Source organism: Mirounga angustirostris, unplaced genomic scaffold, assembly GCF_029215605.1.
Source record: "Mirounga angustirostris isolate CCGP_5_RB_7025 unplaced genomic scaffold, mMirAng1.0.hap1 SCAF_1, whole genome shotgun sequence".
NCBI classification, from domain to species: domain Eukaryota; kingdom Metazoa; phylum Chordata; class Mammalia; order Carnivora; family Phocidae; genus Mirounga; species Mirounga angustirostris.
In genome coordinates, this window is record NW_026991709.1 from 177389298 (window position 1) to 177461386 (window position 72089).

The window sequence follows — 72089 nt, forward strand, 5'->3', positions numbered from 1 at the left end:
TGGCTGTTGGCCGGAGGCCTCCGTTCCTCCCTGTGCAGATTTCCCTGCAGGGCTGTCTGGGTGTCCTCACAACATGGTGACCAGCTTTGCCCAGAGCGAGTGATCCAAGAGTCATAGGGACAGACAGAAGCCATCCTTTTGATAACCCAGCCTCAAAATTCACATAGCATCACTCCTGCCATATTTGTCTCCTCAGCACAGAGTCACTAAGCCTGATCCCCATTCAAGGAGAGGGGCATTAGGCTCCATGCTTTGAAGGGAGACGTGGCAACCAGTATTCGGACATCTAGTACAACCACTATGGCTCTGGTAACACTAGTTTTTCACCTCTATGAGCTCGTGGGATGGGGCACAGAATCCCACATAGTACAGGATGTCTGAGACTCTGTCACCCACCCCCTACTCCACCAAAGGCCAGTGGCACTTCTCTGTTGTTAGGACAATCAAACACACCCCCTGCCTCTCCATTATCTCCTCACCTGAGAGCCACCTGATGGGATCGCTGAGAGCAACTGACAACGGGGGCAAGGAGGCAACACAATCAGACCTAGGCTTGATGATGATAATTCTAACAAAAACACATAGGAAAATCTCCCAGCTGCTTATCAGATGCAGGAATCACCCTGGGCCACTGCTGCAGGCTCGCTCCTCCTCTGCCCTTCCCCTGGCACTCTGCCCTCCGCTCCCAGCAGCCTCCTCCGGGGCCGCCCCTGCCTGCTAAGCTCCCTCGCGGCTCAGGGCCTTTGTACCTCCTGCTCTCTTCTCTAGAACGTCATTTTTGTCCTCCCTTTCCGTCGCCCCTCTTCACCTCATCCTCAGCATTGCTTCGACTCTCCCTTCCTTTTTCCCTCCAAAGACATCAGATTCCCCTGCAGGTACAGCTTGCTCGATTTGAGCACTCCTTGCTGCTTTTCCTTACGGATTTGTGTGCATATTCATTCCGTTTCTGTCTCCCACGCACACACGCAAGCTCAAGGACAGAGGTGGCAGGTAGGGAGGGGGGAGGGAAGGAGAGGAAACTTTTGCAAAGGCCATGGAGCTGGGCAGCCTCGGGTAGTAGAGAAAAGTTGACTGTTCCTTTTGGGCTCCCTGAATGAGCAGCCCCACATATCACTGGGTGAAAGGAAAGAGTGGGGAGGGCCCAGTCCCTATTGAAATATTGGTGAAGATATATATCTGACTGTGCCTCTGCACACATAAAGAGGCATATTATCTCCCCAGTTCGCAATGAAAAACCACAGCTGCTAATGGTGGTGTTGCTAGATTGTTCTGTGGAGCATGATTTTCTGTTTCAATTACTGCGGTAGTGGTGATTTAGCGGCCAGACCATCGGGGAGGTGCTCCTGAGAGGTTAGCTCGTAACTGCCAGGAGGAAAGCGATGGCCTGGGTTTCACACCTGCTCTGTCTGTCTCTTTTTCTGTGTCTCTCTCTTGCACTCTATCTCTGTCCCTCCCTCTCTCTCTTGCACTATCTCTGTCTCTCCCTCTGTCTCTCCCTCTCTCTCTCTCTTGCACTCTGTCTCTCCCTCTCTCTGTCCCTCCCTTTCTCTCTTGCACTATCTCTGTCTCTCCCTCTGTCTCTCCCTCCTCTCTCTCTTGCACTATCTCTGTCTCTCCCTCCCTATCTCTCTTGCACTCTGTCTCTCCCTCTCTCTCCCTCCCCCCCCGCACTCTATCAATGTCCCTCCCTCTCTCTCTTGCACTATCTCTGTCTCTCCCTTTGTCTCTCCCTCTCTCTCTCTCGCAGTCTGTCTCTCCCTCTCTCTCCCTCCCTCTCTCTCTTGCACTATCTCTGTCTCTCCCTCTCTCTCTCGCACTCTGTCTTTCCCTCTCTCCCTCCCTCTCTCTCTTGCACTCTCTGTCCCTCCCTCTCTCTCTTGCACTATCTCTGTCTCTCCCTCTGTCTCTCCCTCCTCTCTCTCTTGCACTATCTCTGTCTCTCCCTCCCTCTCTCTCTTGCACTCTGTCTCTCCCTCTCTCTCCCTCCCCCCTCTCTCGCACTCTATCAATGTCCCTCCCTCTCTCTCTTGCACTATCTCTGTCTCTCCCTCTGTCTCTCCCTCCCTCTCTCTCTTGCACTCTGTCTCTCCCTCCATCTCTCCCTCCCTCTCTCTCCCTCCCTCTCTCTCTTGCACTCCGTCTATCTCTGTCTCTCCCTCCTCTCTCTCTTGCACTGTCTCTGTCTCTCCCTCCCTCTCTTGCACTCTGTCTCTCCTTCTCTCTCCCTCCACCCCCCTCGCACTCTATCAATGTCCCTCCCTCTCTCTCTTGCACTATCTCTGTCTCTCCCTCTGTCTCTCCCTCCCTCTCTCTCTCCCTCCCTCTCTCTCTTGCACTCCGTCTATCTCTGTCTCTCCCTCTCTCTCTCTTTCTCCATCTGTGTGTCTCTCTGCCTCTCATCGGACTAACAGGAACATTAGCCTTTGCTGTCCACCCAGATAGACCCTCCAGTTTAGGCTTGGTCAGACCATCACTGTGGGTGAGCCGCGGCTTGTTGGAGGGGCAAGTCGTGGTCCAGGTATACTGGCCTTCACCACTACCCTAGAGCAGCGCTGGTTGATCTACAAGAGACCTCAGCATAGTGCCAACACAGAGAGAGAATTTATTGTGTGGCGGCCCCTGGGACACGGCATGCTTCCTGCTGCTTGCCCAGGATGCGGGCTCATTCTAGCCTCACCGCAGCCCCAGTGCCTGCAGGCTTTGGGTAACTTCCATGGGGGAAGGGTACGGAGGGCACTGGCCCTGCTAAGTGGAGGTGAGATGACACTCTCCCACTCCCTGGAGAGGCCTTCAGTAAGAGTGCAGGTACACTCTCCATTTTAATGCCTGACCCCTGAGACTCCTGTAGAAGGCTGCTCTGGCCTCCTGCCCTAGGAGGAGAGACCTCCCCCCCCATTGGAGAGAACTTTCATATGGATCTGCCCAGGAAATGAGGCTAATGACAATAGTCTCTTCCTCATGAGAGCCCTCACATAGTGCTTCCGTGGGCATTATTTACTGATGGATTGAATGTTCTGAGTCTACTCTCCAGCTTCCTGGGGCATGAGTGGCGATTATGGTGGCACCAGAGGTGTCAATCACTGAGGCTCTCTGAACCCTGGACCACAACCTTGGTAATGCCCTTGAACTCTGGTGTCCAGTTGTGCCTCTGACCTTGTTCTCTAGCCCTCCCACTCCCAGTGCAAGCTCCCAGTGCCTGCATTCCATTCTTTGCTGCTCCAGATACCTGGAGTGGTTCTGATTTCCTGAATCCTGACTTAGAGACTCCATTTCTAGCCCAAGACCTTGGCCCTGCAGCAGTTCGTTCCTTTCTGAGACTTCTGTGCCATACCCCACAACATACACCCGAAGTTTCTCTTTCTCTCTCTCGTTTCTTTTACAGTTTGAGTTTCTTTGCCTTACAGCTAAAGAATCAGGATAAATCACTTATATTATCTCATTTAATTCTCTTAAAGTAGGCATTATTAGCCCCATTTTGTAAATAAGGAAATGGAAGCTCAGAGCATTTGAGCAGAGGGCTCTGTTAGCTCTTAGGGTACCTTGTGTGAATCAGGAAAGGGAGCCTCTTCTTGGAGAATCAATTTCAAAATGGCACCCACTCAGCAAATGACTTACAAGAGGGCACTCCTTCTTCCAGGAAGATGGAGACTGAGTGCCAAACAGCTCAGCTTGGGGAGCAGCACAGGGGCTGACTTCAGCCCTTACACGCCTTCTAGGCCAGGCACAAATGAGGGGGCAAAACCCGCCCACATGTGCTTGGGAGTCCTCATTAAGTGGGTCACCCAAGGTCACACAGCTCTGAACTGTAGGGTTGGGCTCCAGACTCAGTCCTCCTTCTCTTAACTATTATACTGTGTTGCTGGATGATGACCAACTTGTCACTTAGCATTTGTATGTTTTTGTGTTGTTGCTTAACGAGTGCTTCACGTCTATATGTGTGTATTTATGGATGTCTCTTCTCACTGTCTGCCTCGTGCTGTGTTTGCCCTTAGTGGATACTCAGTGCTTACGACACGAATGAATGAACAGATGTTGTGTTTCCTCAAATAGATTGTAAGCACGTGACAGGGAGGGACTATGGTTTATACCACTTTGACAACTCTGTGCCTAGCACTGTGCATTTTTAAAAAAAGATTTTATTTATTTATTTATTTATTTATTTATTTATTTATTTATTTGAGAGAGAGAGAGAGAGAGAGAGAGAGTGTGTGTGTGTGTGTGTGTGGTGTGTGAGTGAGTGAGAGGGAGAGAGAATCTGAAGCAGACTCCACACTGAGTGCGGAGCCCGACCAGGGGCTCAATCCCACAACCATGAGATCAGCACCCGAGCCAAAAGTAAGAGTCAGACACTCAACCAACTGAGCCACCCAGGCGCCCCTGTGCATTTTATGTATTAGTCACTCAATAAAGATATTTTGTTAATGATGAGGATGATTGCACACTATAAGTGCTAGCAGAATTTGTGCTATTGCGTCAGAGAATTAACTTGAGAAAGTTCCATGGAGGATGTGGATCCTGATCCAGGCTTACAGAATAAGATTTCCAGAGAAAAATGGGAAGGGTATCCCAAGTTGAAGGAATGGCCTGGACAAAAGTGAGAAAGAAGGTCAGGCATGATGGGTTTAGAAGTAATTGTAAGACTGGCCCAAGTAGGAGAGAGGATGTGTGTCAGGGGAGTGGTTGGAAGTAAGATTGGCTGAAATTAATCCCAATCCCACATCTAGCTCCACCATATGCAATTAACCCAGACCTCTGTTTACAGAGAGGAATTTGAAGCAAAGGCCACAAAACCAATATATCACAGTTCCCAAGGGACTCCAACCACAACTGATGACATGAACAACCATCAGTGTTCTTCAACTCTAACTTAGAAAGACCAATATCCATAAAAGACATCCTGTAATTAAAACTGTCAACCACTACCCATCTGATATTTCAGGCTCTGTGGGAGAGTATGGGGGGTGGAGAGGGGATGTATGCCATGTGTTTGTTTGTATGACTCATCTTACAAATTCTAACCAGCCTCTGGCCATCCATTATACCCCTGATACTAACAGACTTGTTCTTTATCATACATATTTGTCACAATATAAATATGCAGGATAAGATCAGATAAATTGGTTGGGACCCTAGCTGCCAAAACAAAATCCATTTGGAGATCAGATTAGGTCCTGAAAGATACAAACTGCCAATAAAATCAAGGAACTCATCTTCCCAGTGAGTGAATTCTGTGGTTTGGTGCCCAAAAGGGCATGCCTCAATGTTACCCATTATTGTCCCCTCAATTTGCCTGTCTGTGAAAAAGGGGAAAAGTAAGCCTTATTCTAAATGAGGTAGACATTGCAAGGCTCTTAAAATAGTTCCTATTGTACAAGTGACAATTCTGGAGTCACCATAGTGGTTGTTCTTTTCTTACTTTCCATTCTCTAGCATGGCAATCTGGCCATCTTCCGGCTAAGAACCTATTTATAAATGATGGGCAAGATCGGGGAGCAGCTAGGGATGAGCAGGGAGCTCCAGAAATGCCAGGAGTCTGGCATTGTTCGTCCATGCTTTGGGAATGTGCTGCGTTCTCTACCTTCTATGGTACTTCTGCTCATCTTCACTCTATCTGCCTCAGGTCCACTCCTTGCCCTTCCTGGGCTCTGATTTGTATCTCAGGGAGGCTGATGCACAGGGACTGTGTTTCCCAGGCTCCCCTTTCAGGTGATTTCACCTAAAAGTCATACAGAGGCACAGGTGGGATACTGTGCAGAAGCAGAAGGAAGGGAGAAGGCAAGGTACTTGGCTCTGCTCCCTGCTCAGGCTACAGCTTCTCTCTCTCCTGACCCCGCCCCTGGCTGCAGTTCCCACCAGCATACCTGCCATGATTCCAACTTCTGCTAAAGGATCCCGGAGACTGGGCCTCACTAGCACCTCTCCTCATGTGTCCCTCTAGCGTAATAGCAGTGGTCCCTTCCTGCACCTGCTCATCTCTGGGGCTACCTCACTAAGTCCTGATTGCCTCTTTGTCCTCTTCCACATCCTGTGAATCAAGTCCTCCTACTAAATGGCCTCTGTTTTAAATACCTGGAGTGGAGGGGTGCCTGCACAGTGGGTTAAGTGCCTGACTCTTGGTTTCAGCTCAGGTGGTGATCTCAGAGTCCTGAGATCTAGCCCCACGTGGGGCTCCACGCTCAGCAGGGAGTCTGCTTGGGTTTCTCTTCCTCTGCCCCTCCCTCCACTCGTGTGTGTGCTCTCTCTCTCAAATAAATAAATAAATCTTTAAAAAAAATACCTAGAGTGGAACAGCCCCACTGGGGAGGCTTTAGTGCAGCATCTTCATTAGGACCTCTGGTTGCAAGCATAACCAGTACGGTTTTGCACCCCAATTCTAAGGTTGGGTCAGGTGTCATGTTTCTTTACAGTTTAATTAATTGGCTTTAAACTAGCTCAATCTCCCACCTGCATCGCTAGAGGTCCCTTATCAGATATCACTGGGATTTATCTCCGTTCTCTGTATAAGAATCTCAGTCTCACTGTCTTTAGGGAACGGGTGGGGATCTGGTCCTTGATCCACCAAGCCCCCTATTGTTATCATCGCTCCTTCTGCTTCATGACCACACTGTCAAGTTCAGGGTCTCCATCACTTAGCAGACTGCTTTTCTGGGTCGGTCACAGAAATGCCCCTCTCAATAGTCTTCTCCGCCCACAACAGCCTCAGCTACAAGGGACCCATGACAAAACATTCAAGACCATCGGGTTTAGGGTATCCCCCTTCCCTGGCACCACCTTCAGAGTAGCACCCCCTTTCAGGTTGCTGCATAGGACCACCCCAGCTTTCATGGAAGCCACCACCCTCCATCCCATCAGTTTCCTTGGGTCAGGCCACACCTCCCACTTGGCCTGAGTCCCTCCACCTGACACACTGCACACTGTCCTAGCTCCATCATCCAGGGGCCTAGGACACAGGCCTCAAGCCAGAGGGCTGCAGACAGGTCAGTGCCCAGAGACATGCTCTGTTTGGTGCTCAGGGTGTTTAAAACATGTTAAAAATTATCTGTAACATTTTCAAATCAGTAAATTTTACACAAAAGCTCTGGCTTCTCCTGAAAAATCAGAAAAATCCAGCCCCAGTGATCGCACCCTGATGCCGAGAATCATGCAGAGCTGAGTAGCCGGTGTCCCTTCAGAAGGGCCCTCGCTCCTGGCTCACTGCTCTCGTGGAGTGTGACCTGCCTGCCCCTAGCCTCCAGGCTCACGGGCTCCAGTTTAGCCCTTCAGAGCAAAGGCCTGTTTGTTCTTTCCTGGCACAGTGCTCCAGGACCCGGAGCTTGGACAGTCCTGGGGAGAGGGAGAAGAAGCCCCTCTCATTTTGTCTGTGTGTCTGTGTGATTATTTTACTAGTTTTTAAAATCAAGACATAATAACTCATCAAACTGGTGAGTTTATTATGGAAGTAACAGTAAACCCATTCATACTAGTTTGGCAGAAAATGGAAATTTATAGGGATATGCCAGTGTCTCTAAGAACTCAGAGGTGAAAATACACATGGGTCCCAGGAAGGGACTGGAACTGGCCTTTAGAGAATCTGGATTGTCTTCCCATCTCTCATCTCTGTTCCTACATTTCTGCTACATCCTTTCCTTCTCTCACCAGAAGATTCTCTTCTACTTGTCAGCAAAAGATAACCCACTCACAGCTGTCAGGCACCCCAAGGGAAGGACTCTCTCCCAGGGTTCCATTTCAGCAGTGTCAGGGAAGGGACTTAAACAGGACTCAGAGCCCAGCATGAGTCAAGAGCCCACTGCAAACCAATCACTGTTGGCCAGAGGAGAGGCTGCACATTATCACGTGTGACAAAATGGCTTTGAACTAAGGGGTGGTGCCTCAGGGGAGTTGTTGTGAATGGGGCAGACACTTGGAAGGTGTCCACTGTGGGTGATGCCGAAACAAGTGGAGAATAACACCATGGTCCTACCCTCCACCCCAGCCTGTCTCTCATAACACGTATGCCAAAGGTGAGGAAGCCTTGCTGTTGAAGCCTTGTGGTCTCAGAATCTGGCACGGAAAATGGCACCATGAGCAAGCCATGAAAAATTCATTAAATGCCTGCCTCTCTGTGAGGGAAGCGATGCCAAACCTCATTTATGCTCATCATTAATTCAGACTCAGGCTGGACTCTTTAAATCAGCACTTTCAGTTTAAAACGAATCAGCTTGGATATACAGTCGGCCCATGGTTATCTGCAGGTGATCTATGCCGACGTGGGCTTCTCTCTGGCAAACCCTCCCTTCAAAGTTATTGCCAGTTAACAGATTCCACGCAGCCCTAACTACCCCTTGGAGGACTTGTGGGGCTCCGGATTTGCAGTTAGCACCTTTCTCTGCTTAATTACAAAATTATGGATATCTCTACATCCTCTGTTTATTTTGCCTGCTGAGATGCTTGCTGAAAGCCAAGTGCCACCTGCCTGGCTCCAGGGAAGGTTAGAGATGAGACCTTTCATCAAGCAGAGAATAAACTGTCTACCCCCAGGGAGAAGTGGCTGGGGGGAGCGGGGCCAATACCAGGTGGGAAAATTGGCTCTTGGTTCTCTGCCTCTCCAGAGTCAAGTCTTTACTGAGGCATTTTTCTTTTGTTTTGAGAATATAAATAGTAGCTCAAATAGAGCTCCCATAGCTCTTACTCACTTAGCTCTTACTATGTGCCTGTCACTTTGTAGTGGCCAGGTCTCCAAGATGGCCCCCAAAGGTCCTTGCTTCCTGGTACCAATGCCCTGGGGTAGTCCCTTCACATAATGAACCAGAGCTCATCTACATGACCAGTAGAGTCACATAGAAGGGACCGTATGTGACTCCTGAGGTTAGGCCATAAAAGACAGTGAAGCTTCTGCCTTGGCCTCTTGAGAGCTTGCTCTGGGGGAAGCAAGCCACCATGTTGTGAGGACACTCAAGCAGTCCTCTGGAAAGGCCCATGTGTGGAGAAACTGAGGCCTTCTACCAACCCCCAGCACCAACTTACAAGCCATGTGTGTAAGCCATCTTAGAAATGGATGCTCCAGCCCTGGTCCAGCCTTCAAAAGATTCTAGCTCCTAGGCTTCAGGTCTTTTGACTGAGGCCCCACACATCATGGAGGGGAGAGAAGCTGTCCCAAGTGAGCTCCATCTGAATTACCCACACAAACTGTGAGATACAATAAATGATTATTGTCATTTTAAGTCGTTAAGTTTGGGGTGGTTTGCCACATAGTAATAGACCACTAACAGGTTCTGTGGGTGCACTCTAGCATGATTTCATTTAATCATCACAACATTCTATGAGTTAGACACTATTGTCAATCATTTCACAAGGAGGGAACTTGAGGCAGAGAGAGTCCACGTAGCTAAATAGCAGGTGGGTTGGCAGCCCATCCATGTCCCCTCAGTACTCATCCTTTTAGTCCTTGCCATGTCCTCCTGTAAGTATCTGCAACTCTCCATCTGGAAGTTTTCTCTCCACCCCCACACGGGGCAGGCTAGAATTGCCAGGAGATAATGCTTCTTGGAGCAGGTAAAGGATATGACTTAAAGGATTAAACACCCCAGCTTCCTTGCTTTTTTAGGTAGCGTCACTCTGAGTTGTGTTTTACGTGGTCTCTCAGATTCCCCAATGGGATGGAGCCCCAGTTGCCCATAGTGGGAATTTGATCAATAAACACACCCTTTATCAGCCACCTTCCCTTCCCTGTTTTACTCCCCTCTCTCCAACAATACTCTTGGGATCACCTCCCAAATTAACTACTTGCTAGCAAACCTTTTTCTCAGGGTTAGCTTCTGGAGGGACCCAACCCAAGACAGCTAGGTAGTGGTAGTACTGACTTCCAAGCCAGCTCTCTGAACCATGACACCATCTAGCTCATACAAGTCCAACTCCTTAGCATCAGAGATTCCAGTTTTCAAATGCAAATAGACCCAACACCTAATAAGACTTTGAAATTATCTGCCAGTTGGGATTAGCCACATTTTTAAAAATTTCTCCATTCATGTAAATCATTGAGAATTCACTAAGTAAGTATGAGGCAGGGGAGATTTTATTCAATGCATGTTTGTGTTTTCCTCCCTAGCATTGTTCAGGCTTGTACTTGAACTCTGGCTTCATGTTTTCAGGGCCAAAGGGATGAATTAGCCCAGAGAGCAGAGCTGGTTCCTCTGAGTTTCATCCAGGGATTCCTCCTGTCTTAGAGGGTTGTGAGCTGGAGCAGCCTAAAGCCCTGGAGAGCAGCGACGAGCGGTTGCCATATCAGTCAGCTGGAACAGAACTGCCCAGGCTCATTTTTCTCCTTCTCATTTGCTCTTTTGAAAGCATCAGTGCCTTTGGCAGCCTCACGGGGGTTGACCAGGAAGCCACAGGCTCTGAAAAAATCCACCTGGCTCTGGAGAAAACCCCAAGCTTTTCATTCTCCTCTCCCCAGAGCCCTCTGCCCCCATCCTCCTGCCTACCTGCTTCCCCCCTACTGAGCTCTGGCCTCACCTCCTTAACTCAGGACTATTCTCACACCTCACAAACGCCATCCCCACCTGCCTACACCTCTCCCTGCCAGTGAGGCTCAGAGGCATGAAGCCTCCCCATCCAACACTCATCTCCTAATGCCACTTCCAGAGCCTACTCAGGAATACCTTTCCCTTTTTCCCCCAGATGGAAAGAAGTAAGTAGAAAGGAAAGTAATAGTGGAAGAGGTATCTATCTAGTGGACCCATCCTCTAAGTTAGCATTTCCACAGGTCCCCAGTGCCTGTAGAGATGGTAATAGATGTTTTATAGTCAAGTTTCTTTGGGAAACACTGCACATAAAACCTCTTCTTGAAGATTAACAATGCACATTGGCACATTAAAGGCTCAGATATGTCCTGCAGTCAAGAGTCTTAACCTAGCATTTAAAAAAATATATATGACTGCACATCACTCCCACTTTTTAAAACAGAACACCTATTAACATCTGGTAGAGCACGTTCCATGAGACAGCTTGGCAGTCGTTATCCTAAATCTTACAGTTATTGCCTACAAAAGGATGTTTCTGATACCTGTTCATGCTGGGCATCTTGTGTTTGCAAGATAATAAAACAGATAAGGTCATTGTTCTTTGAATACCTGCCAACCTTTCCAGATTGCTGAGAAGATTAAGTGAACTTGTATGTGTTGGGCAAAGTATAAAGCATCACAGATGTCTCTTATTACTACTGCTTATAAACTCTAAATTGTAGTTTTGTTTGTAAGGATTGATAATAAGGGAACTTCTAACAACTGTGGCAGGTTGAGTACCAAAAAGTAGACTCTGAGATGCAGGGTGTGCCAGGTGTGTATGAGGGAGTGCTCCTGGTACGAACACCTGAGGAGAAGAGAAGGCAGCAGCATTGGGCAGAGGGAGAAGGTGGGCCATGAGGCATCCCAGTGATAGTTTAAGCCGACCCCAAGGGGCACAGTGGAGCTGGGCTGGCCTTTCAGACTTGGCCTTAGTTGGGCTTGGGGAGGCAGGTCTTTACAGCTGCATATTGATCAGTCACTGGACACAGCCACCTCTGGAAAGCAACACGGCCTTGGGTTAGGTGGCTCTATTCATCAGAGGCAAGCTCTGCATTGGACTGCCAGCAGCTGGGGGAGTAAATTCTTCATTCCCGACAAAGGACATGGGTGGCACACACACATGTCCACTCAATAACATTCCAGGAGATTCAAGGAGATTAGTGTTCCATGTCTTGACCCCTTTTAGAATACCAATTGGCAATCCCATCACTGCCCCTTTATTGATTGGGGGAGTTGATTAATGTCTTGCCTTTTGGAACTGACCTTTCAATATTGAACAGGCGAATTTGCAGAGAGACTCCGACTCAAAACCTCCCCTTGATGTATGGTCATCTGGGAATGCCAGATTGCCCCTGTCAATGGGGCCATTCCCCCCTCAACTAGCTAAGGGCCTCGTGGTATCTTGCTTCCCTCCAGATGGGCTTCTGTCCCCTTCTTCTTTGTAGGTAGTTGTGCTGGGTATTCTCCAACTTGTCCCACCCTGTTCTGTGCCTCAGGAGGGGCTGACTTCCATGGGCTGCATCAGTGGGCTCCCTTGCTTGCCTTCTAATTCTATCTGGATTCAGCTAATGGGAAGCACCAATAGGAAAATGGAAGGCGGGGGGAGCAGACAGAGGTTGGGATGCTTCCCCCTCCCAACACCCCATTCATAGCCAAGAGCAGTGGCTACATTCCTGGTTCCAAGGCCACAGCTCCTACCAGCCTTTTCTCTCCTGCTATTTGCAGTCATTCCTTCTTCTACTTGCCCCGACAAGCCTTGGCATGGGTGAAGGGAAGCCACTTCCCTCTCCTGTTAGCTGAGGTGTGCCTCCTTGTCCTTCCTGCCTTCCCTAACACTGCCATTTGTGAGCTGAACCTTTAAGAAAGTCTCCCTAGCCATCCCTTTTGGGTTTTTTTTTTTTCTGCCAGAGCCCTGACTCTCTAAATAACCCCATTCATCTTTCTTGTACATCCCAACCTGTTGTCCAGAAATGAGGTGGCTTCGCCCAGATTCTCCCAAGACTCCTGAAAGTGCAGGAACCAGGGAGGATCCTGATGTTGCGGGTCTTGGAACCCCACGCTGAATTCACTGGAACTCACTACTCTTTATTTCTCCTTTCTGTCTCTCTGCTTTATCTTTAATCATCAACACAGTGTTTCTCAACCCTTTTAAAAAGGCATGCTGCCCATTAATAATCATTACAAGGTCTGCCTTACATGGACTTCCTCCTTGTCCTCCCATCATATCATTCTTGATAAATGTTTGTGGGAAGAATGAATGAATGCCTTCGAGCCTCAGTGTCCTCATTTGCAAAATGAGGGTAATAACCTTCATACAAAACCTTATAAAGTAGGTGTCATTGTTACCACAATTTTGCAAGGGGGAAAGTTAAGGATCAGAGAGGTTGAGGAACTTGGCCCAGGGTCACACAGCTAGGAAGGCACAAGATAGGAACAGTCTGGGGCTCTTGATATTGCCCCCCAGCCCACTACCCTTCCAGTGTAACGAGGATAAATCAGTGCACCCTTGAACAGTAGGAAATTGAGATTTCTGAGACCGGAAAGGTATCTACCCTTTTCTCTTTTTAAGTATCCTTTGAGAAACCACAGCAGAAGTCTTACCTGAAGCTCCCCTAGGATCTGGGTGGAAACATTCCTCTTCCCATTCCCACCATGGCCCCAGAAGTCCATTATCCAGTGGACCTTGTGCCTGTTCTCGAATTGTGCCAAGACCTTACCTTACCTCCCTGCAGCTGTGATTAAAAGGGTGAGTCACTGGGCCGTTTAGAGGTGACAGAACATCCGTGGGTTGCAGTTCGAGCTCCATCACTTGCAAAAGGACATGTTCTTAAACCTCACAGAGCTTCAGTTTCTTCCCTGGAAAATGGGTAAAAATATCTATTTCACGAGGTGATGGTAAGAGTCAGGAAACGCAAATACCTAGAACAGTGCCTGGTGCAGAGTCGCGGCTGAGTGAGTATGACATCGCATCCTCACCCTCCCTGGGGTCAGCAGAGTATCCGAGTCTTGGGTGGGGTGCCGGAGGGGAAGCAGGGACCGGCTGCTGATTTATAACCTGGCTTTGGATGTGGCATTACAAATCAGCCAAGGTGTGGAAAGAAGTTATGTCAGGCCCTGTTGTTTGCCGGGGCATGTTCTGTTAGGTCAGGACACTGAGAGCAGGGCTTCAGAAATCCCAGTGAGCAGCTCACCGGTGCCTTGTCAAACCCGACAACCACCATCTGATATGAATTACCTCGAGCCACCAAGAGCGAAACCACGCTCAGGAACTCATTCTGCGAGGGAGTAAGAAATGGAAATGATCGGGAGAAAAGCGGAGCGTTTGGGGGGATTTCATAAGATGAATGCCAAGCATTTCCTAGGCCACAGGCCCTTCCGGCTCCGGGGGTGGAGGCAGAAGGATCTTGAAATTGTTTGGCTGTAAATGACCTGCTCACAGTGGCTCCTTGGGTGCAATTTAAGGAAATGCTAAACCACCAGACTTACCACGAGGTGGGAACCAGGCACATCTCAGGAACAAAAGTGTAGAGAGTCTTAAGTAAACTTCCAACTCTCTCACCTCCGTTTCTTGTTTCTAAGAGAGAGAAATATTTGAATGGCAAGAAGCCAGCCAGTATCCCCCTTCCCTCCTCCCGGCCGGTTGGCTCTTGCCAAGGGGATGGGTTTGTAAAGGTTCGGGATAGCTGTAGGGGGCTTTCCCCAGGCTGAAGGAAGCCAATTCTGAGACTAATGTGGACGGATTGGCCAGAATCCCAAGGCTTGTCTGCAACAGTAAGCAGATTCGTGGGCTTTCCCATTTACACCTGGCTTCTTTTCTGTTTAAAAGCATGTGTGAAGTACTTCACCATTTGCTAAGAGTTTTCTAGAACATCTTTTCATTTCCTGACGGTGCCCCGCTCAATTCTGCCTTAGGGTTTTTGGACACTCTGTCCCCTCTGTGTGGAAAGTCATGTCTCACTTTTGACCTTTTTCTTCGATGGATTTCCTTCATCTTCAGATCTCACATGTCATACAATCCGTGAAGTCCTCATGCTTGCTGTCACCCTTCAGTCATATTCTATGCTTTTTTCCCTTGCTGAGCTTATTGCAGATAGAATGAATGGCCTGTTCATTTGAATAATTATTTCAGGTCTGCCCCGTTGACTAAACCAGAAGTTCTAGGTAGGTAAGGATTGAGTCTTATTCAACACTTTATCCCCGTTTCCTGTCAGATTGCCCAGAACAGGTAGGTGCTTGCCGTGGGTTCTTCTGTTGTTATTGGATTGAGCTCGTAAATCCTCCAAATAACCTGTATCTTTGTTATCTTCATCTGATATGGATATAGGCTCAGAGAGTGCATGTGACTTACCTGAAGCCACACAGCTGGGAATGTCAGACCTAGAAGCCTGGGCTCTTTGTTCTTTGACCATTCCATGCTGCCTCTTTTTTTTTTTTTTTTTTTAAGATTTTATTTGAGAGACAGAGAGAATGAGCAGGGGGAGGGGCAGAGGGAGAAGCAGACTCCCCGCTGAGCAGGGAGCCCTATGCGGGACTCGATCCCAGGACCCCGGGATCATGACCCGAGCCAAAGGCAGACGCTTAACGACTGAGCCACCCAGGCGCCCCCCATGCTGCCTCTTTTGGATCCAAATCCCCGCCAGTGCTCAGGATGTCCACACATATACACCGTTTTGCTTTTGATCCACTGCCCTTAGGAAGGGAGGTTCTCACAGCTGGTCTGCAGATTGGTTCCAGGCACCCAGGGAGCATGGTAAAAGCCCCAACGCCCAGCCCCACTTGCAAGGCTTTGTCTCAGAAGGGTGGGGTGAGCCTCTGCTACCTGTAATTTTAACAAGCGCCCACAACTGATTCAGATGCACAGCCAGGATGTGAAACCAGGGTGCCTTAGGTTATCTAGTGCCTGTCTGTATTTTTCTGTTTTGACTGTGATTGCCTGGAGGGGATTGGGGGAGGGAGTGTTCAAGTTTGCAGTGAAGAAAAGCTAAACCAACTTTTTGTTGAAAAGGAAACTCGTCCTGCACCAGAGACAGCAGGAGGGCCTCTGAATAATGCTTTGAATTGCTGGGCTGAGGACTGGTTCTTTCCTGCTTGCCTTGGTGACCTCGCTTGCGCAGGTACATAGGAACAGGTGGACCTCACAAGGAGGCTTATGGGCTCGGCTTGTAAATAAGTCATACAGCTGGGTCTCTGGCCTCATAACTATTGACCAGCTGTGATTAAACTGTCCGTTCACGTCACATTATCTGGTGGGAACGCTCCTTTATTAGCGTACTAAATAACCACGAGGCCGTGCCTGCTCCCTACGACAGCTTTTCCCTGTGAGGTACAACATTCTGGCCAGATGACGTGTAACCTGGCAGGTAAGAGAACCATCATTTCTATTAGGCACGTTACTAGTTGAGCACTTACGACATGCCAGGCTTTAAGCTAGGTATTGGCGTATTCCAGTGAATGAGATATTTTAATTAGTCAGAAAATACGTTGAAAATAGGTTCACCTCTCTAAAACGACCTGAAATGATGTCACAGAAGAATGTGGACGAGAGGGAACCAGAGTGCTGTTAGCATAAGCCTTTATTCAAAGACTCTGGGTGTTTCAGTTCAAATGCGAGCTTGCTATATAGCAAGGCAATTGGCCCCCATCACTTGCACTTGACAGACTCAAAGAGGAGAAGGAAAGCTTTGCGGTGGAAAATAGGGAAGCCTTCAGGTGTGATCTGATCGGAGGTTGGTGGCATAGAGAAGCTTCTGGAAAGCTAACGGGAAGTCGGGCATCCTATGGAATTGGTTAGGGGCGCATGTTTGGCTTTCTCTGGTTGGTTGTAAGTTGGAAGCAGGAGCAAAATGGAAGGAAGGTATGAGTAATCACGTCCTGGACTTTTAGGGTTACTCTTTGGCGTCCTGGGCCGCTTGCTTCAGGTTGTGGGTCAGAGTTCCACGTTTATATAGAGCTTGGCCACTGTCCATTTGTATATACGGCCTCTCATGGGGCTGCCATACCAATGCTCCATGGACTGGGTGACCGGAACAGACAAGTATTCTCCCACAACGCTGAAGACGAGGGGTCCAAAGTCACAGCATCTGCAGGCCAGGCTCTCTGAACTAGCAGCCGGTTGTTAAGCAATCCTTGCCATTCCTTGGTTTGCAGCGGCTGACTCCGGGCTCTGGCTCCATGGTCACATGGCCATCTTCCATCTGCGTCTCTACGTGGCATTCTCATTGTGTGTGTGTGTCTGCATCTTCTCCTCTTACAGGGACACGGGGCATACTGGATTAAGGACCCACTGTAATGTAGTATGATCGCATCTTAACTTGATTACATCTACAAAGATCTTATTTCCCAATCAGGTTCCATTTACAGGAAGAAGTTAGGACTTCATAGATTTTGGGGGTGGGAGGGACACCATCCAACCCATAGCAAAGGGGGTATAGGAAATAATACAGGGTTCCAGGTGCTGTTATAGGTGCTTTAGGGAAGATCTTGGGAGCATTGTGGAGAAGAGGCTCACCTGGGCTTAAAGGGACCGTCAAGACTTCCTAGGGAAGGTGACATCGAAGTGGAGACCCCACGGATAAATGGGCATTAAGCTGAGTAAAATGAGTTCCAAGTAGAGGAACAGCATGTACCCAGACCAGGAGACAGGGAAGAGCATGGTATCTTGATGAAATTATAAGTAGTTCAGCCTGGCTGGAGCATAAAGAAATGAGAAAATAATGTCAGGTGAGGAGCTTGATGGCAGAGAAATGAGACCATGCAAGTTGAGACTTTTCCTAAACAGCAGACACTGGGGGGAAAGGGGGTACACCAAAGAATTGATAGTTGTAGGATTTTTTTTTTCCCTTTAGCTCAAGGGTCTGAGGGTCATAGTGCCTAGTGCTGAGCCTGGAGATCTAAAAAGAAGGACCTAGTGGCAAGCTTCCGGAGCTGATACTAAATGAGAGTATATTTGTTCTAGTACTTAGCGAGTACCTACACACCCTGGTCATGTGGTAGTAAGCAAAAATCCACATTGCATCTGCCCTGTAGGCCATTATAACCTAGCATAGAAGAGAGACATTAATCAAATCATCCCTCAAATAGATGTTTCATTACAAATTCAGATAAGAATATATGAGTAAGATTAGATATTCAGGTTTTTTTCCCTTTAAAAAAATCACAGTGGTTTAAACACATTAGCAGCTATTTTTCTCTGTCATAAAGTCCAGAGATACCTGGTATGATCTCTGTAGTTACCAGGGACCCTGCTATCCTTCTGTCCTTCTGGTCTACAGCCCTTAGCCTGTCATCTCACAGTCCATGGTGGCTGGAGGAGCCTAGCCATCAGGTTCACATTCTAGAAAGGATGAAGCCCAGAAGAACATACCCCTTTAGAGACCTTTCCTGGAAGTACAACCACATTGTGTTTACATATCCTCCATCAGAACCCAGTCCCATGGCCATACCAGCTGTAAGAAAGGCTGGAAATACAGAACTTTAGTTGGGCTCATGGTCACCCAAAATAAAATCATGGTTCTCAAATCACGGAAAAGGGGCAGAATGGATACTGGGTGGGCAGCCAGCTGCCTCTCCCACAACAGGCTATGAAGCAAAGAGATGCACGATTAGGTAGGGTTGACTAGTGAAGGGGGAGGGAGCACGGGGCCCCCCATAAACTAATCAAAGGCTGGTGTGGCTGAACCACTGATGCTAGGACCAAGTGCTAGGAGACAAAGAAGGCAAGGAAGGTGGGGGCCTAGTGACATCAGGCCTTGTTAGGACTTGGCGCTTTGTTCTAAGGCCAGTTAGAGCTGCTAAAGGGTTGTCAGCAAGGAATGGGGTGGCCTGATCATATACGTGGGTTTTGAGTTCCTGCGATGTACTTGGTGTCGGACGCTGGTGGAGCCTGGATTTTCAGGCGGGGGGTGCAGCCACATCCTGGATTAGCAATCACAGACCCATGTGTCCAGACCCTGTATGCAGGGAAGTGCGGGTGTCAAGAAAGGGTTAACAGCAGAAATGACTCCTAAAGGCTGAGATTCCAAAGTAGGGACAACTTGGAGGTGTTGCTGGTAAGGGTTCTTCCTGGAGGCAAGCCAGGAGATGAGACTTACCACTGGGGTAGGGGTTCCATTCACTGAAGGCTTTGTGCATCAGGCTGAGGGCTGAATGTTGGGAGTCACAGAGGGGTGTTCAGAGAATGACATGATGAAAGCTGAGGTTTTAGAGCATCATTGCTGGCAGCTGCATGCAAGAATGCAGGAGGAGGCAGAATTACATGGTTGATGAAAGAGGAGGCTCCTTTTCATGCACTTGAACTTCTGCCTATTGGGATCCTGACTCCCATTACCATTGCTGGCAGGCACCTACTCTATCCCTCCTCCTCTCTGTGAAATACACGAGTTCACGTCTACAGTCGCATCTAAAACCGCCATTTCAAAGTTCAGAAAGCTCTGAAAGCTGAACTTTGTTTTTGGTAACTCATTTGACAGCCAGGCTTGAACCCTACCTATGCGCACTGAGCGGCAAAATCTTGAACTCCTCTTGCATGAGTGATTCATGGTCTATTGAGCCCCTTTAGTGTGAATATTTATGTTTTGCTATGCTAAAATATTAATGGGTTTGGTGACATGGAATTAAATAATAGATGGTATGTATATAATACCATCTTTCTAATATCTAAAAAATCCTGAATTTCATAATATGTGTTTTTGGATAAAGGATTGTTGTCTCTGCCCATAAGCAAGAAGGTCTGAATACTGCCAGAGAGTTTGCTCTAGGTAAGGGTTGCACTTTTTAGGGATGAAAGGAAAAATCCAACCCATGTTTCAATGGATTATAGAGGTTATAGAGTTTTCCTACCTTTGTGGATGAGGCATTGATGAGAACTCGGAGCCACCCAGGACACCTCTGTTAATTATATGAAGTTGATGTCATAGACAACAACCAGCATCTACTCTCACGAGACCAGTGATACTGTTATTGTTATTAATAACAATAATTTGCATGTATGTAATGCTTTCGAATGTGTCAGATGCTTTTGGAAATGCTTTCTCCTTTAATTCTTGTAACAACCATGATGGGTGGATAGGTTGGCATTCCCAGTCTAAGGACCCCAGGCTCAGAGCAGGCAGTCAGCTCGTTCATGGTCATTCAGGCAACAGAGGGCCCAGACTACGTCCTTCTGATTCTGAGATCTGTGGCCTTATTTTCAACAAGTAATAACATTCTTGGTCAAAGAGTGCCAAACTTTTAAAAACATGTATCTGCTGCCAAGGGCCAGCACGATAAATTTCATCTTATGAGCCCACTCTGGTTCATTGGCTGTGGCTGAAGGACATGCTCAGTTGTGGATTTTGAGGCTGTCTCCAGGATTCACGAGGACTTTCGTAATCCATCAGCCATGACTACGAAGGTGGAAGGCAGAAGCATGGCAGGTGGGTGTATTACCATCCATTTCTAAGAGCTGACCTTTCCTTTCTCCATTTTGTCATCAAAAGCATATCGATTAGCTGCCAACTGAGTGCCAGACACTGTACGATGGTGAGGCTAGCTCCGTGCAGGCTCAGCTGCTGTCCTCAGGGAACTCAGAAAAGCCCCAGCACTTCCCCAGTTGCATGCTAAGAGTGATGTGTGATATGTCAAGGCCACAGACCCACAAGCCCGAAGAGTGATTTGGATAAACAAACTGAAAATCAAGTGGCCCGCACAGCCCCGACTTTAGAGGACGGTGTGGTTTGCAGTTATGGGGATGATGGTTAAGAGTTCGGGCTTCAGAATCATTCAGGCCTATGTCCAAATCCCTCCCTTTAGCTTCTCTCTCTGCCCAAAAAAGAAAAAAATAATAATAATTGTTATTGCAGGGGCACCTGGGTGGCTCAGTTGGTTAAGCATCTACCTTCGGCTCAGGTCATGATCTCAGGGTCCTGGGATCGAGCCCTACATCGGGCTCCCTGCTCAGTGGGGAACCCACTTTTCCCTTCCCCCCTGCCTGCCACTCTCCCTGCTTGTGCTCTCTGTCAAATGAATAAATAAGATCTTTAAAAAAATTGTTATTGCAGATGATTGTCATGATACTTAAGAGAAACTGAGGGTATTACTAGCTACTATTTGTCGAGGCTTTTATGTGCCAGGCATGTTTTAAAGCCATTATGTGTGTTAACTCCACTACAGCCCATGAGATAATGCATGGAAAGACCCACGCCTGGCAGATACTGAGCGCTCAGAATGAGGTTGTAATGGCCCCGGTGTTCTTGCTGCAGCCTCTCATGCTGTTTTTAGGAACCGACCTGGGACTGGTGACATGGATTCTCGTCCAGTCTTTACCACTGGTTCTTTGTGACGTTGAACAAGTCACTCAACTTGTTTCTAGTTTCCTCTGTAAAAACAGAAGCTTGGATTAGATGAGAGGCTAGAACCTGGGGATCTTTTCAGGAACACAGATGCCTGGGCTTTATTCCCTAAGAAGTCTGATTTGATAGGTCTGAAGCCAGGCCTCCGACTCTGTGTCGTTTTGAACTTAATAATGAAAATGTCCAAACCGACACAAGTACCCATCACCAGTTTCAACAGCCTTCAATGTTGGCTCATAGTTGTTTCATCTCTCCCATGTGAGGTACTCTCCAACTGCCCCTCCGGGTGCACTCCACCCTCCTCTTGGCCTCCGGTGGATGGGCTCCAAGCCTGCGTTCACCAGCTTCCCAAGCCCTCTGGCTCCCAGTAATTTCCAGCAGGGACTGGGAAGTTGGGGGAGAGCAAGGCTGGTCCATGTGTCTCCCTGGCTCTCTCCCTCCTGGCAGGTTGGCAGGGACTATGTGTTCCTCCCCTCCGGCTGGCATGGCAGCCTGACCTCTCTGTCACTACACCCCTATCTACAGGTCCTTGTCCACTCCCTGCGCTTGCCACTGTGCCCAGAGCCTTCCCTGCCATTGCTCCATCACTTACTGGTTTCCCTAGACCTTGGCCACATCCTTATAAACAGTAAACGCTCCCTCCCCAATTACCTTCTTTGCTTGTGCCATTATTTCCTGGGGGAGAGGGGGCCCACCTGATACACACCAACTCCTCTTTTTTATGTATGCCTGAATATTCTAAAGCAAATCACCATGCATCTCCAATAATGCTACCACCACACTCAGCAAAGCAATAACTCCTTAACATCTTCTATGAGCAGGCAGCTCTATATTTCAATGCCCCTTGGGTATCTCAGTTAGGTTTGAGAATCACTGGAGTAGGAAAGGTCTTTCCAACTCAAATAATCTGCTTCTTGAATATGCAAGGACGATCCCAGTTTATAGATTAGAGTCAGTCTCCACCTGGTGGCAGGAAAACTCATCGGGACTTTGGGCTGGTTAGTTGGAACCTGGTCCTGTGGGTGAGGCGACATCGCCAAGGACACTGCCCTGGGACACTTAGGAAAGTGGTTTGTACACCTAGATGTGGCCGGACCAATAGGCCAAACAGTCAGATGGACACTGAACTCAACGTTCTACCCACATATGTATCTTCCTCCGGGACAGGATAAGATGCCCATAGGACCAAAAAGACAAGTCTTTATTGCAGCCCCACCACGGGAGCAGACCTCCCCTCACTATCTCAAAGGAAATCTCTCCTACTTATCCTAGGGAGTAATTTCCCTTTTTTTTTGAGTCTCACCTTAGATCACCCTTGTAATTACACATATTTTAGCCTTTGAACATTTGATTAGCTTTTTCAGGTTTCAGATCAAAAAAACATCCATTAACCACACTCCTTGGGCCTCTCCCAGGAAGAGGCAAGTGGCGGAACCTCGCTGGCTGGAGAGACAATGGGTCGGCAGGGTGGGATGGCCCGGCTCAGATCCGCAGCTGAGTCTTACACCTCTGCCCTGAGTCTTGGCGATTCAGAGTCTCTCCGTGAGTTTCAAGATCCCATATCAGCCTCACCATACTAGATTATAATCCCAAATGAAGAGCTTGGCCAGGAAAACTCCATTCCGATTTCCAGCAGCCTAAGTTGGCTATGGATCCCAGTGCCTCGAGTCTTAAAGACCGTTGCCATGGGCACCCAACTGGGTATTTGGGGGGTCTGTTCCAGGCAGCATTTTCCACAATCGCTTCTACACGATCATGCTTTCCATGGAGGCAGGTGACTCTTAATACTCTTGTTTTCAAGGCAAACTCTTCAGGGACTCAGCAGTGAAAACTAGCTGACCCTCAGAGCCCTGCCTGGCCGCCCAGTCATCCCACCGTGCAGTTACCCCCAGAGGGCAACCTGGTCCGTCCATACAGATTGTGGCATGTAGGTCCTCAAACAAGGAGTACAGGCAGGACTCAGGCTGCAGAGGGCTTTTTTGGTGGGAGGAGAAAGGATTCCCCCATCAGCTAAGAGCCAGTGTGGTTGTTCCCTCCATTCCTCCCTTCTTCACTCACAGCTTTGCAATTCACATTTCGGCTCCCAGGGCTACAGGTGACTGGATCTGCTGAATAGTAGCAGACATGGGAGACAGGAAGTCTCCATGCCAAGAGCTGCAGCGTTGCAGGCTGCTAAGGGAGACCGCACACTTCAAACCTGTGCACACAGGATCCTTGAGTTTAAGAGGATGTGCAGAAAGAAGCAGAAGCAACAATTACTTCAGGAAGACCCCTCCTGGTGAGCCAGGACCCGAGCCAGCTGCCTGCTCCAGGCTGATGGGGGTTGGGGGAAGCTTCTATGGCGCGGATTCCAGAAAGCACACCTCAAGATCCTGATTCAGGAGGCCTGGCTGAGCCTGGGGAATTTGCATTTTTAATAAGCCCGCTCCCCTGTGGCCAGGAGTTTCGGGAAAGCAGCTCAAGGCCTCCCATCGTGTCCTGGTGGTCTGCTTGGATTTTAGAATCCAGAAATTCTATAATGCATATAAGTGAATCTATAATCTATAAAAAAGCCCTTGAATTTGCTGTGCAAGTCAGAATGATGTTCTGGGGGCAAGTTGTTGTTATACCCTGAGATTGTGCCACTGGGGCATCAGACGGCTGGATCAATTAGGAAAAGTGATTGCTTTCCTTTAAGGAAACAGAAGGGCCCATTAAAATGCAAACATTAGCTGAGCTATCAGTGATGGCAACATTTAATGGTTAGGAATGCTGCTTTTGCTGAGTTGGAGTCTTGACTCAACCACTTAACTAGCTGTGTGACCCTCACATGAGTTATTTAACTTGGGTTGTTTATCTGTAAAATGGGGGTGACAATTACCATGTAGGATGACGTCAGGTTTTTTGTTTTTGTTTTTTTAAAGGATAGTGAATGTAAAGCGCTTAGCTCTGTACATCTCCCAGGCAGGGCCCTGGTATCTTTTCTCCTTCTGGGTATTGGCAGAGGAGATGAGATGCCCGAAGGATCTGTTAAGAAGTATGGAAGTAGCTCCTGCATTGCCCAGCCCCTGACCCACCCTGGCAATCCATCCTTCACGGGGATGCCTCCTGAATGCATACCTCCTCCTGCTCCATCCCATCCCTGTTGCCTTCATACTAAAATCCTACACTGCCCTACAGGCTTTTGCCCCCACTCACCTCCTTAGCTTACCACTCCAAACCTCTCAACTTTGATATTCAGTGTGGTTTCCACCCTCTTCACTCTGTCCCATCATTTTCCCTCTTCCCTCTGCCAGTCTTCCCTGCCCATTTCAGTTCTGGCTTACTTGACCCACTCCCACTCATCCTTTAAAACAGCCCAGAGGCTGCTTCCTCCAAGAAGCCTCTCTTGCCCTTGACCTCCCCCTTCACCCAGGCTCAGGGAAGGCCCTCTGCTCGGCCCCTGGCATAGCTCTCTCTCATATTCTATTGTAACTACCCATTAATGTGACCTCTACATCAGTGGGACTCACTTTTCTGCTCATTAGAATTACCTGGAATCTCTCTAAGGTCCTGTAGTACCCTGGCCTCAACTCAGGTCAGTTAAATTACTCTTTGGGAGGGGGTAGGACTTGGGCATCAGGAGTCCTTAAAATTCTATAATGCATATAAGTGAATCTATAATGCATCTAAGGTTCAAAACCAATGCTCCAGATGGTGAGCATCTTGAGGGCCTCAAATGTATGTGCAGAAATGTCTGCTTATGACCCTACTGCATGTAGGAAGGTGGGTTATTGTATTCAGGGACTTCCAGAGCTGTGTCACCATCTGGGAGAACAGGCTGTGCAGAGATGTTGGGGAGTGTGGCTCTTGGACACTTAGGGGGGCCCCAAGCAGGCAGGAAATCAGAGGCTGGGGTGTGAGGGCTGAGAACAAACTCCAGCCACTCTGAGGTCTGCCTGGGACTACCCTGGGGAGTGTGGGGCAGGGAGTATCCAGTCAACTGGGCTGTGACCACATCCAGCTCATTCAGACATCTTTGAACCTCTCCAGCTTGGGATGCTTTCAAAGGAAGTGTGTCCTAAATGATCAATCGCTCTAACAGGCTTTTAGACAACTCTTCTACTCTCTAAGAGACAGCAACAGGGTCTTGAAGTCCTGGCAGATGGAAGATATGCTCACAGCTCACTGTCCTGGCCACACACGCTAGACTTGCTTGGGGACAGTGGGAGATGGCAAGTGAGTTTTGTCCCTGAAAGAACATGTAGGGCCTCCAAGAGCCCTTTCTTTTTCTTTTTTTTTTAAGAAGTAACTTTTACATGTTTTTTAAATTTAAATTCAATTAATTAACATATAATATATTATTGGTTTCAGAGGTAGAGTTCAGTGATTCATCAGTCTTATATAATACCCAGTGCTCATTACATCACATGCCCTCCCCAATGTCCACCACTCAGTTACCCCATTCCCCCACCCCCCCTCCCCTCCACCAACCCTCAGTTTGTTTCATATGATTAAGAGTCTCTTATGGTTTTCTCCCTCTCTGGTTTCGTCTTATTTTATTTTTTTCCTCTTTTCCCCTATGATCCTCTGTTTTGTTTCTTAAATTCCACATATGAGTGAGATCATATGATAATGGTCTTTCACTGATTTTGCTTAGCATAATCCATGTCATTTTAAATGGAAAGTTTTGTTTTGTTTTGTTTTGTTTGAGCCCTTTCTAATCAATCTTCTTCAAACCTGCTTTCTTCCTGAGCCCTCAATAGTTGAATCTTCTTTCTTGGTAAGAAAATTTGAAAATTAACTGAGAAATTAACCAGCTTATTTTCCTGTGGGCCTAAACCTCGAAAACAAGCTATTTTTTCCCTTACCTTCTCTGAAGAGGACAAGTTTGTCTTTGTGACATCAAACCTCGTGTTGCCCTTGTCCCAGAGGACTGGTTAAAAAACAAAGAAACAAATCCTTCAGAAGTACAGAGTCAAGCTCTAGTTGGCAAAGGGCTGGACCGTCTACACTGGGGGGCACCTGACAGTTGGGGAGTTTGGATTTTCTGCAGCAAGGGCAACTGAGGGTTTGGGTTCAGTGAGTTGTAGGCATCTCCTGTGGCTGCCACTTGAACCCTGGGAGTGGCAGACCCATGTGGGATGCAGTTGGGGGAAGGGGTGCTCTCCTCATCCCCACCCTGAGCACTTTCTTCACAGATGGTGGCTTCTGAACCTTTTGAATCATTTTAGACTTTCTTTTTTCAAGTAATCTCTACACCTAGCATGGGGCTTGAACTCACAACCCTAAGATCAAGACCTAAGGTGAGATCAAGAGTCAGACACTTAACTGAGCCACCCAGGTGCCCCTGAATCATTTTAGACTTTCAGTCTCAATCAGACCCTGCAGGGAGAGGTGGGGTAGGATGGGGTGGGGAGATCTCAAATTCTATTTTGGGCATCTCTGTAAGATACTGTGATGGAGGGATGCAGTGACTACAGGTACTAACGTTTGCTGCATGTTTACAGCTTACAGACTTTTTTTAAAAAAACTTTTGAGAGAGAGAGAGAGAGAGAGCACGCATGAGTAAGAGGGACAGAGGGAGAGTGGGGGAGATAATCTCAAGTAGACTCCATGCTGAACATGGAGCCCGATATGGGGCTTGATCCTAGGACCCTGAGATCGTGACCTGAGTCAAAACCAAGAGTCTGATGCTCAACCAACTGAGCCACCCAGGCGCCCCCAGGTTAGGGACTTTATATACACAAGTCATTTCATCCTCTTTACAGTCCTAGGAAGTTGGTGCTTATCACTGTTTTTTAGATTGAAGGAGCCTGAAGAAGAGAGAGGTTACGTGAGGGTTCAAGGTAACATAAGCAATAAAGGCAAGTAGCCATTTGGTTGTATAATCCTGGAGCTTTTCTTTCCTTTTTTTTTTTTTTTTGTGGTGACTGTGGTGGAGGTAGAGGTTAGGTGAGAGGGAAAGGGATGCCATTTAGAGCCATTGGTCCAAATCCTGTTCCCTGGGAAAAGGATGTAGGTTGAGGAAAGGAGAGGTTCTAGACTAAGAAGCCCTGGGGGCTCCCAAGTGTAGAGATGAGAATATAGAGGAGCAGGATGGGGACTTGAGGCAGGCAGCCAGTGGAGGAGGAAACTGAGGCCATGGGGTGTTGTGAAAGTGAAGAAAAGGAAGTGTTGTCAAGAAGAGGGGCAGGCCACTTTGTGTGAAGCTTCTGGACCACCAAGTAAGATGAGGTCTGAGGAGTGATTGCCTGGCATGGACGGAGGACACGGTGATGTCCTTGACAAGAGCAGCTTCTCTGGAGAAGAAGGGATGAAGTCCACTTGTGGGGAGTAGGAGGTGAGGATGTGGTGTCAGGGAGGTGACTGAGCTGCAGGGGGCGGGGGGGCCCTGGTCTCCTGGTGTTCTCTCCAGCCCTCCCCTCAGCAACTTCACTGTATTCCCATGGACTCTGTAGAGCATTTTTTTTGGCCCACAAACAGAGTCGTGTCCCATTTGGTCAGTAACCGAGATATACCTGCAAAAAAGGACCGAGGAGGGAAAAGCGGGAAGCAAAATATTAAATAATAATAATAATAAGATGACAAGAACAGGACTGGCACACAACAAAGATCAACAAAGACAAAACTGTCTGAAAAAACATATCTCCCAATGAACCTCAGCCTCCAAGAAATCAATCAGCAGCTCTTGAAAAAATGTATCTCCTGTAAAAGTGTCATTGGAACTTTCAGTGTCACAATGTAAGTGCTGATGGCTGGGCACTGAATAGATGGCCCATTAATACCCATTGATGGGTTTATTGATTGGTGTGTCTGGTATAATTAGCCCCAAAGATCGTCAGTCAATGCAGCAGAGGGAGGTGATGGAGCAGATGCCTCTTGAGCACGGAATGGAGAGCCGGGCTCAGTGGCTGACTTGCTGTGTGACCTGGATGCACCCCTGGACTCCTCAGAGGCTCAGTTTCCTCATCTGTAAAATGGGAAGAGAGCAGTTCCATATTTCCCAAAGGGATTTCCAGCAAACTTCAGTTCTGTGGAACGCTAGTGGGTATATTTTTTTCCCCACCAAAAATGTTACATGGTTAGATTTGGGTTAACACAGACTTCGAACAACTTAAGCAAGATTTCTCAGAGCCTTTGGCATGCTGGACGTGGTGAATCTCTCAGAAGCAGAAGAGAGTATATGTTTGTTTATTCATTTGATCTGTACTGTGGAGCACAGAGCATATGCCAAGCACTCTTCTAGGTGCTGGGGACATAGCAGTGGCCAAAAGATTCAAGTCCCTCCTGTCAGTGATGGGACACAGATAGACAATCAAGAGAGCTAATATGACAGATGGTGCTCGGTCCAGTGAAAAAACACAAGACTATTGCAGTGTGGGGGTAGAAGGTGGTACTGTTTTATAGAGAGGGGAGTGAGACTTTTCCCTTTCCACGAAGGGGTCGTTTGAGCAGAGCCTGGTAGGAAGTCCAGGAGCAAGCTATGCAGCTGTCCGGACTGAACTACATGTGCACGGGCCCTGAAGTGGGAGCACATTTGTCCTCATCATGGAAAATGAATATGGCTGGGGGCGGGGTGGGGGGTGGAAGGCGGGGACATGGTCAAGTCAACAAAAGCAGCCTTTCCTCTTCATATCTTCATAGCCCCTGAGTTTGGATAACCAGAATTCATATGACTAGGGCTAACTGTGAGAGGTATAGTGTGTTTTCCCAACTCATGACATCAAACAGGTGACCTTGTGTGTGTGTGTGTGTGTGTGTGTGTGTGTGTGAGATGTGATTCTCAGGATTAGCATCCCACTGGAATAGATTATTTCTGAGGGCAACACTAATGATAGGACATGGGATAACGTGTAATGTTCAATACTGGCCAGTGGGGAAAAATGAATAATATGAATGATAAAATCCTTTTAGAGAAATGCTATTTCATGGTTTGTTTTTTTTCCCCTGAAGGCCAGGTTGTGATTTATTTAGGAATGAGGTCTCTAAATCAGAAAACAAGGGGCCACCCCATTAGCCCCATGAGCGACTCCCTATATAACCTTGAGGAGTCAGTTGGCTTTTCTATGCCTAGGCTCCCTCATCTGCAAAATAAGAATTAGATTACTTCCTACTACAATGATCAGAGTGAAGGTTGATTGGTATAATAGAAATAAAGTACTTAGTAGAGAGCTGGGCACACAGTAAGTGCTCAGTAAATGCTACCTGGTATGAGAATTAACGTTACTAAACCGAAGGAATCTCCTAGGTGGTACCGACCAAAATACCGCCTTTATATGTGGAAAAGGATGACACAGAGATGACGTCAGATGCTGGGGTTCCCTGAGTGCTTTCAAAGGGCTCGGTGGTGTGCTTCACAACTGTACTATGTTTGCCACCTACTGTGGTTGCCGCCCCAGCTGCCTCCAGAGCATCTGTTCCTCTGCTTTCACAGACGGTAGCATCTCTTGCCACGTTCCGTGCCAGTTACCTGGATGTGGAGCTGGTCATCCAGTCCGAGTGAACTCAGGGCATTCAGCTGGGTAGCTGGGAGAAAGGCCGCTGTCCTGGTCTCCACGGTGTGGAGGAGAAGCCATGCATCCCAGGAACCACACACAGTTCTCTCAGTCTTGCAGGCAGCCAGCCTGGGTACGAAGCCAACACACAGAGGAAGTGAGAGCCAAGAGAATGTCTGAGAAACGAAGCCTCATGCTGGCTTCCCACTGACCTCTAGTTCAGCCCAACCCTGAAATCCCTCCATTGTGGACTTTCCTGGTCCAGGAGCTGATAAATTGCTTTATCTTAAAGCCATGGTAAATTGGATTTTTCTTTGACTTTACAGCCCAAAGCATCTTAACAGATACCCACAATTTATCTCATCAGATCTCCATGACAACCCTGTTATAAGATGCTTTGATTCCCACTTTACAAACTCAGAACGGCTGACCTGCTGTTGACTAGTTAGAGACAGAAGTCTGGTAGAGTGGATTTGGGGTTCAAACCGCGGGGTTCCGGTACTAGGGCCATTATGTCCTGGCTGTTTCCACATCTGTAAAATGAATATAGTTCTTTTTTAAAAAATCTTTTCTCCCAAGGTTGATACGGGGAGCTGAATCAGTAAGATCCCTTAGGAGGAAGATTTTACAACTGTAAATTGCTGTGCCAATGTTCACCATTCCTACAGCCAAAGCCCACTGCTCCAGCCTAGAAGTTCGGGGTCTTTGCCTTAACCAGGTCTTGGCTCCAGCTTGCTCTCTGAGGCAGGTGAATACTCTGATTTCATGTTTATACTGACAGTTAGCTTAGCAAATTCTTCCTTCATGACTAGTAAAGATCTGATATCAAACCTAGCCCCTTACCCCACATGTTACAAATGGGGACTCACCTTTATGCTTTATTTATCAGTTCGTAGACTTGGAGAACTCATCCCTGCATGCACACCCCTAAGTCCCCCGTTTCTTGGGTGCACAGGCCTCTACCATTTTCCATGACTGGTTGGTAGGTTTTCCATGTCCTGTTAGCCTCCCAAATGTATATTTGGCATCCTATGCCTTCAGAGATTAAAAGGATAAACACATATCATTGTGCAATGTTCTCTTGTTAGGGATTACTTTGAGGTAAAAGTCCCTGTAGTTATTTAGGGTAATGGAAGTGTAAAACTGTTTATAATTCAGGTAAGAGGGTGGAAATTTGTCCTTACCATGAATATACTGGACTGCTTTGCCTAAATGATTCAGAGTTGATTTCCCAAATATATTAATCATGAGTTAGAAGAATTGTGTTCATCTTTGTACTGTTTATATTAGAATAAAGTGCTTGTCAAGGAAGACCCTAGTTTGGTAAGCACAGTATACAAGGGAAAAAATGAAATAGATTTATTCTTGTTATTCAGGGAGTTTGTGGTTTATTATAAACACTTTGCTTCTGGCTATGGAGAAAATAATTTATCTGCAAGTCTTTTCCTTTCATTTGCCTTAAATATAAAGATTAACTGATGGTTTAACAATCTTGTTCAGGCCATATTTATGTAGGGTAGCCATTCTCACTCAAATAACTCCCAGTATTTAAGTTGTAGCATTATTCATAAAGATATGATGGTAAGACCTTCAGCCATAGAAGTGAGATTATCTCCTATTAACAACTTGAAAAGAATGTGAGCAGGAATTTCTTTTGTATGAATTGACATGGAAAGGGAAAGTGGCAACCACCACAAATTGGAACAATGCATTTTAGCAATCACATTGACTTCATTTGAACCTCTCAGATGCCCATGTGTATGTGGGTATGTTTAGAGTGATCATCTGTGGCTCACTGTGGTTACCCCCGCCCCACAGGGCAAAACTAAGCAGTGGATGTGACTTGTCCTCTTCCCTTTGACCAAAGACCCTTAAAATATATTCAAGGTTTGTAGCAATGTCCTTGCAGTAGAAGGCAACCTGTTCATATTTTCTTCATCAATGTCAACCGTGGGGTTCCAAGGAAGAAGAAATATAATCCAGGTTCAAGGACAACCACCATTTAGAAATGCCTTCATCCCTGAAAGAAAATCAAAGCGTCTCTCAGTTTTGTTTACAAAATGCTTAAGTAATTTTTCTCTGCTGCCGGGAGGAAAAAAAAAAAAACCACCCCACAGCTGGAACCACTTACAACATAGGTTTGATTGTTTTTTTGCAAATTGAACGATTAATTCAGGCAAACAACCAAAGATTTAATTTAATTTTAAATTGAAAGGGACGGACCGTCATGCTGGCTGAATTCCTCACTTGGCAGGACTTTGGGACCATGGCAATTAGTTTAGACAATATTGTGACTCTACCAAGTCTATACTGGGAGGCGGATCAAGATTTTAGAAAAATGTTTTAATATCACTAGCCTGTCTCTCTTTTTATTAATGTTTTCCTTGCTTTAAAATAGAAGACTTGGGATAATCTTAATCCTATTTCTCTACCCCAGGGCTCTATGACTTTGTCATTACATTTCACTCCCACCCCAGGACAACAAGTGCAGTGATCAAACATTGTTTGTAACCATGGACGGGAATTCTTAGGATTTGGGTTAAACCTCCTGCAGTTGGCCCCAACATAGACGCACAGCAGGTTTGGTCAACTTTTCCACGTTCAGACATTTCCGTGGCAAAGCTGGACATTGCATGAGCCGTGGAAGGACACACTTACTAGAAATGTGAGCCTGAACCATCCCAAGGGTCAGGCTAAGGATGACCCAGGTAGTGAAGTTACACATGTGCTTCCGCCTTTATCCAGCAGCTCTTTGTAAAGGAAGCCAGGATCCCAGCTGCAGGCATTTCCGAAATGTACTTGCACCTGATTACGAAGCCTAGTTGGACAGTGAGGCAGAGAACAGTTAGCAAGGAAAAAGATAACACTATTATGCCTGCTCTGAGAGTTTCCTTCTCTCGGGAAAAGAACTGAATAGCATAGAATGCATGGGATTCTAGAACTTTCAATGATGTCTTTCCATTATTCTAGAACTTTTATGTCTTAACAGGTCTGGCTGCTTAAAATAGTACTGGGATTTCACCTCCTGGCTTTGGTCTTTGTTGTCTCTGTCCCTCCTTCCCGTGTACCTCCCCCTCCATAACCCGCCACCTTGCTCCTTCCCTTCCTTCATAAAATAAATCTTCTAGAATACTGACATCTTTCTGTCATTTCCTCACAAAAATAGATCTAAATGAATACATGTTGCTTAATGAATATATTTCTAAAAACAGACTTAGGCAGTGCTAGACATGTCACAATGCTATACCTCTTTCTCCTGAATTCCCACTCCTCTCCTTGACTGGGCAAGTCACACCCAACCTTCCAGTTCCAAATAAATAACCTTTCCATGAACTTTCTGCCTCCATTTTGTCACTGGGTGATGGTGACTCCCTCCTCTGAAAATCCACACCACCTGCAGGCCATTCCTTTTACACTGCCTGTCGGCAATTTTTTCTCCAAAACTTTGTTTCATTACACAAGTAATATAGGATAACATGCAGGATATAGGATAATAATGTGGTAATGCAGAAACCAAAATGGACAAAGACTCCTTTACACCCAGAAGAAATAACTTGAGAGCTCTGGAGATACCTTCTAGCTACATACACCCAAATTCATGCCTATCTACAAATGTAGACATAGGTTGTTTTATATACACTTATATGAAATCATACTTGCATATCTTTTAACACCCTTCTGAAGATATAACTCATGTAACATCCTCTTCTGTTTTTAACCATATAAGGATAATCCACATCTTCATCAACACTTGTTATTATCTGTCTTCTGGATGATAGCCATTTTAGTGGGTGTGAAGCAGTACCTCTTTGTCGTTTTGATTTACATTTTCCTAGAGGCTAATGAAATACTGGGCCTTCTTTCATGTGCTTCTTGGCCATGTGTATCATTTCTTTGGATTCTTTGTCCATTCTTTTGATTGGGTTATTTGTCTTTTTATTATTGAGCTCTAAGAGCTCCTTATATATTCTGGTTACAAGTCGTTTATAGCAAATATTTTCTTCAATTTTATGAGTTCTCTTTTTCTTTCCTGATGGTGTCCTTTGAAGCATAAGTTTTTAGCTGTAAGGAAGTCCACTTCACCTTTCTTCTTTTGTCACCTGCTTTTGGTGTCCTATCTAAGGAGGCTTTGCCTAACGTAAGCTCATGCAAGTTTCCTTCATTATTTTCTTCATGTTTCACAGCTTTGGCTCTTCCATTTAGGTCTGTAAATCCATTTGTGCTGACTTTTTGTTGTATGGCATAATGAAAAGGTCCACCTCCATTCTTTCTCATGCAGGTATCTAGTTGTTCCAATATTTTTTGTAGAGACTATTTTTTTCTCTTTAATTTTTCTCTTTAATTATCTTGGCACCCTTGTCCAAAATCACTTAACCACAGACATAAGGGTTTATTTCTGGACTCTACTGTATTCCATTGGTCTATATGTCTTCGCTTATGCCAGTACCAAGCTATCCTGATTACTATAATTTTGTAGTAAGTTTTGAAATTAACTGTGAGTCCTTTTTCAAAAGGGTTTTGACTATTCTGAGTGTCTTGCGTTTCCCTTATGAATGTTGGAATCAGCTTGTCATTTTCTGCAAAAAAGACAGCTGGGATTTTGATAGGGATCTACATATTTGTCATCACTTGCTTTTGACTTTACTTGATGAATTGTGTTTACATATGTGAAAAAAAAAAGACATCCTTGCATACATGCAGAAAGTCAACATGTGAGAATTTTGACTCTATGACCATCACTTGGCTCGAGATACAGAATATTCACAGCACCTTAGAAGGCTCCCTAAAGCCCCTTTCCAGTCCCTATTGTTCTGCGAAAGTAGCCACTGTGCTGACATCTGTCAACATTGATCAGTTTCCCCTCCCTTAAACTTCCTATAAACTGAATTATTTAGTATATACTCTGCTGTGAGTGACTTCTTTTACTTAAATATCCATGTTGTTGTTTGTATCCTTTTTTTTGTTTTGTTTTGCTTTTATTGCTAAGTATTATTCCATTGTTTATCCATTCATCAACTGGAAGACATTTTGTTTGTTTCCATTTGGGGGCTATTATGAATAAAGCTGCTATAAACCTGCATGTCACTGGGTATGGACATATTTCTGTTTGATGTACTCATTTCTTTTAGATATATATTTGGGAGAGAATTTGATGGATCATAGGTTAGGTAAATGTTTTGCCTTGGAAGATGCTATCAAACAGTTTTTTTGAAGTGCCTGCACCAGCTGACCTCCCCACCAGCAGGGAATGAGCCTACCAGTTTTTGACATCCTCACCAGCACTTAGTATTAATTGGTGGCATTCTGGTTCATGGGAGGTGACAATTTACATTTCCCTGATGACTATAGATGTTTAAGCATGTTTTCATAAGTTGTGGCCATTTGTATAATCATTTTGGGGAAGTGCCTATTACAGTCTTTTAGCAATTGTCTTAAATTGGGTTGTCTTTTTCCTTTTGGTTTGTAGGAGCTCTTTATATATTCTTGATTCAAGTCCTTTGACACATATACATATTGTAAATATTTTGTCACAGTCTGTGGTTTGCCTTTTTACTCTCTTATTATTGTCTTTTTAATGTAATTTTTAAAAGTGAGATATAATTAACATACCATAAAATTCATCTGTTTAAAGTATATAACTCAGTGTTTTTCACCACACTGACAAAGTTTTGCAACCATCACCACTATTTAAATCCAAATTATTTTCATCACCCCAAGAGGAAATCCTATATCCATTATTCCCTCCTTCCCCTAGACCCTAGCAGCTACTAATCTACTCTCAGTCTTTATGGATTTGCCTATTCTGGGTGTTTCATATAAATGGAATCATACAATATACGGCCTTTTGTGACTGACTTCTTTCACTTAGCATATGCTAAGGTTCATCCATGTTGTAGCATGTATTCAAATTTCATTCATTTTTTATTACTAAGTAATATTCCATTTTATGGATATACCATTATTTGATTTGTCCATTCATCAACTGCTAGACTTGGGTTCTTTTAATGTTGTTTTTTGATGAATAGAAGTTCTTGATTTTAATGAAGTTCAGTTGCTCATCTTTTCTTTTATGGGTTGTACTTTATTGAGATCTATTTAAGAAATACTTGTCTACTTCTGTGACTTACTGTTTAAGCACTATCAGTGTCCTGGAAGTCTACCCACATTGGGATATGGAGGCTTATTTCATTCTTTCTACTGACTCCTTGTAGCAGCTTCTCCATTGCTGGATATTTGGGTAATTTTCAGGGTATTGCTATTAAAGCAATGCTGCAATAAAAATTCTCACATGTTGACTTTGTGCATGTATGCAAGGGCGTCTTCAGGTAACTTCCTAGAAGAGGAATTGCTGGATCAAAAATTTGCCCATTTTCAGTTTTTTTCTTCTTTTTTAATCTTTTTTTTTTTTTAAGATTTTATTTATTTATTTGACACAGAGAGAGACAGCGAGAGAGGGAACACAAGCAGGGGGAGCTGGAAAGGGAAAAGCAGGCTCCCTGCTGAGCAGGGAGCCAGATGTGGGGCTCAACCTCAGGACTCTGGGATCATGACCTGAGCCGAAGGCAGATGCTTAACTGACTGAGCCACCCAGGTGCCCCCCATTTTCAGTTTTGATAGAGCTTATTGAATTGCCTTCCAAAAAGTCTGCACCAAATTTACATGCCCACCAACAGCTGGAGAAGTGCCCACCCGTTCGGGCACATCCATGCTATCACTTCGTATCATCAGTCTTTAAAAATGTTTGCCATTCTATAAAAATTTGAAAAAGAAAAAAAAATGTTTGCCATTCTTATAAACATACCAGTATTTGAACTGTCTTGAATTCACAATAGCTGTCTTGAATTCACAATAGCTGATAAGTCTTGAATTCACAATAGCTGATAAGTAGGGACTCCTTTTACATTTATCCCTTTAAGCACCCCTGAAGTTTGAGGTTAGTACTGTGGCACTGTCAGGGATGAAAAAGTTTCCTTCTAACCTCTTAGGTTCAGTGCTTGGGAGCCAATGAATTAAACTAACAAAGATTAACAGGAGAAAAGACAGGCAATTTTTATTAATTTTTATGTGCACAGGAGTTCACCAAAAAGAAGTAAAGCTCAAAGAAGTGATTAGGCTTGCAGGGCTCATATGCCATTTTAACAAAGGAAAGGGGGGTTGGACTTCAAGGGATGATAATTGTGGGCCAGTGCCTGGGAAATATATGGGAGAACTAATGGAAGGTACGGGTTAGTTTAGTAAGGTCTCTTTACACACAGTCCTCCAGTGTCAACTCCTGTCTCTGGTGATGAGTTGCTCTTCTCTTTTCTGGTCCTGGAGAGGCACCTTCCAAAGAGAAATGTATGCCCTGCCTTAGGCAGACAAGGATAGTGCAGAGAAAGCCTTGCCCTGCATCTGTTGATTCTCACTTGCCTTCAGCTCATAATAAGTGGCATATTTTGGAGTGGCATATTCTGGACCCCTTTAGCAGGAAAATGAATATTTATTGTTTGGTAATTTAACAGATGAGGATAATTCAGATGCGACTTGACTTAAATCTTTAAGTTTGAGATAAATATGTATGTTGTTGGGGGCTGCTTGGCTCTTCTCTCCTGGGGGCAGGTTTTCTAGAGTCTTCTGTCACAGGCTGCTGAGCCTTGGTCTGGGCCTCAGTGTCCATCTGTTCAAGGGAAGCCTCTACAGACCTGAGCATTTACATCTGGGAGAAGATTGTCTGCACTAGGGCTGAGTTCACACCTCTCCAGCCACTGAGTTGTGGACGTTGCCTGGCCCTCAAGGCAACCATTCACATGGCTTTCATTTAGCAAGCTTAAACTGGACAAAAGGATGCATTGGCCACCTGGCTGTCTTCTCACCCTACACAGCTTAGAGAAAAAAATTTTAATCCCAGTGGACTCATTCATTTGTAAGTCCCTTCTGATCTCTGAGCATTGTTCATATCTTTCTACGCATTCTCAACAGTCTATGTATATTGTATTGGGTTTTGGTTTTAATCCACACTTCTGTCATTTGTCTTCCAAAAAGAGTCAATGTTGGGACATGATGAAATATATTTATCTGATGGCTCTGGACTGAATGGGAAGCCAAGAAGACCAATTGGTGACTTCATGAATCAAGGTTCAATTGGCACTTTGCTTGTAAAGGAAGTAGTTTGTTAGTTTCAGCCTTTATGAGTTAATTGCTGGCTTCAGTTCTTCAAAGCATAGGCTGAATGTGAGTGTTTTTACTCTAACGAGTTAGATCATGAAATTAACACCCTTAACTTACATGTGGCTTTAATTCACCAAGCACCTCAGTTGAAATAAATGATTAGCCTTGGCAAGAGAAATGGAAACAGGATGCTCATTCTTGTGCTTGCTAATGATTCTCTCCTTTTCCCATTTTCTTCTTGTCCTGAAACATATACATTAACTGACATAGCAAGCACCCTCAGCTCAGTGAGGTGCTCACACAAAGTGAAGTTCACAGATAGGCAAGGTCATGTCTCCTGTGACACACTCAGGCCAGGGCTTACACGCACGCATGTGACACCAGCCACAATGATTGAATTGTTATTTCTCTCTTTGTCTCTTCTTTGGTTTGGCTGAGACAGTACGGTTGAATTTGTGTGAGTCAGTGTTGCCTTCCCAGATCACTCCTAGAGTTTAGTTAGACTCTTTGTGTTGTTCAGAACAGAAGACCACTCCACCAGTTCCAGTAAAGGTTACCCATTCTAACTGATGGAAACTTATGGAAATTCAAAGACAAAAACCAAATATAGCCATGCTCCAAGGGAACAGGACTCTAGAACCAGTCTAAAGCTTTCACATTAAGGTAGATCTATCCCTCTACGTGTGTGTGTGTCTGTCTGTCTGACTCTCTCTCTCTCACTCACATATTCTCTCAGTCTTTCTCCTTCACTCTGAGCCTCTCCTCTCTTCCTTTCTTCAGCTTTCATGATCCATTAGAGGTTTCATTCCCGCATTGACTACTAAAGATTCCTAAAATAGTCCGATTGTCCCACTTTCCTCTTAAACACACGTCACGAGGGCAGCTGCCCTGAGTCCAGTGCCATCGTGTCCTTTGAACACGCACGGGCAGGCAAGGGTTGGCACTCTGCAGCGGCTTCTGCTCCCCTCCCTGCCCACCAATCTCCATCCCAGGTGGTGGTGCCTACACGCTCCGCTGGGCCTCACAAAGCTACTGTTGCACCTGGCATGCTGGATGCTAAGTATTTGCTAATCTCTTTGTCTCCCTCACCTGTCAGGAGCTCACAATGAACAGAAACTTCTTGTCCTGACTGTCCTATTTTACTATAGTCCCTGGAACATTGGGGTTGAGACAGGTGGCGGGGAGTGGGGCGGGGGAGGGAGAGCTCAAGAAATGTTTGCACAGATAAGTGAATCTGAATAATCCCTTATCTGAGAAATACTGTGAATGTCTCTGTATGTCTCACTCGTCAGGCTACTGTAACAAAATGTCACCCACTGGATGGCTTAAATGACACATGTTTATTTCTCATCGTTCTGGTGTCAGGGAGATCCAGGATCAAGGTGCTGGTTGATGCAGTTCCTGATGAAAGCTCTCTTTGTGGTTTGCAAATGACCACCTTCTTGCTGTGTCCTCACATGGCCAAGACCAAGCTCTAGTCTCTTCCCCCTTTGTATAAGGGCCTCCTCTCATGACCTCATTTACACTCAGTTACCTCCCAAAGGCCCCACCTCCTAGCACAATCACAATGGAGGTCACGGTCTCAGCGTATGAATTTGGAGGGGGACACAAATATTTAGTCCCTAACAATGTACTGCATTGTCTGTCCATGTTTTTAAAATGCAGCTGAAAGTTAATGCTGGAAAATGTGATTTCCCAGGCTCTGGCTGCACTCCTCCAAAGGTCAGATAAATAGAACGGCATTGTGTTGGGGGTCCAGGTCTTATTCCTCCAACAACTTCCTATTCCCTGTGTGTATCCCATATCTATGGGACGGCACCAGACCAGGAGGCAGGGCCTCTACCAAATTACAGGCACCAAACCTCCTTCGCCTGGATGCTCAGCACACTGCTGTTCTGAGGATTCCCGCCTGGGCTGTCTGCCTGCTCCCAGCATGGAGACACTTCGTTCCTGGCCTCTGGCCCCGCCGTTGGTTTGCTGTCAGCTTCCCCATCGATTTTAAATTTTATTATTTGCTTTTAGAGCACTTGCGGACCTGAGGCTTTCCTTCACCATCGATTTGCTTGTTCCCAGTGGAGGGGATGAGCTTTACCATCTTCATCCCCTGGCTGGTGACCAGCCCCTCTGCTTGCACTTGGAGATATCCTTGGCTTGCTCTGGGTCAAGTCTGGGAGACTGGGCTCAGTTCCTCAGACATCTGTGGTGCTGAGACACTTTGCCCCTAGCCAAGTCACAAGCTCTATCTGTTCACCATGACCACGTGAGAAGAGCTACCTTGTGTTGACTGCACACCCTTTGTCAGCTACTATGCTGAACGCTTGACCTGTACTACCTCCTCTAATTTTCCAGAGGTCCCTAGGACGTATCACTAGTTTGCAAACAGTGAAACTGAGGCTTAGGGAGGCACAGCAACATAGTGACCGTAGAGGTAAATAAATAATCTCTTCAGTGGTGTTGTCAAACTCACAGCCCAGGATGTGGTGTGACTGTGCATGAGTAATACACAGCTCAGGCCATGGGCAGCTCGCCCTACAAGTTCATGGTCATCAACACCCAAAATCGTCTATGTCAGCATCTATGAGACAAGTTCGATGATCACACAGAGAGCTGTCTCGGCAGCATTAGATCATGATAAAAATTTCTAATCGTGTTCTGTCAGTTCTTTGCCTATATTATCAGCACCTGGTAACCCCGAATTCTCAGACCCGCACCAGCCAGTGGCCCACACCTGCATGGCACTGCCCCGACAGTGCCCCCAGTAGAGGTAGTCATATAGGAATCATTTCTGTAGCCAAAGGTGGGAAGGAAAGGGTCAGCCTTGCTGTGTGGAATTCTGACATTTTCCTGCCGTAGTGTCTCCACATCCTTTTGCCTCATCATAGCTCCTGCAGGAGTGAGCTCAGTCTGCAAGCTCGCTGCCCTCCTTTGACCACAGAGGAAATGTCCACTCTGAAACTGTGAGTTATAATACTCCAGCTCAACTCAACGGTTCCTACTTTTAAAGGCACAGGAAGGGGGCAGAACCTTTTACAGCCTTCTCCCATGCCTCTCTCCCCTCCCTGCCTCATCCCTCCTTCTCGTCCCTTTTTGTCTCTTCTCCTTCTTCCTGCCCTTCTTCCTTCTCTCTTCTCTCCTTCCCCATTGTGTAGTGGCCTGTGTTTTTCTCCATGAAACACATGTTTATCTGAGTTAGATCCCAGGGCAGTTTGGGGAGCTGATGCCCCCAGGCACAATGTATCCTGTGACTGATACCCAGGCAGGTGATGCGCGCTGGCAGCCTAGAGCTAAAAACAGCCAGCGCTACCAGGGGGATGGCTTTTTTCCATGGCCTCGTCAGCATCCCCAACAGGCCGGGGAGCCCTGCTAACAGGCCTCTGTGTGAGTGCTAACGGAATCAGAAGGGAGGAAACCCTTTTGAAGGCTAACATTTTTCACAGTGCAGTAATCACAGGGAAGTTGTCATTCCCCCAGGCAGAAGGCGCGTGTTTAATTTATACACCCTGGACGTCAGGTTTTGTGGTCCACCCTGGCTCTCTGTGTTCCTTGCAGAGCTCAGTGCCGAGGATCAGGCGGGTGCCACCCCTCAGTGGGCGTGGTCAGAGGGCCCAGAGCCAATCACGTGCAGCGCATAGGTGTCCTCAGCCATCACACACCACCTGCTCTCCCCTTTGCTAGTAAGTAATGTGACCTCCTACACCTAACTTCCATCCATGTCAAATGGGGATGATGAAAGTAACCACTTCCCAGGGGCTTGGTGAGCATGAAAGGAGGTAATGGACACACGAGAGCCCGGGGCCCAGCCCTTAGTAAGGACACAATAAATGTGAGCTATTCTTCCTGTTGTTCTCATCCTTGGTAACTGAGACATGAGGCCTAGAAAGATCTATCAAACTGTCCACAGTCACATCTAGGCACAGTAAGAGGTGGGGCCCACATTTAAACCCCGGCAGTCTGACTCCCAAGCCCAGACTGTTAACCACTGTGCTTTCCTACCATGTAAGATGTGAACTGTGTTATAGAATAGCTGATGATGGATTTCTGGAACCCTCAGGGACCAGATCATGTCATTTTCAAAAATCTTTGCATCGAGTTGCCTCTCACAGTATCTGGCACATAGTAGGAGCTCAGTAAATGTCGATTCAGTGAATGATTGAATCAGGAAAAGCTTGGGTTCTGGAAGAATGAATTGGGTTCAGTAAGTCAGGGAAGGGTGTGGAAAGGTAGGGGGCCCTAGAGTCTGTTACTTAGTAAGGTAGGTATTAGCACTAACACACAATCGACTCAGAAACCAGCAGCATGAATAACCTAACACTAAACCAACCGCATTTTGGATCTAGGGACTGCTATGCTTCTTAGGCCAGGGATTATCTTGTCCTAAAGTTGCCCCATCCTTACATAAAGCTAAGGTTGAAAGGTGAGCGTTAGGGGCACCTGGGTGGCTCAGTCGGTTAAGTGTCTGACTTTGGCTCAAGTTCTGGTCTCAGGGTCCTGGGATTGAGCCCCGCTTGGGGCTCCCCGCTCAGCAGAGGAGTCCACTTCTCCCTCTGCCCCTCCCTTCACTCACGTGTGTGCTTGCTCTCTCAAATAAAATCTTTAAAAAAGGGGGGGGGGCACCTGGATGGATCAGTCGGTTAAGCATCTGCCTTCAGCTCAGGTCATGATCCCAGCATCCTGAGATCGAGCCCCGCATCGGGCTCCCTGCTTGGCGGGGAGCCTGCTTCTCCCTCTCCCTCTGACTGCCACTCTGCCTACTTGTGCTCTCTCTCTATCTCTCTGTCAAATAAATAAATAAAATCTTTAAAAAAAAAGTGGGGGTGAATGAATGAACTAGAGATTAGATAGGGACCAAAAGTTAGACATAGAATTTCAATACATGGATTCAGAAGTACCTCAAATTCTAAAACCAGTAGCTTTATCCTTTATTTGATTGCCAGCCAGGACCAGCCAGCTAGCAAAGGCACATTGGCTCTGCTTGAGAAAGACACCTGGTTCAGATGTGCATTGAGATTTTTTTTTCTTCTAAAGAAGAATGTTGCTTTATGTTTTAAAACATGTTTTTGATCATTATAGGAAATCTGGAAAACATAGCAAAGAAGGAAAAGCTTTTTGACTAATTCAGGTCCCCAAATTCCAAAATAACCAGCCCTAACACATTTGACTGTACTTCCTTCTAGAAAAGGATCACTTTTTAATTAGAGCACATTGAGTAGTTAATGCCTTTTCGTTCCTACAGATCTGGTGGAGTCTTCAAGGTTTCTTTTGGAAGAAAAAAAATTCTAGGCTTCTAAAAAAGGTATGATGGAGCAATGGGAAGGACTCTCAGTAGGAAGTCAGGTGACCTTGAGTCTATTCTGCTATCATGTCAATGTCAGACCTCTGCCAAGACCTTCCCCTCGCAGATTTCAGTTTGTCCTTGCGTCCCCCACGTCTTGCCCACCTTTCCTTCTGAACGACCTGCCCTGCAGACTTTAGATTCCTGTACCAGCCAGAACCAGCAGCCTCATGTACACTGTTTAGACAGATCTTCCAATTGTAAAAGGCCAAATCTCTATAATAAATCCCTGTTAATATGTTTCTTTCTAAAGGTCCTGCTTTTCTGAGTGAACCCTGATCAGTATGGCCAGCACGGGGGCCACCATATGAATGAAGTCCTCTCCCCGCTATAAACTTAGCACTGAAAAAGTCTTTTGTGACTCCTCTGCTCCGCATAGAGTCTTGTGATCATTGCCTGCTCCCTCTCCGAGAATGTAGGTTCCCTAAGGGCAGGGTTGTAGTAGTTTCCTAGGGCTGCCGTAACAAAATGCCACAAACGAGGTAGTTAAAACAACAGAAATCTATTGTCTCACAGTTTGGGAGGCCAGAGGTCTGAAATTAGGTGTTGGAGGACTCTTCCTAGCCTCTTCTAGTTTCCGATAGCCTCTGACATGACTTGATTTGTGGCAGCGTAACTGCAGACTCTGCCTCTGTCTCCACATGCATTCTCCCTGTGTCTGTGTGTCTTCACATGGACATTTTCTCTGGGTTCCTCCTTCTTGTTATGAGGACGCCAGCCATAATGGATTCCATGTCTTCACATGCATTCCTCCCTCTTGTTATGAGGACGCCAGCCATAATGGATTCCATGTCTTCACATGCGTTCCTCCCTCTTGTTATGAGGACGCCAGCCATAATGGATTCCACGTCTTCACATGTGTTCCTCCCTCTTGTGATGAGGACACCAGCCATATTGGATTAAGAGCCCACCCTACTTGAGTAGGATCTCATCTTAACTAATTACATCTTCAATGACCCTGTATCCAAATAAGGTTACATTCTTAGGTTCTGGGGTTAGGACTTCACTATATCTTTTGGGGAGGACACAATTTAACCCATGGTTAATATTGTGATGGTTAATATTTTATGTCATCTTGGCTGGCCCATAGTGCTCAGATACTGGGATACACATTATTTGGGATATTTCTGTGAAAATTGTTTTTGAATGAGATTCACATTTAAATTGGTGACCTTTGAGCAAAACCATTTGCCCTCCACACATGTAGGGGTCTCATCCAATCATTTGAAGGCCTGAATAGAAACAAGACTGACCTCCCCCAAGCAAGAAGGAATTCTGCCAGCCGACTGTCTTTGACCTTGCACTACAACTCTTCCCTGCCACAATCACATGAGCCAATTCCTTAAAACCAATCTGTTTCTCTCTCTCTTTAGATACGTGGATGTATATATCCTGTTGGTTCTGTTTCTCTGGAGAATCCTAACAAATACAGTGGTTAAGAACATGAGCCCTGGGGGCACCTGGGTGGCTCAGTTGTTGGGCATCTGCCTTTGGCTCAGGTCATGATCCCAGGGTCCTGGGATAGAGCCCCACATTGGGCTCCCTGCTCAGTGGGAAGCCTGCTTCTCCCTCTCCCACTCCCCCTGCTTGTGTTCCCTCTCTCGCTGTGTCTTTCTCTGTCAAATAAATGAATAAAATCTTTAAAAAAAAAAAAAAAAAGAACATGAACCCCAGAATCCTCCTATTGAAGGTCAAATCTCTCTTCTCCCACATACTGGCTCTGTAACCTTGGGCACATTAACTTCACAGAGCCTTTGTTTCCTCATTTGAAAGAGAGAATGAGAGAGAGAGAGAGCACGAGAGGGGGGAGGGTCAGAGGGAGAAGCAGACTTCCGTTGAGCAGGGAGCCCAATGCAGGACTCGATCCAGGGACTTCAGGATCATGACCTGAGCCGAAGCCAGTCACTTAACCAACTGAGCCACCCAGGCGCCTTGTTTCCTCGTCTTTAGATGGGGGTTGGTAGGAGAACCCACTTCACAGCATGGTGTGGGGATTAAGTGGCATTCATGGATAAGAAACACTCAGAAGCATGCCTGGCCCATAATGAGCACTATGTAAAGCATTAGCTGACTGGGCGGGGCTCTGTCTCTGGCATCAGAAACCAGAAGTGTCCGTAATAGATGATGAATAGACGTTTGTTGACTGACTCTACTCCCTCTAATGCTCTTCTTTAAGTTTCAGGCCAAATATGTTTAGATCTAAAAGCCTTAGGCATCTCTAACTCCTCAGGCCCACAACACAGATAGTTGCCAACATTAGCAGCTGATCTTGGAATGATAGGTAATTTTAGGCACACTTAATAGGGTTACATGGACAAGCCAAGCACCCATCTAATGCCACGCTGGATATATGCTGAATACCCTCTTTCTCTCCTCTCTCCTCCCCTCACTCCCCTCTCTCTGAATCTGTACCACATTCTCTCCTTCTCTCTCCTTTCCCCTCTGTCCTGCAGTAGTTAACAGGATATCCAAAATGGCGGCCTTACCCAGCACAGGTGGGCACAGAATAGGTTTAGATAGATCTTGTATCTAACAACAAAAGGAGGCAAGGTAGACTCCCTTTCCCCACAATACCATCGACTGTGGTCACCACCACCACTTTGGACAAGCTCAGAAGCACCACGCTGCCCAGAGCTGAGTACCTATAATTCCATTCTATTAATATTCAACAGTGAAAACTAAACCAGTAAACCATTACCAAACCTTCTCATATCAACCTGAAGGTGAGAAGTTAGCGCCCCCTCCCCCCAGGCTGTGTTTCCATAGAACCCGCCCTATGTGGTGCTTCAGAGCTAATGAAAGCTTCAAAAAACTGGAATTAGGAGGCCATCAGACAATATGGTGGCCCCGTTCACGTAAGTTATCTCCATGGGTGGCTTGCTTAGGAAGCCACATATGAGTTTCTAATTAAAGGAATATTAGAATAATACATCCATAAATTTCAGAGCCAGGCTTAATTTTCTTGTTTGAAAACTGCCAGGGAGGAGAGTGGATTGCAAATATATGAAATATGAGAAAATGAGACTTAATGAATTCTAAGTTTATTCACCGAAGTATTTAACTATCCAAGCCATCAAGTGGGGATAATAAATTTGAGTATGTCGTAAGACTGGCCCACTTTAATTCACATTTGTAAAAATGAGCTATAAATAAAGGGCCTGATTCAGTGCTTAATTTTTAGAGATATATTAACTCATAATGCCTGTGCCTACAAGATGCCAAGTCCTGGAGGGAAGCGGAAGAGCCTTCAGTGTTCTGGAGGGCAGTGACGGCCCTCGTGCCTGCACCAAAGGGCAGAGGACTGGCTTTTGACAGAAGTCAAGTTCAAACCTGAGTCAAGCACCTGCTAGGGAAGAGACGGCCCATTTGCAGGAGTAATTAAGGAGAGTTTAATAAAGAAAACATAATTTAGAAAGATGAGGGCAGGGCTAAAGGAAATCAACAAAGCATGGTGAAACAGCTGGGGCTCTTGACCCACCCGCACTCCCACCCCCAGGTCCAAAGGAAGCGAATAGGCCCCCTGTTGAGAGACCCCCCCCCCCGCCCCCAGCCCTTAGGGAATCAACATTCTTGGGGGTAGGAGGTGCAACCTATAAACTCAGAAACAGCAATGTATTTTTAAAGATCTTCTTAAGTCCAAAGATGGAAAATAAAGTAGAAAAGGAGGTATAAACCATGGGAAAGAGGTGGGGAGAGACCTTCTGAGGAAGGTGGAGAGGGAGGCCTTCCTGGGAGTGGGTGATGTTTGGTGACTTTCTAGCTGTGATGGACAATCATGGGGGGCTTTAAGCAAGGAAGTGGAGCGATTTGATTTCATTTTACATGACACGCTGGCTGCTGTGAAGGGACACACAAAGGTAGAAGCGGCAAGACCTGTTACAAGAGCAACTGTAGCCACCTGGTGAGAGGTGCGTGGGGTCTGCCCCAGGGCGGGAGGAGTGGAGACAAGGGGCAGTGACAGGTCTAAGATCCATCCCATCCGCCCTGCTTGCTTGCTCTTCCTGCAGTTAGTAGACAAGGGGCCTCCTGGTCCTTGAGAAAGTCACTACTTGAGAATAAAAGTAGTTTAAAAAAATTGGGGTGGGGGCGCATAGTATCCTAAATATTCTGCATGCTGCATTTATTATTTTTGAAATTGGAAGAAGATAAAAATCTAAGACATCCACTGAAGGAAAAAATTGGTGGAGGGGGCAGTTGGCTTACTACATATAGAAGAAGAAGAAAATATAGAGGGCTTTGGAGGATAATAGGCTCACCATGGAGTGGGAGAAGGCCTTCCTGAAAGGTAATGGAATTTTTGGTTGCGTAATTAGAAAAATGGTATCTAGAATGCGGAGGTTGATTCTTTGAGCTCTTTGAGGGAATGACTGTATCTTATACATTTATTTGTCCCCCATTCATAAGTACACACTGGTGTGTACAAAAGGCTTGGAAAATGTGATATTGTGTTATACTAAGAAGTATGTACTTGGGGGAGCCAGGGTGGCTCAGCTGCTTATGCATCTACCTTTGGCTCAGGTCATGATCTCGGCATCCTGGGATCAAGCCCCATATCAGGCTCCTAGCTCAGTGGGGAATCTGCTTCTCCCTCTGACTCTTGCCCCTCTCATGCTCTCTCTCTCTCTCTCCAAATAAATAAATAAAATCCTAAAAAAAGAAATATATATATATATATATATATGTATGTATATGTATTTGCCCTTTGTCCCTGGTTCTTAATACAGAGCCCCTAGATCCCTTGGAATTTCCTAAGTGATAGAAGTGGTTTTTGTTCTAATGAGATGACTCTTGGTGGGCTCCTGGATGGGGGCTGGTCACCAGAACATCCAAGCCATGAGTAGAAGCTTGAAGCTTTCAGCCCCACCCTCCAGCCTCAGGGAAGGAAAGAGGGGTTGGAGATTGAGTTAATAATCAGTCACGCATACATGCTGAAGCCTCTGTACAAATCCCTGAACTAGGTAAGGGCTTCAGAGAGCTTCCAGGTGGGTGAACACATTCACATGTCAGCAGGGCGCACAACCCAGCTCCATGGGGACAGAAGCTCCTGTGACTAGGACCCTTCCAGACCTCACCCAATGTACCTCTTCATCTTGCGGTTCATTTGTATCCTTTATAATGAACCAGTAAGTATAAGTAAAGTATTTCCCTGACTTCTATGGGCCATTATAGCCAATTTTTGAACTTAAGGAGGTGGTTGTGGGAATCCCTGATTTGTATAGCCAAGTCAGACAGTAGTGTGGGTAACCTGAGGACCCACTACTTGTGATTGGTGTCTGAAGTGGGGGCAGTCTTACGGGCCCGAGCCCTTAACCTATGGGCTCTGTGCTCACTCCAGGAATTAGCGTCAGGTTTGAATTAAATCATAGGATAGCCAGTTGCTATCTGCGGAGAATTGGAGAATTGCTTAGTATGGAAAACCCACATATTGGGTGTCAGAAGTGGTGTGAGTAGAGAAACAGTTTTCCTAGAGAAGAGGGAGAAGGAAACCTAGTTTTTTAAAGCCTGTTGCTCATAATGAGGTTGAACATCTGTATAAGATACCTTAAGAGGTAATCTATAACTGGGACAATGCATGATTTGGGAAATACTCAAGAGGCTTATCACAAAAATCAGTGTTTTCACAAATAGAACAAGCATTTTATCCACTTTGGGAAGATAGGAAAAGTCATTTACCAGACTGACCCACCAGTTGGGTAAAATCTCCCTCAAACTATTCTGTGTTCTGCAAAAAAAAGTATTCTAATCTTCATTCATCATCCTAGGTGAACTGTCTGGGAAAGATGTGTCTTAGGTGAAGAGTACAAGAATTCCAGCTGCTGGAAAAATATACCCCGCTCCCTTGTAAATTAATTTACGTGGGTTTATTTATCAATCTCTTGAAGATATAGCAAGGAGGTGAGACCCCCCCCCTTGCAAAGATGACCTATTACAGGCACACTGACCACATGATGTTTTTTGACCTGCAAAAAAAAGAATGAAAATTTGAAGTATGGGTCCCAGGGCCCCCCACCTGGGTGTCCCTTCAGCTCCTCACTGTCTGCCAGCTTACAGCCTGCAAAGGTTACACCTGGGGCTTGCTCAGTAGTGTGTTCATTCTTGCCACTTCTTAGCAAATTCTTTACCCATCAAAATTCAAAGTGCTGTGTACTCATCATTCCCTATCATCCAAGACTTTGTTCCTAATTGTGATGCCAAAGTTAGAGTCTTTACCGGAATTCTGATACAACCGGTAAACTGAATTACTATTGGAACTGTTGCTGAACTAGGTACTTCTATTGGTCGGGCCACTTTCACTTTCAAGAGATAGAAACCCAATTCAAAACCAGCATCAGCCCAACGGTTTACGTCACTGGCAATCCTAGGGGAAGTTACAGCTTCAGACATGGCTGGATCCAGAGGCTGAAATGCTATCATCAGGGCTCTTGTTCTCGCCCCATCTCCCGCAGGGGTTCTCGTCATAGAGCCGGTACAGCTGATTTGTTCTGTCCACTTGGCGACGCAGGAACTACCTTTCCCCCAATTTACTTGTCTGCCTAATCCCGGGTTAATGTGAGCCACAGAGACATTGTCTATGAGATTTGCAAGTGGAACCAGTGCAGCAGTCCTATTGCTTCTCGTGCTGGGAAGGCCAGTGCCAGCCAGCAGGTACTGTCATGGCTTGCTCATCTCATCCCTTTTGCGCTCCCTCATGTGCGGGCTTGGGCTCACAGCATCGCCAACTTCTACCAGATCCTCCTTCAGCCTCTCTGACTCCTGGTCCAAGTGCATGGCCAGCTCCGTGCTGAAGGAGGCCAGCATCGCCTCCGGCTTAATCCCATCTTCTGACGAGTGGGTGGCTTGGAGGTGAGAAGAGGAATGTGGCTCCTCATCCCTCCACGTGAACTCCTGCCCTTCCTCACAGACTTCAGTTATCCTTGCTTCCCTTGCTTCCTGTCCATCTTTCTTCTTGACAGGCCACCCTGCTGGTGTCAGTTTCCTGCACCAGACACAGATGGAACAGCCTCACAGAGTGTTGAACCATTCTTACAACTGCAAGAGGCCATATCCTTGTAATAAATCCCCAGTGATATATATCTTCTGCTGGTTCTGCCTCTCTGAGCAAACCCTGACAGATTTGGCAGGAAAGGGAGCTGTGAGGTGCACAAAATTCACATTCTACAAGCTCAGCGTGGAACGGATCTCTTATGAGATCTCCAACCAGAAAAAAGTTCCAGGGAGGACTCAGGAGAGAGGCAGCCTGACACCTGGGTCCATTCCTGCACCTCTCATGGCAGTTGGGGCAGGTCGGAGGTTGGGCGAAGCCTGAGACTCATTCTCACCTGACTGGAGAGAAGAAAGGCAGTAGGCCTCACTCAAGACATATAAAAATGGTTATTGTTGGAGAAAAAGGAAGTGGGTCCTGGGAAGGAGGAGTAATAGGCGGGCAAAAGCAAATGTCCACAGGGGCGCCTGGGTGGCTCAGTTGGTTGGGCGACTGCCTTCGGCTCAGGTCATGATCCTGGAGTCCCTGGATCGAGTCCCGCGTCGGGCTTCCTGCTCGGCAGGGAGTCTGCTTCTCCCTCTGACCCTCCCCTCTCTCGTGTGCTCTCTCTCATTCTCTCTCTCTCAAATAAATAAATAAAATCTTTAAAAAAAAAAAAAAAAAGCAAATGTCCACAATCACCTTCCTGCTCTCTTGTTTCAGGTGATGCTGCATTTACTTGAACAAGATGAGATGAGATATAATCAGTTTACAGGAAACAGTGACTGTTACGCAGGCATATTATGAGGTATATTATCTCCTTTGAATCCCTCCAATGACTGTATGAGGAAACCAAAGCTCAGGGAGGTACAGTAACTTGCTGGAGGCCCCTCAGCTGGAGAACCTCTAGTTCAGCTAGAACTTGAACTCAGGCCTGTCCACCTGCACTCATGGCATTTCTGCCCTTCTGTCCACGCATCTGGAAGTTGTTTTGAGTTTCATAATAAACATACTGTCACTCTGTTAGCTTTGCCTCACCTTGGTAATTTTGTACAAAATGATCAAAAGCCTTCTTTCTCCCTCGCGGCAGAAGTCAACCATGCTGCCGCTGGGAAGTGGATGGATAGCCACAGTGTAAGTCTCCTTAGTGCTGGCAGGACAACTCTTGTTTTAGAAACCTTGAGGGGGTGAGGTGGGCTGGCGGAAGAATTTCCATTTGAACAATCTAGAAAGGTTGGGACATTTTTAGAGGGCTGGCAAAGAAAGTTGCTGCTCTCTGAGTGTACCTGTAACATCACTGTATTATCAAATGTCTACTGTAGGCAGCTTTTTGTGACAATGGAGAAAACTTTTCATATTGTTAGCTCATGAACAGATTTTGAAATGCACTGGAGAAGAACAAAGGCTTCCGTTCTAACACTGTATATGTTCCATAGCATAGAACTGAGTGAGGGTTTAGGGGGAAAGTGGGCAATTTGTATGTTTGAGGAGGGGTGGAGGGCGGTTCCTGCTTCTATGCACCAGTGATGGTTCCAGAAGACTCAGTCCCTCCCAGGAGACTGTAAGATCCTTTGCATATCGGAGTTGCAGAGAGGGGTTTATAATAACCTGAAGTTCTTTTCTACATAACAAGGAATGTTAGTCGAGCACCTGCACGATGTTCAGGATGCATCAAATAGATGTCTGGTTATGATATGTCTCAGCGGGGATATGCAGCTCTTTAAATGAGAAGCAATTGAACTGGAGAGGTCCAGACCCAAGATGCTGGGTTCGGAGGGTTTTCTTTACTCGCTTCTGCTCTGCATGTTCAGCTGGAGCGCCCCGGCGAGCCCAGGCTGAAGCTGAGCTGCAGCAATTTCAGCGGTAAACTGGATATGATCCTCTCGCAGGTCTAGAACAAATTCTGCACCAATGCGCTCTCTCTCTGCCACGGTCATACCCTCCTTGAGGAATAGGAGCTCTGAGTTATATTGCAAAGGACGCCTCCCAGGGGTTTGGACCACTCACATCCTTTCACATTTACCGGAGGGCAGGTTGCATTCAGAACACGCAGCAATTTGAGTTGAGGCGAATCTGATCTGCACCACACTTGGCAGAAACAAGAGGGAGAGCTTGGGAAATCCCATTTTACAGACTGCTCTTTAACACGTGAGGGTAGAATAGAACAGCGGATGGGAAGCAGGGCTCCTGTTCACACCCCCTCTCGCTCACTCGTCTGGTTTAGGTTGCCCCAGGCCGTGACTCCTCTTGGCTCTGCTTTGGGGGTAGGAGGGAAGTCTCCACCCTGCACAGCCACCTCTTATGTGGCGGTCTCTTCAGGCCCTCACTCCCTTTCTGCTGCGGACAGAGGCCGACTTGGCCCGCACCCTCTTTAGACAGCCTGAGAAGTAAGTTCTCTCCAACCTCACTGAGAACAGACAATTAATTATTCACTAACAGCTTAGTTCTGCTGATAACTGTCTCCTTGGCAACCTAGGGCCCAGTGTAACAGAAATGAAATACATTTTAAAAAATACACACATATATATAGTTATGAAAAATACGTGAAGGCTCTTCTGACTTTTTCATAGAAATGCTTCAAATATGGCTTTTGAACAGTGATTAAACATAATGGATTTTCCAGCACCGTATCACGGAGTCCTTATCAAATCAGCCCCTTGTTGCTCTAGATCCTTCTCTGTGATATGTGTTTCTAGGAGACAGGCACAGAGGCTTCATTCCAACTGAGGTGCCTGCTTCCTTATATAGCAAATGACGCACTGCCACATGATAGCCCCCAAGAGCACTGCATTGCCAGTGACAAGCCTGGACTGTCTTCAGCAACAGTACTCACTTGCCCTGTGACCTTGGGCAGCTCACCTACCCTCTCTGCGCCTCCATGGCCTCATCCTCAAAAGCCCTCAGCTGGACGGATGCTCTTACAGGTGTCTCTCTAACCCCAAACAAATTCTGCCTGACCGTGTTGTCTTTCTGCCTTGATGTTCTACCTTTGGGAATATAAACTCCGGCTTCTATTTCAAGGACTCTAGCTGTTTCACACTCTCACAAGGTTTTTGAACTTTCACGTCTTTTCGTGTTTACTGGAGGGAAATCATCCCTCCGCCTTCCCCTGGAGATATCTGAATGTGATAGCCAAGAAATAAAGCCCCTGCCCACACTTCCTTTTGCTGCAGCGCAAAGAGCCGGGTTCCTACCACGGCTCCCGCACTTTGTAGGCTGAGCGATTGGGACAAGTCCGTTAACCTCACCGAAACTCAGCTTCCTTGTCGGAAAGATGGAATAAATAATTGTGCTAACTTCTTAGAGTTACTGGAAAGAGTGAACGGAGGTTATCTACGTAAAGCTACTCAGAAAATGTTACCTTCATTTTTCATTTTTTTAAAGATTTTATTTGAGAGAGAGAGAATGAGAGAGAGCACATGAGGGGGGGAGGGTCAGAGGGAGAAGCAGACTCCCTGCCGAGCAGGGAGCCCGATGCGGGACTCGATCCCGGGACTCCAGGATCATGACCTGAGCCGAAGGCAGTCGCTCAACCAACTGAGCCACCCAGGCGCCCAGAAAATGTTACCTTCAGAAGGAAGAGAAGGATTGTAGCATCTCGGGGTCCTGCCGCTGTATCCATCACTGCCTCCCTGCACCAGCTCTTGGGAGTTGCTCTCCTAGGATTCGGGGAGGTTTTCTTTTTATCTCCTCCAGTGATTCTGAAATCTCTACATTTCAGTTTTGTTGAGGACAACATTACAGTTCTGTTTGTTTGTTTCTCATGACAAAAGGAAGACGTACTCACTGTAAAGTAAAACAAAACAACACAAAAGCAAGAAAAAGCATAAAGGGATAAGGAGGTGGGGGGACATAATATCCCAACCGGAAGGCGGCCATGTTTAAAGGGCAAATTTTTCTGTTTACCTTTTTTTGAGGGGAGGTAAGTACATGGCAGATACTTGTCCTGCCTCTTAGCTTCACCATTACTGTTTTACTCAGCCGTTAAAACTTCTTGATGATGGTCTATTATGGGTATGTGTTATCATTTACTTAACCAGTCCCCTGTTGTTGGATATTTAAGATAGTTTTATATTTTCCCCTTTAAAAATAACACCCAGGACTCAGTCATAAATCCCCCAACTCACCCTCTTTTTAAGCCCTCTGTGGTGGTCATGCCATGGGTACTTTTTTTTTTTAAGATTTTATTTATTCATTTGAGACAGAGCGAATGAGCATGAGCAGGGGGAGGAGCTGAGGGAGAGGGACAAGGAGCCTCTACACTGAACACAGAGCCTAACGCAGGGCTCGATCCCACCACCCTGAGATCAGACCCCAGCAGAAACCAGGAGTCCGGTGCTCAACCGACTGTGCCACCCAGGCACCCGGCCATGAGCATGTCTATTAAGAAATCTTCCCGGGCGCCTGGGTGGCTCAGTCGGTTGAGCGACTGCCTTCGGCTCAGGTCATGATCCTGGAGTCCCGGGATCGAGTCCCACGTCGGGCTCCCTGCTCAGCGAGGAGCCTGCTTCTCCCTCTGACCCTCCCCCGTCTCATGCTCTCTCTATCTCATTCTCTCTCTCAAATAAATAAATAAAATCTTAAAAAAAAAAAAAAAAAGAAATCTTCCCACAGTTGATCACAGCTGTAGGAGCAAGTTCACTGTATCTGCTCTCGGCTACCCCTCTTTGCTGTGCCCTGAGGCAGGTTTAGTTTAATTGGTTCTGGGTAAGTCTCTTGCCTCCCATAATGGACGGGGGCTCTTGCCCCCCTTTTGCTGCTTTTACCAGTCCGGCAAGTATTAGCACTGACCTTTTTTTTTGGAAGGACCCATATTGTTCTACCTGGGCCAGAAATGGGCATATGAGTCAGGCCTGGCCCATCCTCGTGTCCCACCCAGCCAGCAAAGCTGATTGGCCCAAGGAGTAATGGTAGAAACTAGGAAGGACCAATCAGAGTCCCCCCTGGAGATAAACTGTAGATTCTGTGAGGTAAAGGATGACAAGGGTGGGAGGGCTGTGTCAGCCAGGAACTGCACATCATCTTCCCACAGCATGGAGGAAACCTTTTGAAATGGCAGCCTGAGAGAATGAAATGAGCAGAGACAGCCAGTAAGGAAAAGGAAGGGGCTCGGGCTTGGGAACAGGGAGCACCAGCTCTAATCCTGAGGTCCTGCCTTAAATTTTGAGGACTGCTTCCAGACCCTTCCCAGCTATGTAAGTCAATGACCTCTTTTTTCCTACACCAACCAGTTTAAGTTACGATTGGGCTCCTTACTCAGATCCATCCCTCAAAATGGCCTCCCTAAATGTTGTCCAAGAGACTGTGATGTCTCCCAGGAGCGTTCAAGCTCAGACGTCCATGGGACTTGGCAACAGCTGCCAGTTGCTCTTTCTGGACTTCCCCAAGGGTCGGGGGGAAGGAACCTGGGCAAATAAACCCAGGAACCCCGGAATGCCCCTGAATAACCCAAATGCCCCTGTCAACAATGTCTCATGGTGACATGACCCTTCAGTCATGGCGAAGGTAAACGCCCTAGCCAAAGATAAGATGGGCCCAGGAAATGTGAGCTTGACGTCTACTCATCCCCATTTCTAAAGTGTGAGTTTCTCAACTCTTTGCTTTTAGACTGCTGTTAACCTTTCTCGTTATTGGATAAGAAGAAAATAAAGGGCTATTTTTGGTGGCATGATGCATAGGAAAATTCTCTGTAACTGTTTTCTAATCTTCTCCATTCAAAATGAGGCAGGGTGGCTCTGAAAGGTTACTCAGGGTGTGAGAAACCGGCTTTGCATGGGCTGGGCTGACATCAAGAAATGTCTCACATGTGTGAAAAACTTCTGGGAAGTCATTTTTTTGTTTGTTTTACCAAATGAATTCATGAAGCACAGGCTCACTGAAACAGAAATCCCCTCAGCAGGACCTGTCTTACGTCTAGAAAGGGTAGGGGACCTCCTTAGATGTACTCTGCGTCAGAATCCCTGCAGGGGGTGGAATAAAATTCAACTTTTCTGCCACACCCACTCACCCAGGGAGGAGGCTCTCTGGGTGATTCTAAACAGGTTGTGCAGTCTGCACACCAACCACATGGTGGGATTTGAAGGCCTCCAGAGGGTGCCCTTCTTCCAATAAGACCCTTCCTGGCCAAATGCAGGAAGTCCCATGTTTCTTCTTATCTTGCCTCCAAAGACCCAACCTGTAGAGCTCTCTCAGTGAACTCATAGTTTCTTTTTAAGATGCAAATGTTTTAGAGCTGGAAAGGCATATTTTGATTAGTTGTGAAGTCCTGAGATTAAATCCAAACTACCGTTGAGTTCCACCCATGATGTTTTTCATACTTTACAGGGTAGTTATGATGAGATTGTCCCCACTTGGCAGAGGAGGAAACTAATACCCCTTGAGGATAAATGACTTGACTAAAGTCTCAGAGCTTAGTGGGTGACCTCGCTCTGATCTGAGTACTGGACACCTGACTCCAAAGCCCTTTTCTTTCCAGATTGACAGCTAACTGCTCCCTGCAATAAGAAGCACATAATGGGTAACTCTCGCTGTATGGGAGGAGGTGGAGGGAGGCTCTGAGTAGACGATGCTGCCTGGGGTAGGCAGGCCTGGGAGGGTGCCAGAGGGAGGTGGCCAGGAGAACTGGGTGTGTCTTGAGTCACACTGAGCGAGGGGCAGATGGAGAACAGTGAGAGCCAGGCCCCCTGCCTTCAGTTCTTGGCCCAGGGCCGCAGACACCACTGTGGATTGGCCAAAGCTACAAGCCTGGCTATTGTATCCAGAGCCATAACAGCACTGGTACCAGTGGGTGCCCAGCGATTGCCCGCTGCTGTTGGCAACAGAATAACAGTGTTTTACCATTTTATTGCCCTTCCTCCATTGGCACTCACGCTAGACTCCCTTTGTCTTTTCTCTTAATCAAAGAGAGGTCCTGTTCATTAAACCCTTTGCCCAAGACACCCTGATAGCTGAAATATTGCTCTCTTGGCTTCCATTGGCAATGACCCGAGAATGGCATATTTCTGGTTGAGTAGATCGAAAGACCTGTTTCTACATTAGTATGGCCATGCTACCCTCTGTTGAGTTCCCCAAAGGGTCTCTACCAGTCCATCTAGAGGACTCAGAGTTCCAGGATCCTTCCCACTGGGACATCTGCCATTTCTATTTCTTGCTGCCAGTTGAGCTGTCCAACTGGCAGCTAGGATGAGGGAGTAAGGACCAGCCTCCTAACTCTGTGAGAGGGAGACACTCTTATTCAGTGCTTCCAGTGGCAGCAGGTAAGAATCATCCAGGGACAGCTTCTAGATAATGAAACACAAAAAGTCTGGGCCTCTCCCCCAAGGATTCCTATTCCCTCATGCTGGTGGGGAGTCTAGGTACCATAGCTTTTGAAAAGCTCCCCAGGTGATTCTAATGTTCAGCAGGAGTTGAGAATCAGTGCCCTAATTAATGAAACCTAATCTGCAGCCATTGGCACAGGACTCTGGCACAGGACCAAAAATGTTGGACTCAGTGGCCTCTAACTCTCAAGTTTGAGTTCAGTGCTACTGCTCAGTAGCCAGGTGCTCTACCACCTTCCCCAGCACCACTCTGAATGGAGACTGCTGAGTATGGGGGACGGGTGTACACTAAAGCTTGTCACAAAAGGTACCCCCCCAAATCATTTTTATCACCTATTTTTCTACATAACAGTTACAGGTCATAGAGTACAGGTCCATAATGCAATGCCTACCAAGTCACTTACATGAAGTGAGTCAACTAGTCAAAAGAGAGTGTACTCAATGTGTACATCTCACCTCATGCTGTTTATTAATCACGGATTCAAAGTGGAAATAGGTTGTGAGATACTCAGGACCTGAATCTCCAGAACACTAATTTCCCTGCCATTCCTGTAACCATCCCACAGCAATACCCTGGAATGAGATAGATGCCCAGAGTGCTGTGTGAGGTGTGGTAGATAGTTGCAGGAATGGTGGCCATCCTGTATTCATGCTTCTTGTGGAACCATCCCCCCACTGGCTCTGGACTTGGCCCAGTGACCTGTTTTGGCCAAGAGGACAATAACTAATCTGACACAAGTAGCCCTTGGGCATTAGGTCTTGCTCTCTCTTGCTGTTCTTTGGAACACTGAAACCACCATGTGAAGAAACCCAAGACAATCTAATGAAGGATAGAAGGCCACATGGTAGCTCTCCTCCCTCAGCAGAGAGTCCCTCGGCCACCTGGCCTGCCAGTCACTAGTCTTGTGAGTAAGTCTATCCTACACTGACCTACCGCAGCCCAGCTACCTGCTAACCTCTGAAGTCAGCCAAGACAGTCTAGACCAGAAAAGCCACCCAACTGACCCACAGAACTGTGAGAAATAATACATGTTATGTCATGTTAAGCTACTATGTTTGAGGATGGTTATTATGCAGCAAAAGCTAACTGAATCACTAGGCAAAGGCATACATTGAGACTGCTTACTTCTTAGTAAGTAAGACCCTTAGCTCCAATGTAGTGTCCTGGTGAACTAGTGCTGGCCAATGAGCTGTGAATACAAGTGCTATGTGCCAATTCTGGTTCATACCCTTTAAAGAAATGTGCAGGTGCTCCTGTGCCCTTTACCTTTTCTGTTGTCTGGTGCGAGGGCAACAACTGCGTGACCCTCTTGGGATCAGAGATGGAAGCCATGTCTTAAAAGATATGAATGCGCAGCCAGCCTGCGCTGTCTCTCTCAGGACTGATCGGTGAGAGAGAAGAAAACCTCTGTCTCATTTAAGCCAATATGTTTTGGGGTCTTTTCATTACAGCACCTTAGCCTACCCCAATTAATATACCCTCTTACTAGCTATGAAAGCAACTTGTAAACACTTCTCTGCTTCATATACCTCGAGGAACAGAGCTAATTATAATTCCTCCGTAGTGTTGTTGCCAAGGTGAAATAAAAGCACGCTTACAAAACACTTAATACTGCCTCACACAGTGGCCTCTTTCATTGAACTGCAGCCCTCACAACCTCTCCAGCACTGGTTTTGTTTTTCAAATGTTTGTAGAGTGCTCTCTTTGGCAGCACCTATACTCAAATGTTTGTAAATCCATGGCTAAACCAGTTTCTCAGTTCTACCTCTGGACAGTGGCTGGAAGATCAATAAGGTAGATGGATAAGATTTTCTTTTACTAATCCTCTTATTCTATTGGCTATCCTTTGCCATGCATTGACCATGCCTAATTCTAGCTCTGGGAAATCCACAGGTCTTGTTATCTACTGCTATATAACTCATCACCCCAAAACTTAATGGCTTTAAGTACCAGTTATTTTATTATTATCTCATGTTTCTGGGGGTGGCCTGAACTCTTGTACTAGCTCTCTCATGCAGTAGTAGTCAGATGGTAGCTAGGCCTGGTGTCATCCCTAAGATTCCCTTTCTCTCGTGTCTGGGGGTGGATTCTGTCCAATTGCTAAGATCTGAGTGGGACTGTGGATCACATTACCTTCATATGGGCTCTCCCTGTGGCTTAGACTTCCTCATAACATGGAGGCTGTGTTCTGGAAGCAAATGTACCTAAAAATGAGGCAGAATCTCTACTGCCTTTAGTGGCTGAGCATCAGAAGTCACAGGAACATTACATTTGTCTCTGGAAAGCCTCTATTGGCCTTCCAGATTTGAAGGAGGAAGCAGACACCATTTCTCAAGAGGATGTCAAAGAGTTTGCAGACAGTACTTTAAAACTGTCATGTCTACCCAAGAAGTTGATGAAGGAAGGCCACAAGGCATAGAGGAGATAGAGTGACAGAGAATACAGAACAGTTACTAATCTCCTAGATTCTGGAGTCTGGCTACCTGGGTATAGATCCTAGCTTTCCCGATTTCTGGCTGGGTGACCTTGGTCAAGTTATCTCACTTGCATGATTTTCAATGAACTATTCTTTAAAGTTGGGGTAATAATAGTATCATCCTCATAATGTTGGGTTATGAGGGTTGAGTACAGCTCACATGCCTGATGTGTAGTATGAGTTCAATTAATATTAGCTGCTGTGATGAGATTGCTCTTTTTGGCAACCCAAAATGCATTTTCTAGTGGGCTTCTGGCTTATCCCCAATAAACTGAGAAGGAAACCTCCACTCTTTGGACCTCAGTTGAAGTAGTTCCCCTCCAATGGCTGGCATTCAAGGATTCTAGGAGGTATAGCTGTGTATTAAGTCATCAATACTATAAGGATAGAAGAAATCACACAGACTTTTGAAATCTCAGGGCCACCTCTGCAACCATCTTCTTGTTTCCCAAGAGCACATTTTCTCTTCTTTCACTTGACCTTTCCTTCTTGCCTCAGCTCACTTTTCCCAAATGGTCGTAGACTGTGGCATGGAGTGTGATGACAAAACTTGCCGTGACCCAGAAATACAACTCATTCATGTTTCATCAGGGGATGGGGAACATGTGGAAGCCTCTTCAAATCATTCTGGAGGCAAACATTCATCCCCAGCTGCAGTGCACAACAACCAAAAGCTGGCTGCCTCTCCCAAGGAAAGCCACAACTTACAACATCTTGTTTTATTAATTTTTAATTAGACCACCAACCCATGAATGTGTTCTCCCAGTAAATAAAATGAAAACTGTACAAATAAAGCTAATATCTCTTTGACCACTCCTTGTAACAAACACCCAGACCCATACCACCCCTGAATTCACCACCATCACTTTTGTCTGTATCTTTTCTATGCCTTTATTTACATATATCTAGAATCATTTAAAATATGTTGATTCATGTGTGTGAGAGTATTAGTTATTTATTGCTATGCAACAAATATTGCTATACCCCAAACTTTGTAGTTAAGACAGCAAACATTATCTCCCAGTTTCTAGGTCAGGAATATGGGGAGGAGCTCAGCTGATTACCTGAGGCCCGGAGTCTCCTATCCAGTGACAGTTAAGCTGGCTCATCTGAAGGCTGAACATGGGGGTAGGACCTATATCCAAGCCCAGCAACATGGTTGTTGTCAGGCTCCATTCCCTTGTCATCAGCCCCTCTCCCCCGCCACACACACACAGAGTTGCCCCGTGACATGGGAGCTGGATTCCGCAGGTCCAGAAATCTGAGAGAGAATGAGAGAGAGCACCCCAGATAGAAACTACAGTCTTTTGTAACCTAATCGCAAATGGTGTCTTATCATTTCTCCCACATTCTGTTAAGCAAGTCCCATAGTATTTATGGGGTCCCAGGCAAGAGTTCAAATGGAAGCCTATTTACCATATGTCCAAATATTTAAAAGTTATAAATCAAGCTAATAATTTGTTAAGCAAGGGTCTATCTTCCTACCTTGCAACTGACTTTCCTCATGACCAAAAGACTTTTCCAGACTGCTCAGAATTCTGCACCCAGACATGGCAGGATACCTAGAGTAGGCCCAGCCCCATGGCCCTCTCCCCTTCTCTTCCCGTCCAAAGCACCACAAACAGGTGCCCCTGTGTGGCTAGAGGTATACACAGCGGCCAGCATGAACCCAAGGAGGAGCCTACCTGGGCTCTGGGTGTCGACTCCAGGGTCCACGATGCCCAGAGTATGATCCTCAGGGCTTGCCGGCTCCATGTGGGCGCCACTCCTGGCTCTGCAGAATCCTCACTCCGTGGCCAGGAACACAGCCAGAGCAGGCCAGGGCAGGATGCCCTCAAGCAGTGCTCCCCAGTGCCGTCCCAGAACCTGTGCCAGTCCAAAACCCATCTGTTTCCCCTCCACAAGGAGGTGCGAGAGACATTGAGAGTAAACACTGAGAAACTGGCATAGCAGTTTGACTTGCTGTGACATCCAAGTGTTTATGGGCACTGGAATTTGAGTTTCATCAAATTGTCACATATCACGGATAGTCTTCTTTTTAAAAAATTTTGTTCCTGAACCATTTAAAAATGTCAAAGCCATTCTTAGCTTGAAGACAATAGAAAAACAGGGGCCAGCTTGATTTGACCCAGAGGCTATGGTTGGCTTAACTTTGGTCAAGAAGACAGTGCCGAGGGCTGCTGAAGCCATGTCCTTGAAGGTGAGAGGACATGGAGCCCAGTGTAGGTTTGAGAGGACTGGCTTTGTACTGGAATGCGGGCTGTTCATCTGTGATAGCAGGAAAAAAGAATGGAAACAATTAGGACGTTAGTCATTGAAATATTTTGGTTTAAATCCCCTTTTGAGCCTTTAAAGCTATTTGCTTTCGGAAAGGCACATTCTCCAAGCTGAAATGATTTCCATAAAATAAGTGCATATTTACCTCAGAGACCATGAGACAGAAAATATATACTCGGTATGTTCATTCTTCTTCTCTCTCTCAGCTTCAGTGATTAAATGATCAAATTAAACGATGAAATATTTATTATTGCCTCTTAATTTTTGAAAGAGAAATGCATCTTTTGCTACCATGGATTTTACTCTTTTTTTGGACCTGATTCTCTCCCTGCTCCCACAATAAATCTGAGGACCATCTTCTTGGGGAAAAGAAAGCATGAATATATTCTCCAAACCATTTCAGGCAATTCGCCCAATACAATGCTCCAACAGCCAAGGTTGGCCTCAAACCCCTAGTTAAGGAATCCTGATTTACAAGCTGACCAAGGTTCTGAGAGTTGTGTTTTTCTTTCAACATTGCCCTGAGTTTTTTGGAAGAAAAGAGCTACATGCATGCAAAATGATTATTATAATTACCCAGACTGTTATGCTGATTCCAAACAGCCTACCATGGGGTTCTATTCAGAAGACTAGAGAAAAGGGCGGAGAAGCTTCGAGGAAGAAGGGAGAGGGTGGGTGTCACTAAACTCCATGCCTTTCAGAGCCATTCTACTGGGGATCCACCCCATTCCTAGTCTTCTCTGTGACCCGGCTAATCTTTCCTCCCTTGAAAAGGAGAAGTAGATAATGCTTTGTGGAAATACATCAGTTCTTTGATTATATACGCTTTGGGGGTTATACCATGAATAGAAACTTTCCCTAGTAATAAATTTTATCCTTTCTACCATCAAGAAAGGTTTCCATTTGCCCAGCAATATCAGTATCTCGTGCCCCAAATGTAATGCTCTTAAATCCACTGCACAGCACTTATGACATGTGCAGAATGAATATCAAGACCTAAGTCAGAAGAGAAAATGTAAGAGGTGTTGCCTCAAACAGACATGGAAAGTGAAGGAAAAGTCATATTCTAAAAACTTCTCGTTTTCTTTCAAGTATTTACATTAGCAGGCAAGACACTTTGTCAATTCTAATCCTTTCATAAAATGTAAGTTGGAATATTTCTTAATGGAATGTCACCACAGGACCAGCTAAGGTCTTGGCTGGAAGACTTTCCTGGAATATTTTGTTTCCCTTGGAATTTACAGTACTGTCTGGTTGAATCTAATTTGACATTCTAACAATTGGAGCATTGTATTAGGCACAGTGAAGCAGAAAATTTACCCTATCCTTCTCCCCATTCATCCTTCCTTTGCCCTTGTGAAAATTGCCCGCTGTTTAATCCCACTGAGTCAAAGTGTTGGGGAGAAGACAAATGTCACATCTAATTCAGTCAACAGTTCCATAAAAGGTATGTTTTTAATACCTAGAATAGATCTTTAATTTATTCAACAAATAGTCTTATTTAGTGGTAGCTCTAGGGTTTAAAATATCATTGTTGACTCACTATAGTCTACCTTCAAATAACATTACACCACTTCACATATAGTGTAAGAAACCTTCAACAATATCCCTGTTTCCCCCTCCTATCCTTTGTGCTACTGTTGTCAGATGTTTTGTTTACTCACATGTTTAACATACATGATATGTTGCTGTTATTTTTACTTAGTCAATTACTTTAAATGTAAAGAAGTTAGAAATTATTTAGAAGTTAGAAATGTATTTAACGGTACTGATCATTTCAAGTGTTCTTCATTTCTTTGTGTAGACTTCAATTTTCATTTGTTACCAATTTCCTTCTCCTAAAGAACTTCCATTTTTGTGAGGTTCTGCTGGTGATGAATTTGGTGAGTTTTTGTCATTCTGACAGTGAGTTTATTTCTCCAGTTCTGAAGGATATTTTCACTAGACATAGAACTCTAGGTAGATAGGATTTTTTCTTTCAGTACTTAAAAATACCATCCCACTGTCTTTTGGCTCAAGTTTGTTTGCTTTTTTCTTTTTTTAATGAGAAGTCAGCCACAATTTCTATGATTCTTCTGTATGTAATGTGTCCTTTTGCTTTAACTGCTTCAAAAATTTTATTCTCATCATTGGTTTCCAGCAAATTTCTTATGGCATGTCTTAGTGTAGATTTATTTTCATTCATCCCACCTCAGGTTTGTTGAGCTTTCTGGATTTCTGGGTTTATATTTTTCATCTAATTTGTAAAGATTTTGGCAACATTTCATAAAAATATTTTTTAATGCCCAACTCTCACTCTCCTCTCCTTCAAGAACTTGAAGATATATGTTAGGCTTGATGTTATCCCACAGGCTATTAAAGTGCTGTTCAATTACCTTTTTTTCAGCTTTTTTTTTTCTCTGTATGCTTTAATTTGATTAATTTGAGTCCCTGATATTTTCTTCTGTAGTATCTCACCTTCTATTAATGCCATCCAGTGAATTTTTCATGGTGAATACTATGTTTTTTAGTTTTTAGATTTCAGTTTGGTTCCCTTTTGTAGTTTCTCTCTTTGTCTTTGAGACTCACAATCTATTCTCATAAAGTTATATTTTCCTTTAATATCCTTCTACATTTATAATAGTAGCTGAAGAAGCCTTCTTCCCTAATTCTATCACCTCTGTATTTTTGGTCTCTTTCAATTATTGACTGATTTTTCTTCCTTCATATTTTCCTGTTTCTTCATGTGTCTAATCATATGCTATTATGTGCTAGACATTGTGGATGATGCATTGTTGAACGTCTGGATTTTGTTGTCTTTAAATAATGTTGGGTTTTGTCTGGAAGGCAGTTAACTTCCTTATGAATCAGCTTGATCCTTTGAAGCTTTTTAAAATATTTGTTAGGTTAGGTCTAGTATATTCTTAACTCCAGGATGATAGTAATCCTTCCCCTAATGCACAGTCTTTCTTGTGTCAACTGAGTGCCCAGAATTATCAAAGTAGCCTCTCCAATTACACATACAACAATATCCCTCAGTTTTATTTAAGCTCCAGAATTTCAATTAAGCTCATAACTCCACAGTATTTATTCTTTGCCTACCTTTGTGGATTCTGGTCCTGTGCACATGCCACTTGGCATTCAAAAATTCTGGGAGATTCTTATACAGATATCTGAAGCTCCTCTGTATGACTTCCCTTCTCTAGAAATCTGCCCTGTAAGTTATAGCCATGGAATCAGCCCTAACTCCAATCTCATCATATCTACTTGGTGAAATTGCCATTCTCGGCTTCAGTTTTTCCTCCCTGTGCCATGATCTGGAAAGAGCTTCAAAGCAAAAATGAAAAACAAAAATAACAAAACAAAACAAAACCCCAGGGCAATCAAAGGATTCAACTCGTGCATTCGAAGGCCAGGTTATAATGTAAGCAAGTCTCCAACCATGCTGTGTCACACACATTAGACACATTATTTAAACATATTTATTAATAAGCAGGGATAATATGGTTTGTACAAGATGTTTTTGCAAGCTGCATGAGTGGTAGATCTCTGCCTTTTTAACCCCAGCTCTCATGGAAGGTCACATGTTTCAGGTGGGATGCTAATCTAGATACAGCATCCAGAAATCAAATCTCTAGGATCATCCTAAGAGTACATGCTCCGGGCTTTATTAGACTTTGCACTCTTTCCATATAAGGACAGAGGACTGTCTCTACAGGGCTCTGGCTAAGCCATATATCTTGAATAGCACTGACTTACCCAATGAGAACCCATTTATAGCATCTAATGTGTTCATTTAAAACCTGTTATTTTGCCAGTAAAAACACATTTCTGATGTTTGTTTTGTTAATGATCAAAGACTCTTCACTTAAGGATTGTCAGTGCTTCTGGGATTGGGCCTTTATGATTCAAAGTAAGTGCCTCTGGATATATACACTTCTCACTGGGGCAGCCATCTTCACCTAGACTACAGCTTAAGCTAACACGTGCAAGCTAACACTGTCTGTGCTAAAGTCTTTAAACTTCCTGTAATCTTGTCCATAACAGAGGTGGCATCAGAAAAATCTAAAATCTGTGCCCTTCTAGGATCATGAACTAGGGACCAAAGGAGGACGGAAGAATCTGTGAAATCTCTCACGAGACAATCTGGCTTTCAGGGCTATTTCTCCCTTCATAATCTGATTTTTGATGTTAGACCAGCATTACCTCAGTCTTTCTCCATCTGTCCCGAGCTGAGGAGTATAAAGGTCTCAGGGCTACATGCTGGGGGAGTGGGTAAAGGCTTCCACATCCTATGGGTCAGAGCAGGTTACTGTGGCCAGCTCCAATTCAAGGGGTGTGAAGTGGATTTGATGGGAAAAGTTTCAAAGACTTCATGGCCATATTTCAGCTACCACAAGATAAGTGCCCTGAAGACAAAGAGCAGGGTTCTTTAGAAAAGGGATCAGCGGAATCTCATTGACTAAAGGCTTAGCTCTACCCCCCAAAAGTAACGAAGCTCAAGATGTGTGTCAAGGATGAGGAGATGTTAACTAGAAGGAAGGTAGTGTTTAGACAGCAGGACCATCACGTGCAAAGGTTTGGGGCAGGCCATACATTTGATAAACCTGAAAAATGCAAGGAAGCCTTCATTTGCCCAAGACACCTGTCTGGAAATCTCGTGAGACTGTGGAAGGGTACTTCTTTGTCAGTGAGTATGGTTAATGGAGCCTTCAGGCAACGGGAGTCCCTCCCAGTTCAGTAACTCGGTAGTTGCATCCTCTAATGGGAAAATGGTAGAATAAAAGGGCCATGGAATGATCTAGTGCTACATTTCCCAAAAAGTTTTCTGAGCACTGTCATTGAAGTGGTCCGATGGTTTGAGATGTTTGGGAAACACCAGTTCAATGAGTTTATTGTTAAACTTCTCGGAGACATGAATAAGCTAACATATTCAGACCAATGGTGTGCTGGTAAATGCTGAACAACAAGCTGTCTGAGAAAAAACGTAGCCCCAATTTTGAGCATTTGCCAATGTCTGGAGTATAAATGCTCCATGACTAATTTGAAGCTTCCAGTATGACATCACTGAAAACACAGTTGGTTCAGAGAAGTCCTGAATGCTTCATCACTAGCTCCAGCGCATTCCTGGTGGAACTCTTAGAGATGGAGGGAATGAAGCTTTGCCCAAAACTTCATGGCCATGGCAACCTTCTTACGAGACATCTAAAGGGATGAATACTTCATAGAAACACCTATGAAATCCTTGTTTGGTTATCCTATGAACGGGGAAACTGAGAAGCTAAGTATCTTACCCAAAAACTCAGAGCCAAACACAAATTAAGCTCTTCGGAGCTTCTGTCCTCTAGCAAAAATGTTAATGTTCCTCCCTTGTTCAAGTGTCCTCGATTCACAACTGCCATTTCCTTGCCATGAACCACGTCAGGTACTCTGCTAAACGCTTCTAACTCACTGTGAGATGTGTAACATTATTGTCCCCGTTTTACAGATGAGAAAACTCAGGTACTGAGATGTGAGATGACCCCACAAAATGAAGCGAAGGCCTGGTTTGTGACAAGATACCCTGCTCTCCATAAGAGACCATGGTGCCATATTGTCCCATACCATAGCCAAATAAGGCTTGCCATCTTCCTTTCTCAGCAAGAGGAGTGTCAGCCTGTGTCTGCCCCCTTTCTTGCTCTGATTCTTAAGCTGGGACATCTCTACTGGCTAGCTTTGGGCAGCGTACATACCAGCAGCCCAGTCACTCCACCAGCATTTACTAGTGGGTGATGTTCAGGACTGAATGTTTGTATGTTGAAGCCCTAGCCTCAGTGTGATGGTGTGTGGAGATGAGTCCTGATCTCCAGAAGTATGAGAAATACATTTCTGTTGTTTACGTCACCCAGTTTTAGCGACCCAAGCAGACTTAGCATCAGCTTGTGAAATGTTGAGTTTGAGGGCTGGAGCAGGCAGCGGGGAGAAAATAAGTTCAATGGTCATAGCATTCAGGAGCATACTTCTGGAAGTCCATGTGGTAGTGGTAGTAATAATAGCTTTCTACTTAAACTCTTTAACATCTCTGATGCCATTTGATCCTCAAAGGACTCTGTGAGTGTTTCCTGTTTCAGAGAGGTCTGACTTTGTCCAGGGTCACATAGCTCCAAGGTCAGCGGCACTGAGTCATCTTCTGCCCCTGTGTCCTTCCCAGTATATCAAACTGATTTATGCTTAACTATTAGAGTATAGCGAAGCTCTTAGTTCTCCTGGAATCCAAATGTGGTTGGCATTGAGAGGCCTTCAAGATTTCAAAAAAATTTTTTTAATGTGGCGTGCATATCTTCAAAAGCGAGTTTAAACAGAAGGAATAACATTCACTAACATGTCACAGTTGCAAGAACTCAGTGTGAAGGCCAACCTGGTCACTAACACAGTGAGCCCTTACCTAGTGCTTCTGAGATGTTGGGCACTGTGGAAGAGTTTGACATGTATTAACTCATTTAACTCTCCCAATGACAACCCCAAAACATAGCTATGACGATGATGATGCCGTTTTCCAAATTAGCCAATGAAAGTAGAGAGAGAAGAAGCTTAGCTCTGACTCAAGGTGTCTGTAACTGTAGATGACTGGAGAGGAGTGTGGGTGCATGTGTGTGTGTGTGTAGAGGTGGAGGTGAGAAGGGGGTGATTCCCAGTTACAGTGCGTCACGTTCTAGAAGCTCCCTGCTTTCCCTCAGCTTCAGAGCCATCGTGCCTCTCAGCTGCACATCTCTACCAGCAGCCCAATTTCTTCTTGAAATCCCCTCCATTCCTCACTCTTTGAACTTAAGGCATTGAGAAATTCTGTTAAAATGCAAATCTTACCCTGGAGGGGAAACACATTAAGCCACTATTTTCCATTTAAACTTCTTTAGTGAATTCATTGTCTTGATTGGTGTTTGATTCATTGAGAGAGCCCACCCAGAGTGCCAAACCAAGGGATTTTTATTTCCATGGTTGTTCTGGGGCAATGCGAAGGTCAAGACAGAAGACTGTCCTGAGAAAGCATAACACAACTGACAGAGTTTACCGAGCATCACCACCATGCTGGGCACTGGCCTCTTCTCTCGAATGTTCACAGCAGCTTTGCGCTATAAGGTCAATATCATTCACCCATGTTACAGATGAGAAAACTGAAGCTGGGGGAGGTCAAGTGATCACTTAAGGAATAAACTGGTAAATGTGAGGAGGGACAGCCCAGCCGTAGTGTTGTAACTCTGAGGGCTCTGGCCAGCTGGAAAACCCCAGAAAAGTGCTGAACATTCAGGGTGTATCTGAGTGCAAATCAAGAGGGGATGAAGCCAGTTATTGTGAGAAGGGGACATCCAAAGAAGTATAAACAAAGAGGGACACGTACACACTCCATTCTGCAGTGGCCTCATGGGAGTGGCGGACATCCACTCCTCTTCTAGTAGGTTCTGCAGCTGCCCTGGAGACCCTGCTTCTGCGGAGCCCCCAGGGCTCACCGAGGATCAGTCCCTGCCAGGAGACCAGAGCCAGTTTCTGAGGCTGCCTCCCACAGTTTTCCTGGTCTAGGCCTATTTCTGTTTCCTGTGTCATTATGTCACCTTCCCCACGAAGGCACCTGAGCATGCACACAGGTGTGAGGCCTGCAGGCTATGCAGGGAGGGGATGATCTCTCAGAACCCCAGCAGACTTGGGTCCTGGCTCCCCACCCTCTCGGGAGACCACCTCTCCAGCCTCCTCCCCGGGGTGGACCCTGGGAGCCCTCTTTTGATCGCCTTCCTGTTTAGAGCAAAGGAAAGATTGAGGTTCTGCCCCTTCCAGCTTAGCGACTCGGAGCAGATGGCTCAGTGCCCTTGATTTCCGCATGTGTAAAATGGGCATGGTGGTAATACTCGCCTGGGCAGGGAGGCTGCAAGGATTCAATGCGTTATTCCATAGAGTGCTTAACCCGCGCCTGGCACCTGCTAAATGCCCGTCAACGTCGTCTGCTTCTCGTGCTCATGTCCTCATCTGTAACGGCCGAGTTACACCAGGCGCAGTCATCTTTGGGCTACGCTCCCTATTTTAACATATTCTTTGCTTTTCTTCACACACACGCGCACGCACACACACACATGCACACACACGCGCACGCCCCACTTTGCTGCTATGGGTGTGGCTGCACAGGCAGAGCCAGCAGATGGAAACGCCGCTTGGCACTGGGCTGTGCCCAACTCACCGGGCGTCCTTGGGCGAGCTCCCCCCACCCATCTCCGGCCCCCAGGCGGCCGTGCACAGTAGGAAACTCTGCAGTGAGCCTCGGGCATCACAAGCTGGGGGGCTCAGGCAAATCCAGGTGACAGGTTCTTGCGGTGCCACTGTGCCTTGAAAACGTGGTAGTGTCATACTGAAGTCCAGATACGTGGCCTCTCCCAGCACTTGCCGTGACTGCACCTCCCCCCCTTCTCCACCCCCCCCCCCCTTGGAGCCAGGGAGAGCTTTGGAAGGTGTTCATTACTGCCTGACCCCAGGAGGCACTGGACGTGGCAAACCTCTGAACCTCTGAATTCTCAACTCTCTTCCAGCTGGAGAATTCGGCCGTGGAGAGCTCAGGTTTGTCTTGCAAGGCTGAGAAGGATCCCAGCTGCAGAGGGTTAAGTGACTGCTTTCGAAAGGACAAAGCAAGAGATGACGATAAGATAAGGAGCTCTGTTTTCACGAGACACTCCTCAGAAAGAACAGGCTTTTGTTGTGATCCAGAGGATAAGAGCCTGAGCCTCGCATCCATCAGGCCTTCCCTCCTCCCCTTATAGCCACCGTTCAGGGCCGCAGGGGATGTGTCTGCAGCTGCTGCCACCTGCTGGCGCCCAGAGCCTCTGCAGCACGCCTGCACTTTCCTCCAAGCCCCCAATTCTAGCTCTCGTCCCCAGGGATGCCGTGGCCTTCACCTTGGCAATTGCTGCTATTTTTTTGAGCACTTACCATGGATCAAACACTATGCTTAGAACTTCCTTGGGTTGTCTCATTTAATCCATTCACTGCAGTGGAAGCCCACCCAGGCAGGAACTTTTGTCTCTTTTTCCTGGCAGTATCCCAAGTGCCTAGAACAGAGTGTGGCCCAGAGGAAGAACTTGGTACCTATGGACTGCATGAGAACAGCTGTAAAGATAGACTGTTATTACTCTGCTTTTATGGAAGAGGAAGTTGTCCCTTGGCGACACAAGGCATTGTGGAGCCGTGAGGAAAGCCAGAAAGATTCTTGCCATAGGAAGACTTTGTCTTTCACCTGGGGTGATCCTGAAGGTGGCAAAGCCAGGCAGCGCTAGGAACAAACATCTCAGGCAGGCAGCCAGGGTCCTCTGGAGCTCAGAAAAGTCAGGGCTGCAAACCACCAGGGAAGCAAGCCAAATCAAAATGTTGCAGTGGGGCCTGGTAGCCTTGAGGAGCACCCAGGGCTCTGGCCAGGGCAGGAGGCCCCGACAGATGTTTTGTGTTTTGTTCTGTTTTGTTTTTAAAGCATTTTTAGGTTTACGGAACAAGTGATCCAAAAGTACAGGGAGTTCCCATCTATCTTCTCACACCCAAACCCCCTCCACCCAGTTATAATTAACACACACCCCCCACCCATTATTAACATTTTGCATTAGTGTGGTACTCTTGTTATGGTTGAGGGGCCGATACTGATACATTATTATTAGCTGAAGTCCATAGTTTATATTGGGTTCATTCTTGGTGTCTTACATTCTGAGGGCTCTAACAAATGTATAATGGCATGTTTCCACGTGGGCAGTATCATCCAGAAAAGTTCCACTGCCCTAGAAATCCTCAGTGCTCCCCCTTCCCCTACCTCCCTCTGACTCCCCGAGCCCCCTAACAACCACTCATGTTTTTACTGTCTCCTTTAATTTTGCCTTCTTCAAAGTGTTATGTAGTTAGGAACTTACAGTATGTGGCTTTTTTCAAATTGACTTTTTCATCTAGGATTATGCATTTAAGAGTCTTCTGTGTCTTTTCAAGACATGATAACTGTTGTTATTACTGCATAATATTCCCTTGAATGGATGTACCACAGTTTGTCTATCCATTCATAGACTCAAGGACATTTTTGGTGCTTCCAAGTTTTGGTGATTATGACTAAAGCTGCTATAAACATCAGTGTGCCTGTTTTGTGTGAACATAAGTTTTCAACAAATCGGGTAAATACCAAGGAGTACAATTGCTGACTCATATGGCAAGTTTTGTAAGAAATTGCCAAACTGTATTTCAGAGTGGCTGTCCCTGTTTTGTACTTCTGACCATTGCTCTTA